The following is a 51,418-nucleotide window of genomic DNA, read 5'->3' as shown; positions in this document are numbered from 1 at the left end:
GGATCATTGTCCTGTTGAAAGTTTGGTAGAATCAATAAGATTTTTCTTTATCAAGTCTTGGTGTTTCGAAGAGTCCAACATGATTCCCTTGGGTCTCAACAAAAAGACAAATAGGCCCATGGCATTACAGTCACTCCACCATGGTTAAAAGAGGGCAGAGCTGCTATTTTACATATTCATCCCTTGTTTCACTCCAGGTCCACCTGGAATGTTTGTTGCCAAAGGTTTTGTCATAGTTTTCTTCACCAAAGCACAGTTCCCATTAAGTTCCACGTGACCTTTAACACGCTTTTTAAGTCTGAGGTGGCAGGGGAGAAAAGGCTTTGTCCAGGCTAGTTTCCCAAATATTTGGTTGAAATATAGATAGTATTTAATATTTATTATGCTCTTCCTACAGTCCTGTTTATTGGTAAGATGATGAAGGGTTCTTATCCAGCCTATAGACTAGTGACTAGAAAAAAATACCCTCTCCTTTACATTATATGTATTACCTAGATAAACAAAAGTGTTGCTAGAAACTAAACAGTTTACAATTCTAAACTCTAAATCATAACAAAACTCTTCAGTTAGATTTATTTTCAAATTATTGCAAGAGGTATCAACAACTGGATAGTTCTAGCATGCATTATAATCTAATGTGTCACTGGTGATTTTGTTAATTCTTTAGATTAAATTTTTCACCCCATAAAATTGTGTTCTAAAATTCCTGGTTTTGAATTTTGGGCTTCACACACCAAATGTCATTCTAAATGTCATCCTCTTTCAAAACTTTGACATTTTTAAAACCTATTTAAAATTTTAACTTTTGCAAAGTAGATTTGTTCAAAACTGTGGATTTTGTCACAACCCAGCCAATGAGAAAGTTTGTGGTGTGAGTAAGACTGACTGTTGCTCAGATACTGTGCCCTTTTTCATTCCTTTGTCATTTCAAGAAGTTTAGTGGTTACTGCTCAAATGTGTTAGAAAACTTCTTCCACAGCATCCTGAGGAAGGCAAACACAGCAGGCACATGAATGCCATTTTTCTGCAAAACGGATGTTGGGATTTCCGTCCATTGTTTCTCGCTGGGAACACCATTATCAGTGTTGTTGTTCCTAATCATTGCATTAGGAAATGGTGCAACAAACAGAAGGTCCAGCCGCTGATGAAAGGCAAACCTTCAAGCTGATGATCCTATCACTGTAAAACATATGTGCAGTTTTACTTTCAAAGATTTTCTTTTGTTCAGTTGGATGTTGCCGATATTTTTCTTCTGAGGCCTAAATAAATATGTTTCTGTAGTCATAATACATATTGTGCTGCATCATTTGGAATATATAGAAATTTGTTAGGTAATAATCATTAGAGAAGCAAAACAAAGGCGTATCTAATTACAGAACAAATAGTCACAAAAAAAAAAATTATTTCTATGTGTCCAAATTTCAAGATAAAGCATTCGGATAATGTTTTTCTTCCAGCTGACCCAATGCAAATTCACAGGAGAACCTTATGTTTCACTTTGGTTTGCTTTGTATGAAACAGTGACCTTGATGAGGCAATAAAACATCACGGTTGGGCTGCTTTCCCCACCGTAAATTGCCCCACATCCTTTGGGGGTTGTGATGGAGGGGATTCTCTTGTTCGAAGATGAGGGGAGCAACTTGAATGAAGGAAATGAAGTTGGTGAAGTGAGCGGGGTCAAAGGAGCAGGAAGAGGTAAACTCCACCAAATAGAGTCTTGGTTTGTTTGAATGTTCCACACTGTACAAACATTTAAGTATTTTTACATGCCCACTCTTAAATCTACTATTATAAAATGTTGAAATTAAGTGTGCTAATTAACATTATATGCTTTTCCATTGTTTTAGCCAAGGAGCTCTGATCTGGCACTATTATAATATATTGTTTTTCAGAGCAAGGGCAAGAAATATAGAGTTTTCTTAGTCTTCCAGCATTAGTAATTATTTTTGAGTTTGGTATATTTTGCATACATTTTGGTCTATATTAAAAGCTTCTGTTGTACCGTGTCCCACTGTTTCCTCCACTATGTGAGTGATATGGTTCAGTGCCCAGGGCAGCACTCTGTCAATGATGACACAAATGTTCATGTCTTATTTGAATCTTCATATTTGGAGATAAATTAATAGGCTCTTTCGGAGCCTTCCTCCCTTTTAAAAATCTAGCATGTTTATACATATGGAGAAATAAAAACATTTCTTTCACTGTATGCCATGAAGTTATGATTACCAAAATTATTGCTGTACTCAAATATTAGGAGATATCTTTTATTCTGTTTTTCATTGTTAAAAATTCTAAAGTTTAAATACACTAAGCTTACTGTGACGTAAAAGGAACAGGAAAAGCTCAATTGATAATTGTATAGCTTTGTAATGCAGTGACACGTTCCTAAGGTTAATTCACAAAATTTGAGTAAAACAGATGCACTCAAACAAGGTCTCGAACACATTTCAGTTGGACAGTACAGAATGTACGTCACCTCGAAAATGTGTGTATGTATTCTAATGTGTGCATCAACAACAGCAAAAGACCTGTTGAGGTGGCTGGTAGCAGAGTGTTATTATCCATTGGGAAATTATTTCTATATTGACATTTGATGAAAAAAAAAAAAAAAACTCAAAGAGGAAGAACTTAAAAGAAATATAAAAATAAAGATTACAGCATTAAAATACACTGAGGTATAAATCAAGTCATGCTTAGCACATTTCAGCAACAAGGCAGGTCCAAGTGCTTCACGTGATAAAAACATAACACTGTAATCAGTTGTGTTGGGAACAGCAAACAATCAACAAGCGTTACATTTTGTCAAATACCATAATCAAAATTAATGAGAGTAAGCATTTTAAAATATTAAAGATACATCTTATTTATCTGAGACATGCCCTCTGTCCTGAAGAAACTAAACCTGAAGTGTTTGACCATAAAAACTATTTTTGCATTTGGAGAATAAAAAAGGGGAAGTTTGTAAGCCAGTTTGTAGTAGCATCAAGTTGTGGGTGTATTTTGATTCAGACAGGACTGGTTGACTTCCCAAACAGATGCTGTCATATGAAAAGGACAAGACACAAATATATGAAAACATCAGAAAGTAAACACTTGGACAAAGATGTACAGTTTAGATGGACAATTGTGCAAAAATACAAACAAATTAGTTAGAAAGCAACATGTCTTCTTTCTGAAAGTCTGTTGTAGTCCACTTTCAAAGACGAGGAAGAGGTTGCTTGCCAAGAGCATAATTCATGTACAACCCCCTGAGATGAGCACCGTTTTTCCATCTTTCCCCAGGTTTTCAGTTTGGATGGTTTGGACTGTTTGTGTGCTTTTTCAGTTGGATGGCTTTTCAGGTTCTCTTGCCACATTGTTTCCCTTCAGTGCACTACACCTCACGTTTATTGTTCTTCCGACAAAAAGTAAAGCTATTTAAAACCAAACTGTTGCGTTCTTATCGTACGTAAAGACTTTACAAATTAGATTTATGAGACTCTTTCTCCCCCTCTTGCCTTCTCTATTTCATGGTTCAGTTGCCTCACACTGCAGGCAAAGGGGAGGTTTTCTCTTGCTGCTTATTGGCCGCGGCTCTCTCATTTCAGGAGCATTTCCATGCCTGCGCCCGGCGCTCTTTCAGACACCGTCAAAAAATAACTCACTGTCATCATCAGTGGAAAACACCTTCGACTCTTGACGGGACTAATTATCTCAAATTCAAGAGGAGTGATTTTTCTTGGTGGAGGGATATCGACAAAAGAGAGAGAGAGAGAGATCGACCGCAGTAACGACAGGTGAGTGGCAAGTTTTTAAGCTGTTCTGGGTAAATGCGCGTGCTGGCAGACAATAAATCATTTCCGCGTGTTTGTTTTCATTGTAGCATGGTCACGCTCGCGATTGTTGGCTCTATCTCTAATTTTTATTTTTGCTTTATTTCATCCTATTTTAAGTAGCGAGAAGATGTTTCTTAAGTGCGATGATGAAGTGAAACTGCATTTGCCTCAATGTTTCTACTTCATTACATCAAACTTGTTCAGATTTAACTTATTTCTTTTTTTTTTCTTTTTTTTTTAAGTTAATGTTTGGCTATTGAGACTTTTTGTTCTTCAAAGTCTTATCATGGTGGAGGTAAAAAGAGCAGAATACGTATTAGCTGAATACCATTTGTCTCTAGTTTATGATGGATAACTGCAAGGTAAAGATGCTTAAAATGTAACACTAGAGGGTTCCCCGGCCCACGGGGCTGTCTCGGAGGAAGGTTCACGCCGTTATTCACCAGTCCTCCTCTAATTGGCTGCAGATGCGGTGTCCTGTAGGGTCTTTTTTATCGGCTGGAAATCGGATGCATTTTTTGCGTCTGCACAAATATAAAGAAGAAAACAATGCCTAAATACTTATTTTAAAAGATTGTAAAACGTTTAACTCTACCGTTAATAATTCTAAAATTAATGCACAGTTGTAAATTAAAAACATGCATGACTGCACAGGGCAGAGATGTTCCTTGGGATTATTAAGCGATGGCCTGCCATTGTAGACATTCACATAACCTCATTTGCTTCATCACCCATCTGTATATAAGAGGCGCTTGTGGCTCTGCGCTGCTGATAATTGCAGAAGTATAAGGAAGGACTAAAAAACACCGTCCCCTCAGTGCCCTTTCACCCGAGACTTTGTAAGCTGCACTTATTAAAGCGAAAAGTGTTTCAATATGTGGTAAGCTTTAGGGGGAAAACGTGATGGGGGTTGGGATGGGGGCCCTCGTGTTTTTTTTTTTTTTTTTTTTTTTTTTTTTTTTGTTGCTCAGTTTCTATTGGCTAGACTTGAAGTAAGTAATTTATCCACGTTAGCTCCAGGTCACTGTTGTAATTTCCATCTATTGGCGCTGTTAAATGTAGGGAGGGTAGTAATTAAAACATGCCCCATATCTAATAGCTCATACCAGATCTTAGGGGAGAAACGGGCTTTGTGAATGAATCTGAGTTTGAATTGACGTGCAGATTTGAGGGAGAGTGTACATGGGTTAAATTTTACTTTAAATTGGTGGAGGTGTTGAACCTTGTGTTTCTTTAATGGATTCACAACCTTATGATAATAATAATAATAATAATAATAATAATAATAATAATAATAATAATAATAATAATAATAATAATAATAATAAATAAATAAATAAATAACAGTTTCCATCAATTTTCTTTGTCTTTCATCTTCTTTCAGGGCCCATTGGACACTGAGCACCCTTGGGCCAGTCTGTCTAGTAGACATGTTTCAAACTGTCCCTGACACGTCGTCTTACGTTAAGGTAAGACACCACCGTCTGTTGGATCAGGTAATTTTGCAGGGTTCTTTTCTTTCAGTTTGCTGTGATAGTCAACAACAAAGTTTGCCAAGGCTCCATTTCAACTTACATGATGCTATAATGTAGTTATTATGTTAGATCATTTTGTTTCTTGTTTTTAATGTAGACAGTTTAACAATTTAACTAAGAGAGCTTTACAATCGGAAAACATAGACATGTGCTGGTATGGGATTCATTAAATAAAACATTTAGTGTAATCTAAATGATTTTATTTTAACCGTAAAAACTACAATTATTCTTACTTCATGAGTAAATGATATATTGTATTATGTTTAGAATGTAAGCAATTTGTTATTATTTCTACATAATACAAGCACAGATTCCTTACAGTTAGTCCAGTTTTTTTTCAAACGATACACTATTTGCTGTTCAATTATCATATTTTTGTATTCGTATCATATCTTCACCTCGAGTGAAGATATTGGTTCAGTCATCTGAGAATCGCTATCTCATTTGTGATGTGTGGTGTCCAGTATGGCTGACATCTTTCCGTGAGTTGTATCATGAATAATATTTAATCTATTTAAAAGCTAAATATTTTCAAAAGACTTGTGGTTAGAAAAATATCTGACCTGATGCCCGAACATTTCTTGAAAATGTGACTTAAAGTGCAACTCAAATGCGTCACCAAGTTGGGGATTTGAGACATTATATTTTATGGTGTGTTCTCTGTGTTTTGGAAGTCTGATTTTCCAAGGTTTTAGTCAGCAAAACAAGAACACCCAGAATTCCAACTGGGAAACTCTGGGTTTGTGGAACATCCCTAAGCTCAGATTCCGATATGGCTGCCTAACATAACGCTTAAACTTGGTGAAATATGAAGGCATGAATAGCAGTTTTAACAGTTTGTCTTATATTAAATAAGTGTCACACATATTAGTAGATACATTTGTGTCAGTTTGAATTATCAGCAGTTGCTCCAAAAGGAACTAACAAAATTATTCTGGTTATCTGACAGTCTGTGGAAAAGGAAACGGTTTTACCTGCCACCTTCAAAGGGTGGTTCTAGACAAGGGCCAACTGGGGCCCCTGTACTGAAGAGATAATACTAAATCTTTTTCTCATGGTGAAATGCTCTAGAACAGAAACAGTAGGTAATTGGTTCTCTTTCACTAGTTTAATCTTTTATCTTTACAGTTTCCCTTTAACATTGAATTAGAAATGAAAGTATCACAAGTAATTGTGACTTGTGATACTGGATCACAATTTTCATCTGTTACATCACGAGTCTGCAACCTGATCTTGTAGACTCCTGAAGTGTCTCTTTGGCTCACTTTATATATATTTATATATTAAATGACATATTGACCTGTTTATTTTTATTTTATTTTATTGTCCTTTATTTTGTTCTGTGACCCCATAAAAAAAAGACTGTGCCTCTGGTAAATTTGGTTTAGAACTGCCACCATGTTAAGGTAAACCCTTTAGTAATAGTTTGGTAATCTTTTATGTCCATCAAAAACCAGTACTTATCTATTGCTTATTTTTAACATGGAGGATAAACTATATGTGGAAAGTCATCATAAGAATTTATTAAAATTTGGACAAGTACATTTTAAGATTTGTTTGAAATCTAACTAGGTTATTTAAGCATGTGAAGCAGTAAAATCTGGTTATTATGTTCTCAAATGAAATGTTTGTGAAACATCATAGCAATTATATAAATAAAATTCTAGCAGTTTGTTTGGTCATTGATGAAAAATAAAGACTTTCATTTCACTGCAGTGTCAAGGTGACTGACAGTAATAATAATAAAGCGATACCTGGTTACCCTGAAGTCACGATGCTCTGTTGTTGCAGTTTTTCTTCCTTTTTGCTCATTAAAATGTGGTGTTACGTCTCATTATCCTGCCTTACGTCATGAATCCGCTCTCTGTCCGTCACGCTCCTGAGAGGGTAAATAGAGCAAACAACGCACATCTGGTTTTCATATGAATCCCGCATCTCGTCCCGCGTTCATGGCGCAGCGGGGATATGATACATCCAACGGATTCACACGTCTAGAAATAGCACTGAAACGCGAAATGTCTTTTTTTTTTATAAAAAAAAAAAAATTATGTTTAATTTGTAAAATAAAATCAAATATATTCTGTGTATATAAAGTGAAAAAATGTCTTTGAAAGCCGAGTGACTGCGTCACGTTTGACTCCTTGGACTGTATGCTACATTTAAATGAGTCATTGTACAGTGTAGGGCTATGTTTCTATCTTAATAATCAAGGTGTTTTTCCAAAGGGCGACTTCTTATGTTTTGAAGACTTATACCCCCCTTTTTTGAATAAAGGCTCCTTTCATCCAACCGCAGCGTTTGTGCCACCACTGAGAGACTTTGCGTTTCAGGAGTCGGAACAATTCCCGATTTGTTGTAAGAGAGCCGAATAGCAGGGAATGTTTAAATAGAAAATATGAGCCTAAATGACTCTTTCTGTAAGAGGCGCAGGGAAAGGAGAAATATATATTTTGTGACGCTTTGTGTTTCAGTTTGTTGTGGAAATGCAGCCTAGATTGTTTCCTTTTATTCTGGCGTTTCCGATCTGTGACTCCAGGGTTAAGCGTGTCTTCGCAATTGTTGCTTCCCTCTCAATCGTGCAGGGAGATGCTGGTCAGCATGTGGCACGCCTCAGTGTACGAAATCAAAAAAAAATATTCCCCATCTTTCGAGCGAATCCAAAGGGCCCCGGCATTTGGTTTTGTTTGGTTAAGGCCAGGCGAGACTGGAACTCTCCAATAAAAATAAATCTCAAATTAATTATGGCCTAGAGCGAGGGGCCAGACAGTTCGTGCTTCTATGTGCTGCAGACTCCAGTTTTTTTTCTTCTTCTTCTTCTTTTTTGCCTTCAGTATTTTGACTCGGGTAAATGCCTTTTAGCCTGAGAGCAGGAATGATCTGAATACAAGTCTGCAGTTTAATAAACAGGAGCAATGCCTGGCTTACATGGACTGAGGATTCTTCGACTTCGGAATTGCGGTTATTTTTCTTGAATACTACCTATGTATTTTACCATGTTAAAAATGTCTAAAGGTGGTTATAAAAATGTCAAAACAAAATGGGGCTATATAAAACAAAGGGATTTTAAAAAAAGCAACAGGAGCCGGTTAATGTTGTGAGATACAACATCATGTCAGTTTTCCATACCTTTCAGCTCTTACCACATATTTATTTAAGTTGAAGAAGAAAAGATGGGCTCACAACAATTGAAAGGCTGCTGCACATACAAACTCACCAAAGTGTCCGCCCACCTCTGGCTTGCAGCCTCCGTGCTGAGACAGAGGAGCTACTGGCTGGTGGTGTAAGAAGAAATGTCTGGCTGTCTAGTTCCAGCGTCAAAGCCAGATGTTCTGTGGTTCACTGTGTAAACCAACTCGCATCTGTTTATTGGCCTTCTAAAATGTTTGTTACCGCTTTATTCATTATGATCTTGGGAGTTCTCGCTCCCTCATGTCGTTTTGATAAGATTTATGACTGGAATGATGGATTTTCTTGTAAAATAAAGGAAGTTTGCTTTTAAAACAATTATTTACAGGTTGGTAAGATTTGGTTTGACAAGAAAAGACAATGTTTTGGGAGGTGAAACAAGATGATTTGTGTTATTCAAACCCACTTAAAGTTGGCATGAAGAGTGTAAGTGAGAGTAAATTTGGCTTTTTATAATTAAGGTATATTTACAAAAAATGAAACTGTTAAATTTGTAGAGGCTTTAAATTATAAGCATGCAATGCAGTTCCAAAGTTGTTGGGCACCCCAAGCAAAATTTCCTTTAGGAGCCACAATTGAAATTCATAAAACGGAAGTTGGCTTTAGGTTTTTAATAGCTATAAGCCATATTCATCAAAATTAACAGAAGTAAACAATTTAACATAACACTATGTGTCTAATGTATCTGTATAGCTATGTGTTTCAGATTTTAAGTAGATTTTTGATATTATTATATTTCATTTATAAGCACCATATGAGCACAATTGGTGCTTTTCTCAACTTGCCATCCTTTTAAGCCCAAAGACCTGCAGGGGGGCTTTTAGCTGTTGCAAAGTTTGCTTATAGCTCAGTTTGACCCTGTTGGCATGGACTGGCATAAGATTCCTACATGTAGGATTAAGTAAACAATTATGGTATCATTGTATTTACAGACATTTAAAATAAAAATCCATAACATGATTTCATTGTTTTTAATTAAAAATCAATCAATTAATTAAAAGTGAAAGACAAAAAAGTTTTTTTTTATTGCTAAGATGAATAGCATGTTGAATTACACAGTAATATGGAATTTTCTTAAGCAAAACTATAGAATCTACTCTAGTAAAATACTGTTGCTTGTTATTTGCCAAATTCTTTATAAAGTGACTCAAGCAAAGTCAGTTTGATGTATGAGCAAACATTGTGAATGCTTGGAAGCCCCTGTTTGTTTAAGAGTCAAAAAAATGGATTGGAATTCGCATGCAATGGGTTAACGAATTCACCACCATATTATAAATGATTGAAAACTTTAAATAGTTAAATATTATTGCTGCTTTAGTCTGAATTAGGGTCACATCTTCATGGTAATAGTTTGATGTGTGTTTTCCTTATTTTAATTGAACTTCATTTAGCTTTGCTTCTTCTTAATAATTTCACTCAGTCAAAAGGCTAAGCTGAAGGTGGGCATAAAATTGTATTTAGCAGTTGGCCTCAGTTGACCTTGGGCCAGCCCTGCACACCAATCAAATCCTTCGATCAAGCTGATATTAGGTAGTTAGTTATTCAGGCTATCTATGAGAGGGAGGCAGTTGGGGCTAGGTAATTTTGCATGTTTGTTACAGCTATGGAAAAACTTCTATTGCTTCAAGACTTTCTCTGACACCTCAAAGAAATCACTTTTAGGCAAAATCTGAGTATTTCTCTTAAACTTCACCATATCTTAATACCAGTATTTGGTTGTAGTTAGATAGATAGATAGATAGATAGATAGATAGATAGATAGATAGATAGATAGATAGATAGATAGATAGATAGATAGATAGATAGATAGATAGATAGATAGATAGATAGATAGATAGATAGATAGATAGATAGATAGATAGATAGATAGATAGATAGATAGATAGATAGATAGATAGATAGATAGATAGATAGATAGATAGATAGATAGATAGATAGATAGATAGATAGATAGATAGATAGATAGATAGATAGATAGATAGATAGATAGATTGATTTATCTTTACACAGGTAGTCTCTCTATGTCAAGATGATGCAAAAAAAAAAAAAAAAAAAAAACCACCACAGTTTGGAATGTAAAGAAAAACAACAAAAACAAACAAAAAAAAAAAGCAAGAGAGTCACTAAAGAGTTAAACAAGGTGTCTCCCTTAATTACTCGAGTCAGAGCTGGCCTCAGGCAGGAGAAGCCTTGACCCTTAGCAGGATCCAGATGTGGTGGTCCCAAGGGTGGGGGCCCATGCCGCCTCGCCAGACCCCCAAGTGGAGTGCAGACAGGCCGGCCCTGCTGTCAGGGGCAGGCTCCATTTGAGTCTGAGGGGCCGCTTCCCCACAGGCATACTGCAAAAAAGTATTCATTATTCTTATCACTGGCTAAATCACAATGCGTTATTAAACATAGGAGACGATGTGTGCTCACGCTTGTCCAACGAAAAACTCTGTTTCCCCTTCTGTAATTGGACGTTGATTTACGAAAATATAACAATCTCATTCCTTAAACTCTGTTGACATGGTTTTTAATTAATTTGATTAAAATGCAGATCTTAAACTCGGAAAACTGACCTTTCTTTCAGTGTCTCTGAATACGTTCAGAATCTGGACACGTTCAGAATCTGGACACGTTCAGAATCCTTCTCCCTCTTTAGAATATGCATTAAAATTGCGCTTGATTTGAAGAGAACATTTTGAAAGTGCAGACAAGGAAGAGGGGGGTGAAGTGCCTTCGGAGGGAAGGATTCCTGACGTGAATGTGCACAGACAAATGTAGGAGTAAATAATAATTAAAATAATAATCAAATTGATTAATTAAGTTCATTTTGGTGCGCTTCTGTCTTTCTATGTCTTTTTCCACAGAACACACGTTGCGGAGCAACTTTTAGCTCACATCGCGGCAAAGAGCTGACTACTTGTATTTTAGTAATGTCAAAAGAACACCTAACATATCTGATCGCAAAAAAGACAGGGGGAAAAAAGCAACCCACAATAAAACCCTGTCATATCTATCTCCTCAGTTTTGATTTAGAGCTCAGTTGGCATTGAGGGAAACATCTGTCCACTCCCAGGGATGAAATGCATTACTTCCACTATGAAATCCAGAGTAAAATTGTGAATAGGCTTGATTTACTGGGGGATGGAAGCATGGCCAGATGTGTCTGAAATGTAGGCGTGAGTCAAAAAGCGCCCTAAAACATTAAGTTCCATAACTTATATTCATTCGTAAAAAAAAAAGAAAGAAAGAAAAAAAAAAACTTCAAATAAAAAAAAAGAAATATCTGGACAAATAAACCCTTCTTCCACAGCAGCTGTGACATTTCCGCCAGGGAATAAATACATAACGCGCAACAATATCCTTCAGCCGGCACAACACTGCAATGGCCGTGTGCAACGCAGGCAGCCCAGCCATCCTGTAAATATTTCCGAGCAGAAAAACATAACAGCGGAGCGAACACTCAATTGTTTCCCTGCTTATCTCTCTGGGACAGTATCCTGCCTTTTTTTTCTTTTCTCTCTCTCTCTCTTTTTTTTTTTTTTTTTTTTTTTTTTTTTGAAGGCAGGACTTTCGGTGACACACAGCTTCCTTCTCAAACCTTCTCAACAGCGGTGACTTCACTTCCCAAATTTAGAGGAAAGAAAAAAGTCAATCCGGTAAAGAGAGAAAAAAGTGTCTCCTTCTCTCCGCCACATAGTACCGGGGGGGCACTGGAATTAACTCAGGAGCGTGTCATGTTTGGGACATCGTCGGGGTCCGCTGAAAATTGGGCAAAATGGACGGAACTATTAAGGTAAGGGTGGAGGACGGGGTGTATGAGTTTGTGGGGAGACAGTTTTTTGCGGAGTTGCGCCTCCTTTTTTAAAGCAGCGGATTGAAACGATCCTCTGTCTCGGTCTGTGAGCTGGAACCTCCAATCCGACGACGATGAGAGATATTTTTCTCTAACCAAGGTTTCTCTTCTTTTCTTCTTTATTCCAAAGCATTTTATCCCTTTTTATAATAAAGGCTTTCGAGGATACACGCTTAGTGGATCCAGATCTGAATCACGTTGTGGAGTTTTCGGGGGACCGGGCGCATCATTACGCACGTCTGGGGAAGCCACTAAGGAATTATTGCTCGATTTAGACTAGAGACGCACTCTAGAGTCGTTTATGTGGTGTATATCTGCGAGTTCAAGCATTTTAGTTGAAGAGATTACTGGATGTAGCGGTCAGACTCGATGATGTTGAGCTGCGCAACAGCGGTGTGGGCACGTCGCCCGGCTCAGTCCTGAGGATCATGTCCGCGGGTTAACGGAGCGGTGATGGTACCTGGCTGGTATCTGGAAATCAAAAAGTCTGCATCTGCGTCTCTTTGCGGATTTCGATCGTTGCTGAAACTCCGCGTCTCCCCGCTGCCGGACACAGAGAGTTTTGTCAAGCTGCAAAGGAAAGCTGTCATTTGGTAACTGCCCATGCAGTTTGCAACACTCGAAACCGCAACGCTTCACAATGATACCTTGGCTTGGTCCTTAAATAGTTGCACAACTTATTTTGAAACGGTATGCTGTTAGTGGCAGAGCGCTGGTCTGCATTAACACCACTTGGCTACTGGTTCCCTGAGACTGGAATTCCAGATGCATTATGGCTACAGCCTCCAGTCCAGATGTTGAAGCCCCGCTTGTCCCCAGTTAGACACATTCAGTCTACAGAGCTTATTTACTCCTGCTGCGTCTGAGAGATGTTACTTGTTCTTTTTTTAATTCTTGGAAATTTAAAGTAGCTCGTTTGTGGTCATTGGGTGTGGTGTGATTTTTCTGGGAAAAAGAAAGAGACAGAGAGGAGAAAAATAGCCATGGAATTCCATCATTTATTGCTCACAGGTTTGTGATGTGCCATGGATGAATGGCCCTGGTGCAAAAGCATGGAATTTTTGTTAACTCGGATCTTTTTAACAAAGCAAGCAGTTCCAATAGCAAATGCAATCATAGTTGCATCCCTGGGTATAGATGAACTTGTACATTCATGTTCACAAAAAAAAAAAAAAAAAAAAAAAAAAAAAAATAGAAAGAAAGGACTCTCTAGCCATGAGAGTTTCCTGCTCTACACAATCTTTTCCTGACAGGTTTCCTCTTCCTCCTTAAACAAAGGACAGGAATGCCCCCCCCCCCACCCCCCCCCCACCCTCTGGGTGGCTCCTGTTAGGTTCACTGCGTGTTTGCGTGCATATGTGTGTGTGTGAACAGCAAACAGATACAAGTGTATTCTGAATGTAAAGCTATTGCATATACTATCTAGTCTTGACGTATTTAGGACCAGCTGCAACCCGGGCCAGACTGACTTGGCTGGTGTAAACAGAACCAAGGTGGCTCCCAGCAGGTGTTACACTCATACACAATGCTGATGATGGGGCTTGATTATGAGCTGCTGTGATTTATTTGCTGTTTTTTCCCAATCTTTGTCTAGGGAACACCCTACATAAACAACCCCTCTACTTAACTCCTCCCCCCAACCCCACCAAAAGGAAAAAATATATTCTGAAGGTTACTACTACCTGTGTGATTATGGTAATATTTGTTATAGTAATATCTATTGGAGAAGAATGAAAAACTATGTGGGAGAAGGCCATCTATTCTTAAGGCTGTCACACACAGCCTGATTTTGGGACGGCGATGGCTCTGGGGCTACAGTCTGTTTTGGTGTAATACCAAGACAAGTTTGTTTTATGTGAAGGAATAGATTGGTAGTTAACATTTTCTGTTTGAAAATATATCTATGCAATATCTAAATTACTATCCTGTAACTTTGAGGCTTAAACTTGGAATAGAGGTCCAATCTGGGATTTTAGACATTTACATGTTTTAGCTGAGACTGAGAAGCATTACAATGCAATCCTGAACTAATTTTAATTTAATAGATATTGGTGCACTCATTCTAAACAACGTGAAACTGTGAAAGGGGGAAATATATCTAAATATATCTGGTTGAAAGGTGATAGGGTAGTGCTAAATCTGGATGAGACCTATAATTTCAAAAAATCTAGTTTCAGTATAATTTTTGAGGCTAAACAAAGATGCAGCCTGACCAGCTTCAAATAACAAAATAAATGTTATTGGACATTTTGTCTTTGGAGCGACGTGCTGAGATTAAAGTCAGAATCACTCAATTTCCATGCATACTGCTTTAATAATCCAGCTGTGCTTCATGACTGCAGTATTGAATTTGCACTAACACTGCATGTATGTAGTTGAAGATGTGTTTCTTTTGTTGTCGTTCTTGTAGATTTTGTCTTACAAAAATTTCTTCAGCAACATCTAGTCTGCACCAAATCATCTCTCTGTTAAAATAGCAATTCAGTAAGTTAGCTATGAAGGTGCAAAGTTGCTGTCATTGTTTGAGTCTGTTGTAGTTCTGATTGGAAATTGTGACTCGTGACTTATTTAACCCTGGTTACCTGTCCAGGTTGCGCCTCTCTCCTGTTGAGCACTGGAGATAGGCACCAGCACCCCTCAAAACCCCAGTAGGGATGAGTGTGTATGATAATGGAAGGATGGATGGATGGATGGATGGCTTTATAAAAGATAAACATTCTCATTCCAAATGTAGTCAATATGTTTTACCTCTAAACCTCGATTGTATGTAGACTTGACTCTCGCTCATGTTCATATGATGTGCATGAATGAAGTCTTTTCAAAATGATCATTGTGGTTGGAGCCAGCCTTTATAGGTACATTATTTTCCACATCATTTATCTTTAAATGACTGCTGGAGAAAAAAATTAAGTCAAATTAAACATTTAATTTCTATTTATTTTATAATTTATAAAAAAAGTTGACTAAAATCAGAAATGAATTGACATGCAGAGCTTTAAATCGATGAATTTGATATGGTTTGTTTACAAGTAGAGGAATTAGTAAGGGATGGAATGTTAATTTGTAGGACAAAATGTCACTGAAATACATGTTGTACTGTGACAGACTGGCGACGTGTCCAGGGTGAACCCCGCTTCTCGCCCGGAACGTTAGCTGGAGATGGGCACCAGCACCTCCCAACCCCACTAGGGACAAGGGTGTAAGAAAATGGATGGATGGATGGATACATGTTGTAAAAAAGTAATTGAGAAAGTGCTTAAAAGTTGCTGTTTTCTTTAAAGTGCAGGATTAGGTTAGAGCTTGGGCTTTGATAACTTTAAATAATTGGGTATTGGTTTTCTGCATGCAAATACAATGAATGAAAACAGGACCCCAGGCCTGCACCCAAATCACTCTTTTTTTAAAGCTGACCCAAATGACACATTTCATAAATTATTGTCTGATGGTGTAGAACAAACGGAAAAAAAGGTGCAACTGCCTCTAGATTTTACAAGTAGCTGGTGTGTGTTCCTTAGAGATACTGGAGTAATCAGAATAGTGCTGTTTTGTCAGCTTTCTACAGTTACATGGGGTTGTTTCTATTTCAAAGAATAAAAAAAAAAACCCTGCTGCAATCTTGATGAACACAAACCACTTGCCAATCATGGCTCCAGTTGTGGCAACTGATATGTCAGTGTAAATATAACGTGCAATAATCAAAATAGTTTGCAAAGCTCTTATCAAGCTGTTAAAAGACATTCCCTCACTCGTTTGCCCTTATCATCTGCAGACTAGCTGCTGTGTTCTGCTCAGATAGTTTGTTTGCTGTCTAAATTCAGACAATGATGGATTCTCAGATGAAATCAGAGAAAAAACTAATTGTTCAAGTGGTTAAATATATTTCAGCTTTTTAAAAACTGCTAATTAATCCAAAAGACTTTGATGTAAAAGGCATTTAATCTTATTTTTGTTTGGCATAACCCAAGAAGCTTACCTTTTCCCATAAAAGAAAGTTATGAAGAGGTCATGTACTTGAAAGGTCAACGTTGAATTGCCAACATTAGCAGTAACATCCAGAATCTATAATGTTTGAGATTTCACAATTGCTCAGAACCTAGATCGCATCTTATAAGTTGTTACATATTTGTTTCAGCATGTTTGCTTGAGTAGCTGCAACTACTGAAAAAAGGAATGCAAACTAATATTTGTGTGCATTATTGTACAAATGTACCTACTGTGCATAATAAAATACAAACTGAGAAGTAAGGTACTTTACTTTCTGTTGAGGAACAAGTAAACACATGCATTGAAAGAGGAAAATCCAGAAACTTCTGATCATGAATTTGCTTTCATAAACATTCTAGAGAGTGGAATGGCTGCATGGTGGATCTCTGAATTAATGAATTTCAAGTCACATCTTTCTCCCTGAAGCAACTATGTGGCATGCTGGAATGAAAAAAAAAAGTCAGTCCTCTGAGATCAGACACGTCTCCGTCTCTACTGTGCCATCAGATCCGATCAAATCCAGATGTGCATCAGAACCAAGCCTAATCCTCAGAGCCATATTGTTATGATTTCACTTAATATTTTTCTTTATTGTTTTTTGTGTGTGTGTTTACTCTTCTAAAAATAATGTGAATAAATCATTATTAGGCACTTATTAGTGTTGACAAAATTTTATGACTCTTCAAAACAATGACAGTTAAAGTCAAACCCATCAACTGCACAGCACAAGCTTTGGTTTTAAGACATTACGCAAGGAGCGCGTGTAAACCACATAATGTCTTGGCCTGCTCTGTGAGTTTCTGCGAGTTTCTGCGTTTGTTTTCTTTAATAAACTGACATTGCTCCAGCAGCGCCGAAGCACAGGGGTCAGTTTAGTTGTGACCCCCCCTGCTTCTGTTGAGTCTTCAGCTGTGGAGGGAAGCCCAATGCTCAGACATGATGCACAGAGTCTGGCTCAACAGGGAATATAGATGTTCACAATCATCTGGATAATAGACCTCTGATACCAATTTACATATAAGGAATCATGGGAAGTTAGGTGAAGACTTTTTTATTTTAGTTTTAGCTGAAAGCATTTGCTAATTAATACTCACTGCACTTGTCAAATTATAATCTGAGTGGACCAAGAGTTCTGTAGCATCTTATCTAACAGCTTTGTGAGCATGATTGAACTGATCTTAACATCAACAGGAAGCTACAGCCCTACATGAACTGTATACACAAACTACAGAGGATCCCAGACTGTGATATGACTCATAAGTGCACATAATTGGTGTAAACAAAAATACACAGGAGATTGGAAATTTAACTTCACATGTTGCTGGGAAGGGGCTTAACCCTTTTTTGCTAGCTATTGTGAATGTGAGATCATATAATTGAGATGCTATTTCTATCTTCTTACATATATGTTAAAGAGGTACATGTTCATCTTTTACCTCTTTCAAGATAATGACTTTTGAGGTTGTTTGTGTCTATGGTTAGCTTACCTGTCAAAAAATGAGACAGACACTTGAGATTCTGACCAGATGGTCAAAGGTTGGGGCCGATTAGAGAAGTGTGTCAGTTTTTATTGTCAGTTGATCTCTTTATGCATCTGTACTTCCAAATTGGTCATCTGAGTTGAGTTGATTAATGCTTTTGTTATTGGGAGGACCACCTATCTTTAATCCAAAACAAAAAAACAAATTCTGATTCTGATACTGTTGCTGTCATATGAAATAACATATTTTCTTATATGTGAAAAGAAAGTGAAGTAAAACTTTTTGTTTGCCCACATTGACAGGAGGCGCTATCAGTGGTGAGTGAAGACCAGTCCTTATTTGAGCCTCCATACGCTGCTGCTGCCCCTCTCCCCAAAACAGACATGACTGCATCTGGCACACAGGACTACAGCCAGACCCACAAAATCAACCCTTTACCCCCACAGCAGGAGTGGATCAACCAGCCTGTGCGGGTCAATGTCAAGAGAGAATATGAGCACATGAACGGATCCAGGTATGAATACAATGACTTACTGTCCCTCTGATATCTCTTTTTTTTTCCATTAAGAATCAGACACATCTGAACGTCTACTGTTATCATTTTACAGCTTTTAACATCTGATATATTTGAGTGGGGAAGCTTAGACCTTTAATGTTTGATGCCAAATTCAATTGCTAGAAAGGAACTCAACACACAAAATGTCTGCTGATGATGTTTCAACAGGTCCAAGTCTGATTTGTTTTTGTGCAGCAGGGAGTCTCCCGTGGACTGCAGTGTGGGTAAATGTAATAAGCTGGTCGGGGCTAATGACACATCTCAGATGACCTATGGGAGCTATATGGACGAGAAGAATGCTCCTCCCCCCAACATGACCACCAACGAGCGGAGAGTCATTGTACCTGCAGGTAGGCAAAGGGGATGCTTTATAGCTTATGGGCTAAGGGGTTTATTATTTATGTCATCATGGTGAATGTGGATAATTTTATGAAGGAATATATTTATTAATCAAAGGACTTTTCAGTACTTTTTAAAGGAACAATTCTGAATGAAATGGTTTCATTTCCAGTTGTTTGGTTATTGGATTATGACATTATAACATAATTGAAAGGAACATGGTAAATTATATGTTTAAGAGGTTTTTCAGAACCTCCTCCCTTAAGTGAACACTTTTGTGTGTTAAACATTAAAGACATGCCTTTTGAGCCAACAACAAATTTGTCTTAATTTAATACTAAAAAAAACACATCAGTAAATTTGTACTGTAGTACTTAGAATAAAGTGTTTTAGAAGCTGAAAATTGTAAGGCTGAATTGTATTTGCTCAACATTGTGGTGTCCAACACACACTCAATAGAACTGGTGAAAATGAATAGGTTTTAACTTAGAAATGCTTTCAGGAAATAATCATTCCTTTAATGATAATTATTTGAATGAATGTGTAATAATTTTAACAGAAGCAGCAGAACCACTACCATAGATTTTATCAAACATAGATTATTTTCTTTTGTGTTTTTATGCTTACTGCACCTATCATTCCTAAAGAGATTTAAATGATTTATTGATTAATTTTAACAGCAAGTATCATACCTTTGTAACTATGTCCATTTCATGCCTTATATCTTCAGACACAAAAGACATAAAGCCTCTTATATCTCTTGTGCCTGCCACATATTGTTTATTTTATTTTCTTCCAATGCATCTACTATAATTCTACTTTACTTCACATAATGGGTATGTGACTCCAATATGTAATAGCTACAGGAGGTTACTCGTAGTTAATTTGATTAGTCCTCTTTCATACTACTGAACTGATAAATGGGTACAAGAAACAATTACAATAATGTATAATACAACCATTTCAGAAACTATTATACCATTGAGTTCAACTATGCATGAGATATGTGTATTTTTAAGACAATTTATTTCTGTCTTTTTTGGAAATACTGAAATATTGGCAAAAAAAGGTACATTAATATGAGATTTTTTGTAAATTTGCATGGAATGTTTTTATGGGAACCAAAGGAAGTTTAGAAAAGAAAAAACGCAAAATCATGGGTATAAAAAAGGATTAAGAATTGGCAAAGGGCCAAAATGACCAACAATAGAATAGGGTTCACAAAACAAATTATTCTGAGACAGAAGGGGGCTCCCAAGAGCCCCCTTCTGTCTCAGAATAATGGTGTGGAGTCACTAAGCAGGAACAAAGTAACCTGAAGTTTCAAAACATCTCTGTTCAAAAGTTTCATGATTCTCTTATTTGTGTGTTTATCTCTAAGCACTTAAGTCAATAAACTTCTGCTTTCTCCTGTCATCTTTCCTCAGATCCATCACTGTGGTCTCAGGACCATGTGCGGCAGTGGCTGGAGTGGGCCATCAAGGAGTATGGGCTGATAGAAATTGACACATCAATGTTTCAAAACACAGACGGCAAAGAGCTCTGCAAGATGAGCAAAGACGACTTCCTCAGACTTACCACCCTGTACAACGCAGAAGTGCTTCTGTCTCATCTCAATTACCTCAGGGAAAGTAAGTGTGCTTTGTTATCTTTGTGTAAAAAGTCAAAAAAGAAACAGAACAAAAACAATCAACAGGAATGTGGGACAGTGAAGTATAAAATGCTCACAGGAAAAAATTATTCCTATTTGGTTGACGGATAAAGAAGTACTTGGAAACAGTTAGAAAAACTTTGAACTGTTTTATGTGCATAATGCTAATAGACTGGTATCAGTTTATGCCAGAAAATGAAAATCATTAAGTGAATGGTTTCTTTTCATTCGTATTTTTCCTCATCTTTTAGACAAAGAATGAGGATAAAAAAACAAAGTTTTTATTTTCCAAGTCAAGCTGGAGAGAGCAAATGATAGATATTATTTAGCCACTGAACTACACCAACAATGAACAACAGAATGGCTTTAGCTGGAACTAATTTCTCCATAATGGTGCTCCTTCTGTAGCAGAAATGTGGAAACCAAGACAGGTTTCTTTCCCCTCTCGAAGATAACCATCAACTACATCCCCCTCGCTACATTTCGAAGCGCCTTTATTCCACATTGTCCAACAAAAAAGATGAAGCCCAGGTGCATTGCCTCAGGAAGGCAGTTCGGCCTGTATGCTCAACACAGCAAAGAACGTTGATCTGCAATTTTCAGTGGGGGCAAATAAATATGAGTCCCTTACCTTTGAAGAGTGCTTTGTTGTAATCCAGCTTCATATGTTTCATTGGAAGAGCAGAGTCAGTTTTCTGAGGCTACATGCAAATGACGTTTTGATATAAGATGTAACATCTGGTGTGGCTGTGGTCTGAATACACATTAGTTTGTAGCTCAAAAATTTGGAATCTGTTGCTTTGGACAGTGTGAGTTTTTTTTTGCAAAATATGCAAAATATCATGACAGCACATTGGGTGGGGTGACTGCTAGCTCCACTATATTTAAAATTTATCATCTAAAATTGCGATGGACCTTGATGTGATGTAATGGGAACTGTATTCTTTGGGTGTCAATGGTTTTCTCTATGTAGAGCATCTGGGGAGAGAGAGAAGGAGAGACGGCTAACATCGGTATAACGGACTCATTGTGAGGCACTGTAGCGGGTGGATCTGTCTGACCGCTACTGGGCACACTCTGCAAAGCAGTTTTCATAATGGCCACTGACTGCAGGATTTAGACACCAGCTTTGGATTGCTGCATTGCAACCCTGCCCATCATTGCTCTTTTTTTATTTAAACTTTGTGTGTTTTGGAGACAGAAGGGATGTCTTGGGGTTCTCGCTCACTTTCCAGTTGAAAATTAACTTGGATCCTTCCCACAACTCAAACTGATGAATTCTTTTAAGCCAGGACTGAAAGACCTGATTTGGAGATAGAAAAAAACTGTTTATATTCTTAACACCAGAGGCCTAAGGGAAAAAAGGAAGCATATTAGTAAATTAATGTTTTACAAATTCCCAAACAAGACAAAGACTCTGATTTAGATACTTAAGTAATTCTCATTTCTCCCCTCACAGCACAGACAAACAATATCATAACTGAGCCTTGTCCACAAAATAGACCTCTGGGTTGAGTCATGAGCACTTGAGCTCAGATAAGATTCCAAAAGATGAAAAAAGGGGAAAGAAAAGGGAAGAGCAAAGCCAAATCCTGGAAATATTAGTGATTATAGGTCATGTATGTCAAGCTTGGTTCCAATTTACTACTCTCAAATATTAGCCCCAATCCTCCTTCAAAATTTCATAAACATCTGTCTCTACCATGTGTGGATTTGGTTAGATTTTGTGAACGTCTGATTAGCATTCCTCTCAGTCATTAGGACTCTTGGCAAAAATACAGAGAAGAAACCTCTCCACCCTATAGAATAACAAAACATTCCTGCCACGTCATGCGCAGGAACATTCAAACACCCACGCTGATTTGACCACTGGCACGAGTCGAACATCTGTCTGGGTATCCAGCTGCTGATAACAAACAAGACTAGTTGGCTGAATATTATTTTGGCCTCATTCTTAGTTACTTATTTGGATTTTTATAAGGGACGGCTGCCCACACCCCCAATGTGCTTTCAATTTTGAGTGCAATTTGAGAATTTGTTCAAATTAGTCTGTCAGGGAGGGACCGTGGACTGTTTGCTTTATCGCACCCATGTAGGTCGGTTTGATACCACATGTGCTGGAAGCGGAGCAGAGCAGTAAACCTCAGACAGCAAGAGACTGGATCTTCTGACAAGGAGAGAGCAGGGACGGAATGGGAGAGGAGAAGCCAGATGGGACTAATAGCAAGAAAACTGCAAATTGATCAGTTGTAATTCTTAAGCAGCATCAAAGCAAACGCTAAATGAATGCGCAGCTCCATGACAGTTAACTGGTATGAAAAACAACAGCAGGTTTTAAGCATGAGAAAGTTATATGGCAGAACTGAAAAAAAAAAAAAAAAAAAAAAGTATTTCCAGTGCATGGAAATGGTTTGAAATGGCTGTGAATGAAAGTCAGTGGAGAGTAGCAATAGTTCTGTTTCCCAGCTGTCGCCTTTGCTTGTGTGCCTGGATGGATTTACAGTGAGGGAGTCAAGACTGAGAAGCAGAGGGAGAGGGAGAGTGATAAGTCTGGGCTTCTTGCACCACTGCTGCTGTTCACTTCAGAGTGGGGTGGAGGGGGGACATTCTCAAGCCCTCAATAGTTTATACAGACCATAAACATCTGGGCTCGCAGGCTGAGTAGGGAAAAAAGGAGGTCTGGAGAGTTCACTCTCTCTCCACACAATGTCTCCCTCACAACAATTTTATTGAGCTCCCCTTGCATTAGTTCTTTCTATTGGCAGATTATCACTGTTGTGGAGGGGTTCAGCAGCCTGGCTGCGAGCCCTGTACTGTTAGCTGTCTGCTGTCAGCCACCATAACAAAGCAGTCTGTGGCTACTCGCTTGCCTCCTGGGGCTCAGGAATTAATATGCATTAGCATTAGCATAAATGGATGTGGAGCATATGCTGAGAGCCTTCAGAGGAATGGAGTGGTGAGAGGAATGGAGTGCTGCATTGCTGATGATTGCTGCTGATATGTGCTATACAAGTAAAATTGATTAATTTGATTGATTAATTGATAACTTTCTCACATTTTGTCAAGCTACAACCCGACCTTTTATGTACTTTCTTTGGCTTTTATGTCATAGACTAATACAAAGTGGATTATAATTGAATATCACAAGCAAAAATACACAGGTGGCTATATTGATCCAATGGCGTGTTCAGTGTGTGTTGCAGAGTGTAGAGGTAAATGGTCGTGTTGTGATAGTTTTACAGTTCAGCCATGATCTTTCTCTTGACACTTCTGAGGCCTTCTCAGTACAGAACTATTCATACTGAGATGAAATGAACTACCCTTGGACTGTGTTTACACAATTGGTTGCACCAGATTGTTTTTAGTGGTGTTCTTTTTTCTTCTATAGAAAAGATTTAATACATGCATAATTTTTATTTTCAGGTCAGTAGGGAAACTTGACACTCTTTTCAGTACCTTTTTAATTATGTTTGCGGTGTTAAAAAGACAAAATGTAAAAAGTATAAATGATCTGAGTTGGTCATATCATGTCATATAAACTTGTTACTGTAGCCATTCAAGGTTTTTCAGCTATTCAGGGTCAAAGATGAATGGTCGTACAATTGTGCATCGGTGTGCAGCCATTTTGACGTGTATAAAGTGCAACATTGAGTTAGGGACTGTGGCCATCAACAGCTTATCTGAATTTAAAGTGACAAAACTCCCTAACAAAACAAAATTTCAAAGAAGGTAAAAAAAGTCAGAAATTAGCTAATTACCTCTCATTATCTGATTATGAATTTTTGTACATGTCATAATCATGTTTTGTATAGACCATAGACCTATACCAACTTGTTCAAGGATTATAGATCTCCTTTAACAAAAGATTTGAAAGGAAGCAGTGTGGAGGGATGAGAGACAGATTTTGGTGTTTTGGCTTCAATCCAATAATATTTTTGTTTCAGAGCTTGACAGTGTGTGTTTAACCATATGATGAGAGGTTTATGTACCATGCTCCCAATATATGTCCTTCTTATGCACTGATATTTCCTGCTACCAATTCCTTGTCCTTCAATGCACTTTCTTCAGGGGTTTCACAAAATATTCTGTAGTTTTGAGCAGTTTTTTATTCAACAAAAGAGCTAGATGCTTCAACAAATTTTGCTAGCTGGTTTGTTATTTTGCATTGGAAATATGTAGATTATGTCAAAATTTCTTCTGAAATGAAACCTATGTAGCAACTGCTGTACTTGCACCACAAGTTGAGAACCAAGAGTTTATAGATTCAAACACTTTATTGTTTGACCTTTATCAGGGGGTGAGCTGTGTTGAGGATAACTAATAAAAACAAAAATAATAAATAATTAATAAATAACTATTACTCAACAGGCTTTAAACAATCTGTAAACACTTCCTTTTGTTAAAGTGTGCAATCTTTTGGAAACCTATAGATTACTTTTCAAACTGCAAGTTTAGGCATTTCAGTGTCAGCTTTATGGGGAAGTTATTGCCTTATTGCTGTATATGTATTTGAGACAAAGGTTGAGTATCTGGGAAAGGAAAGTTAATGTCTTTCCTACAGCAGATTATTCTCTTGCTGCCTTCATTTAGTATGAATGACTTTAGTTCAAGCTAACAGATTTCCCAAGAGGGGCCAAGACCAAAGAAAACTTCTGACTTTTTAGAACATCTTCAACCTTAATTATTCAGTTTTTTGTTGAATGTAACACTGGCTTTTCTTTAGTCTGATTTGAAAGCTTGCTCTTTTCTACATGCATGTTTCACAGAGGATTATCATTGGTGGTGCACAAATTTATCCAATTCGACATGTAATTAATATAGGGCCTCTGTGTTCATTGGATAGTGCTAACATTATGAAGCCTTAAAGGTCCATGAAGTAGTTGTTGCACAAGTAGTTGTTTAAGATGGTAGAAATCGTCCTCAGTATTTGTCCTGTGCTGGCTGCTTATAAACCTTTAACAGAATTTCTCTTGAAAATCCTGAACTATCCCTTTAAATCCACTTCTTATCCTATGTTTTTGGAGAAAAAAGTTTAGCTAGAGTAGCAGAGATGAAAACACTATTGCCAAATTTGTAATGAGGCTGAAGAAAAAGCAAGCAGTGTGTGTGAAAATATTGAATAATGATCTTAGTTTTGCCAGAGGCTTTTCTTGAACTAGTAAAAGAACATCATTACTTTTTTAATATGTTATACATATTTGAGTAATAGCCTTGGTATTTAATGTATTTTTCACCTTCATGCTGGTATAAAGTGACTTTTGTCCTTCAGTGCTTAAATAATGGCTGGAGCCAGTTTGCCCTGTGTGAGGTGGTAAAGGCTTCAACACTGGGAAATGTTCAGTACATGTTTAGAATAATGGCATCATGTAGTATCACAGATTAAACACTGTGTGCCTTCTATGGGAACTGTGCAATGCAAAATTAGGTTTGAGAAACATTATCCTCATTATGAGCATGTCAAATTGGAGAGCAAGAATTTTGAGAGAACCATCAGTCAAAGAAAGGGGAGAAAAGCAAATTGTTTGTGGATGTTATGTAATCTAACAGACTCTGAACAGATGTGGCTGAAGACACAAAGGGAGAGTGAAGGTTTCAAAGGCTGTCCGGTCCTCCCGTCATGCTGTCAGATTACCAAGACATGTTTGTTTTCTGAAAGAGGAAGAGGCAGTGCAAATAAATAGGCAGCGCAGCCAACTTTTCCCTTCACCGAGCAGTCAGCTGTGGTCTCTCCCCCCTCTGTCTCATTCACTCTCACTCTCAGCTGTGCAGCGGTCCTGAACTTCTCTGTGGGATGGTTTGAGGTTTTCTCTGCAATGCTGCCGGTTTGCCTGTCTGGGTCAGCCCACATATGTGGCGCACAGTAGGAAAAGGGTTAATACTCCTTTCCTTCTCCTTTCCCTTCCCTTCCCTGCCCATCTGTTCCGTCTTTTCTCCTATACTCTCATTCCAAAGACACTGGTTTGGTGGCTCATTTGCCTGGGTGTGCTTACACTGAGCGTGTGGAATTATTTTTGTATGGGGAGCTGCGTTTGATTGGTGAGGAGGGACCCTTCCCTATACAATAGCTCCCCTGTTCTAAGGCCCCCAGCTTTCTAAACTAGACCCAGACCCTTGGGGGTGCCATAGAGTAGGTAGAACAGGGAGGGGTGAGGTGTGGGGAGGTTAAAATGCATCTGTGGAGAACCCCACTCGTTCACCTCTGCAGTCACCCCCTAAAAAAACAGACTCCTAGCCTGCCGCAGCAGGCCTCTTTACCAGCAGCAGCACACACTATGCAAGGATCCTGCATCACATCTCAAGAAAACGGCCCATTCCAAGTGGGATTTTAGCTCTATTTGGACTCAAGGTTGCCTTTCATATCACTCCATTCAGAAAGGGTATCCTTCCCATGCTCAGTCATCTCAGTGTTAATTTTTGGCTTGCACTCACTTCGCAGTAACTGCTCTTGTGTTTTCTCTGTGGATTTTTTGGGTCTGTTTTTCCACTCGCTGATTTATGCCTCGGGGCAGCTAAAATTAAGAGAGCATTTTGGTGCCGCCCAGGGTGCCTGTGTAAGTGGAGGAATGTGGCGCAGAGTTCTGCTCCATAAGGTGAAGTGAATAGGCTGCCATATGAGGACTCTTGCCTCCCAGGAGGAGTAGTTGTACTGGAAAACGCTCAGAGGCTCTGAGGGGGTTTTCTTTACATTTTTAAGGACCTCAAATCTGGGCTGTATTTGATTTACTCTGGGCTAGATTTACTTAGTGCAAACACTTTTTATGTTATTTTCTAATGAAAAGCAAGAAATGAAGGAGATCATATGAAATGGACCTGAGATTTTTGCTGCCACCTGCTGGCAACTCTGTTATACTTTTCCATGCACAGCGGTTGTTTAAATATCCTGTTAAAAAATAACATATTGAAGCTAAAATGCAGGATTTTGTTTTCTTTAAAACTCCACTAAATGTTTGTGTCTGTTTCTTTTCCTGTATTTTAAACACCTTAATGTTTTATCACTGTGAAATAAGTCGATTTTAATGTGTATCTTCTCATTTTACAGGTAGCTCATCATTATCCTACAATACGCCATCTCACACCGACGCATCACCACGTTTGGCTGCCAAAGAAGGTACGAAGGTTTTTCTAATTCTATTGCCATAGATACTGATCTATTATCTAATTGTGTGCGTGACTTGGTAGGGGGAAGACCTGTGCGACTGATAGAGAAATGGATTGAACGGATTAGACAGTGTCAAAAATTTTTATTTGGGAATTCAGATCACAATTCCTGCCAGTGTCAGTGATGCACATAAAAGCACAAAAACCCAAAGCACTACACACTTTGGAAAACAGCCCACTCACCAGGACCAAAGCGTATGCAAAGGCTGATTGCAAAAGACAAAGCTCCAGGCAGGTGCAGCTTTTGTGTAGCTAAGGTGATACGAGCCAGGAGATTGTGCTATTCAAGACAGCTACCTGAATGCTGTGACAACAGAGCGAAGCCTAGAGATGGAATAACAGAATAGCACTATATTAACAAACTAGGCAAGAACAGAGTGCTGAATAGCTTTTTCCACAGCAACAAAGGGGCACAAACAGACTTCAAATGCGGTGATTATTCGAAGAAGGGCTTGTGAATGAGGCTGTTTACTGGAGGAGCAGGCTTCGCAGACAGGTGCTGAAGCAACAATGTGTGCTTATCGCACATGACAGACGAGGCTGGACGACTGCCTCGTGTCAAGCTGGAGTGGAAACGAGTGGATGTGCGTGATTGACTAAATGGTTAGAGACTCAGTTTGTAATATGATAGACTGTGTATTACATGTTGTATTTTTGACCCATCTAAAACTTAAAAATACAGTTTGGCGAGGACGCAAACATTGCTTTTTTTTTTTTGCAATGTTTGCGTAACTCAGGTTGTATTAAGAATAAGCAATTTATTTCTTGTAAATGTGACACGGAACAGCAAAACCTGGAATAGAGCAGAAACAGAGGAAAAATAACATAAACACCATCATTTTCTGAGAAAATAGCAAATAAATCCCTCCCCCTATTCTTTAAATAGTAGTTTTAGATTTTTCACAAAGGTCAACTTTGTGTTTGAACACAGCTTGTTGACAGAGTAAATCTGAGCTGTTTCAAGGTGTGGAGGACACCCATCACGCATGTCACTTGTGTCACTTGTTCAGTCGGTAGTTATCCTCTTACATGTGATCAACAGAAATCAGTCTGACCCCAGATTAGATCAATTCTTGTGACGTAGGTAAGCTGATAACTCAGAAACAAAGGAGTAAATTTCTGAAGTCTAAAATGACTCAAGCCTCAGATGTTGTGTACCAGTTTTAGTAAGTATTGTATCTCATATGTTCAAACCACATTACTTTAGAATTATACCGTTTCATTCCTCTAAAATGGTCTTCATAGCATTCATGTTGACAGCTTGTTATATCTTGCTGATAAGTCTGATCCAGTTTATGAGACATTGTCATGATTAACTGCTTGGCATGTCTTTTGCAAAGATATATAAAGGACAACTTATCCTTTTCAAATCACCATGCAGCTTCTAAGATGCCAACTTCATCAACATAGATCTTAAAATGCAGATTTATGCCTGCTGCAGCTTGCAACAGGCAAGCTGATGATAGCCGAATGCTTTTCTTTTCTTTTCTTTTCTTTTTTCTTTTTAACCCACATTAAAAACCATTCATTCATCCATTATCCAGCACACTTATCCCTTGTGGGATACTGAGGGGTACTAGTGTCTATTTCCATTTGAGTTGTGCAAGCTACTTTTCGTACAAGATTTGTATTTATCAACATGTCATTGACAACATTCAGAAAATTCCACATTTGAACATTCAGTTCAATTTAGTTCAGCACTAATTCACTACAAATGTCATCTTGATACACATATAGAAAGTAAGAAAGATGCAAACCTCATTTTCCTCTACAACACATTAACCAAGTTAGGAAAACAAACAACTTCTTTGGTTTTTAAACAGTTGTGTTTGAAAAAATATATTATGATTTTTTTTTTTTTTTTTTTTTTTTTTGCTAGTTCTTCTGTAGCTGTTTTCAAAATGTTGTAGAATGAGTCAAGCCCAGTTCAGAGTGACTGTTCCTTTCCTCTTGATGGCTTTTCACCCTCCAAACATTATTTTGTGCTGACACAACTGGAATAGGCACTGGCTAAATATCTGCAAAAAACCCCAAAACAAGACAAGAAAAAAAAAAAAACTGAATTTACATCGGCTATAGAGTGTCACCACCAGAGACGATAGAAAGGACTGTAATAACACTGATAGCCTCTCTCACAGGATGAAGTGCCCTATCAAGGCAGGAGCAGAGGAAATACTAGCTCTGATAAGTGTCAGAGAATGCCTTCTGCCTCTTTCTCTATCTGACCCTGTGGTCAGAGTTACCCGGCTGTGGACTTGTTCTTACGCAGCTTCAACCTAATAGACCAGTGGGCAGGCCAGATAAGATTCTGCTCTGTCACCCCCTGACCCTGGTCTTCCTGGTTCTCAACACCAGGTATTTAGACTGGCAGGAACAGTGGGTCACTCCCTTCGAGAGCATTTCCCTTTCACAAGAGGTGATTGCTATAATGGGCTCCTGTAACACTGACTCTGCCTTTAGCTGCGAGCAAAGACCCTGGCCTAAATGTCACTCTCTGGCAGTAAAGGAGCTCATATTCCTGTAACATTTTTTTTTTTATATATACTGAGGAAACAATAATCTGGTGTCCTATTTGTGCTTTTTTATTTAAACCTAGAAATTAACCATGATAAAGTTCTATGTTACTGTGATGCAAACTCTTTAACAAATGTGAAATAAAATTAAGAAGATAAAATTTAAATGTTAGAACTTGGCAAGTTTGTGACTCAACAATAAATTATGCCTTTCTTCGGCAGAACCTGTTGTAAGTGCCTGTGCAGACGAGCACTGCCAGATGTTAGTGTTCATATTGCTTTGTGCTAACAGCCAAATACCATTCAGGCTCTTTGGGGTAGAGTAAGCACAAGTATACGGCAGGAGACAACCCTTAATCTGCACCAGATTCTGCGGTGTAAAGGGCAATGTTATGAATAAAAGAGAGCATATAAAACACGGAATGCAGCAGCTATGAAAGAATGTGTGAGCGTGCAAATGTGTGTGTGTGTCAATGTGTGTGTGTGTCAATGTGTGTATTTAAGGTCTCTGTCTACCATTTTCTTGTGGACGACTGCGCATATCTGTGGCTAGGTATCCTACATGTCTTGGCAGGATGTCCGAACATGTTTTTGAAGGTTAATACAGTAAAGAAAGTGCTGAAGAAGTCAACCACTTTCACAACTCTTGCACACACTTTTAGTTCCATTGTTATTTATTTTATCAAGATCAGTGTATGCTTTCTAAAAACCACAAGATCACAATTCAGTTTAGTAAAGACACTGTTTAAGGATTAAAGGCAAATTATCATTATGTGTAGGTCCTCTCATGCAGTACCTTGCATTGATTTCCTTATCCTTTAAACCTTTTCACATTTTGTTACATTTTAACAATACACTTTAATGTATTTTGTAAGGTTTTTTATGTGATAGAGCAACACAAAATTTTCTAAAATGACAAAGAAACTGCAAACCTGTCAGGCCATGCACCTAAACTGACAGGTCAGGCAAGCAGAGTAGGAAAGCTGCAGTGAAACAACCACAAGACCTGTGGTATTTCTGGAGGAGCTGTAAAGGTCCACTGCTCAGATGGACACATTTTTACATAGAATAATGATCTGTCCGGCAGTTTACAAATAGGCTTTCATGGAGGAGTGGCAAGAATAAATGGATAAGATTTTGTTAATTCAGGTTTTTCTCAAACCATATATGGGGTCCTAATTAATCACATTATGTCTCTTTGGAAATTAGTACTACACATCACCCTAACGCCCTCTCCTTAGGAGGAAACACAGCAGTGGAAGCATCATGCCGTGAGCATGATGTGTTTAATAGAGACAGAAAAATTGGTCAGAACAAGAGATCTAAACCCATTTGAGAAAATATTCCTTCAGTCTAAGTTCAGTCTGAGCTCCAACTATTTTGTGAAGGATAGACAAAAGTTATAGCTTATGTGACCCAATGTAAAAAAAAAAAAGAAAAGAAAAAAAGAAAAAGAAGTTCCTTACACTTTCACTTCAAAGTGTTTTCACCTCAGTTGGCTTACATATTCTGTTCACATTGTGGCTAACTCCTTTGCTTTTCCGTCATTCTCTTCTGGCTCTGACTCCTCACAGATGGCTTTTAAAGCACCTGTATTATGGGTATTAAAACAGTTTAGCCTGTCTGGGTCTCTCTCTCCTTCTGGCCCAAATTCAGTGTTAAAATCAGTCCATGACTCAACTCTAATCTTGCTCTCTGTCTCAGTCCCTGTCTCACTCTCACGGCTTGGTTGCCCTTTCTTCCTCTCCCTCTATCTCTCTCCTTATCTTTCTTCTTCACTCTCTGGGTCCCTCTGTCTCAGTCTTCTCCTCTCTGTAGAGCACTTAGGTCTTGTTTTGACTAACTGATCCAGCAGTTGAAGTCTCCCAGGAGCATGCACCACACCCCAGACCAGAGTGGAAACTGGCGCGAGTTGCAGTCAGAGCGAGGCCTGGAAAAATGAAGGCAGAAGCAGGGGGTGGGGGTGGGGTGTACAGGCTGGGGATGAGGGTGATCTCTAAACGTATTTTTGTGTTTGTGTTTGTGTTTTCACAGTTGCCCCCTCACACAGTCACTGGGGCTTGGTATTTCATGCATCTGTGGCTCCTTCCTTCTTCTGTGGTTTCACTTCTACTTCCCTACCTTTCACACAGCAGAGTATGTGTAAAGTTAAAGGCCTTTATAGGTTTAAAGATTGAATTATGCAAACATAATAGGAATATTGGGTTTTTGTTGTTGTTTTTTTTTTTACATGTTTTACATGAGACACAGAAATCATTTCTGGAACCCCTCAGTTTCTTGAATGTGTGAAACAACCAAGCATCCCCCCTACCCATACCAGACAGTAGCTACTTATGCTGCCGCTGTTTTCTTTTCAAATTCCAGAGTTACATTTTGTCTGACTCAGTGGTTTTTCATTACTTTGCTCTCTTTCATGACTTTTTTCATACTCTTTATTATCTGTCTGCGTCTCACCGTTTGGGATTTCTTCACCTTCCCTCTCATCTCTCCTCTTCCTCTGTCTCTACCCCACAAACACCTAAGCCCTCTCGGCAGCAGAGGTAGCCCCCGTTGGGAGATTTTCTTTTGCGGGGTGATGGGGATTGGTTGGCCGGGGTGAGGTGTGGTGGAGGTGGTGGGGAGGTTTGCTGGCAGTGAGCAGAGGGGAAAAAAGGGCCAGTAAAACAAAGAGAGGTTGTCTGCAGGAGAAGCAGGCAGGAAACACAAGTCTCCTAGGACTCTCCCCCAGTTGCTGGTCTTTGGCTATCCTGTAGGCCCACACCAGATTGAACCTGACAGCCCCTCTGAATCGCTGCAGAATTCTTGCTATTTGTCCCTCCTCTATCTCTTTTTTGTGTTTCGTTATGTACCCCTTTGTTCTTTTTCATTGAAAACTATTATCCTTTCTTTAACCTTTTGTGAGTGCTGTCACTTGTCTCAACCTTCACATTTTGTTTATCAACTAAATTCATATGTGAAGTCACACACGCCAGGAAGAATCTCTCTTGTCAGCAGATATTGGAAGAATGGCTTTTCAGCTGAAGCTCTGGGGAGGGTTAAAAGACAGAAAGCGTAAGAATTGGCAAAAAGACTCGGAGGTCTCTAAGCAGCAGGAACCTTTTGCATATATTCTGCTATTAAAGAAAGGAAATTTTGATATACTTGACGTGTATTATATAGTGATTTAGAGTTTAATCATGGAATGCATAATTCAATAAGTTAACTGACAAAATTAAAGAATCCAATATTTTATTCCTTACGGACTGTTAAACATAAAAAATGTTATTATACAATAATCCACATGAGGGCAGTATTGCTTTATGTGAGGAAACGTCAAAACAGGAACACATGATAAATCTTATGTTACCAGTTTGTGACCACTGTTAATAGGTTAAAATAAAAGCTCAAATGTACTTTGTTATAGTAAGTCCTCTCACACTTTCAGTGAAAATGTATTTAACATTTGTATCTGGTTCCGAATAGGTCTCAACTGAATTATTATAAATTAAGTCCTCAAGGTTAAATGATAGCTGAAGGGATAAACGAAAAATAGAGAACTTTGGAGTTGTCACTAAGCATTGATTTCCTGTATTGCATAAAGCAAAGGTTCCATGAACTTAACTTTGCAAAGATATTGGTATTTGAAAAATATACATTTATTGAAACTATATATTTATAGGATGTCAGTCTACTTAACACAATTACAATGGGAACATGTTCACATAAAAACAAATGTCATAAATATTGAAGAGCGTTTGAAATGACCTGTAGGACTCCTACAAAGTGTCATTTGAACAAAACTGGTGAAGTTATTATTTATTTAATCAACACACAGTCAGTCTCTCAAGTCACCCTGTAATCATTAAGAATGACTTATTTTATTAAAAATTAGATAATTGGTGCTACAGGGTGGGTTACTTGTAAACAGTAGTTGCCATGTCTTTATACGTGAAGCATAAATGTGCCTGTGGATGTATAGCTTCTTTCTTAGCCCCCATCAGCTTCTTCTCATGGTTAAAATATACAGTATGTATGTACATGTCAAGTTACTTGGTCTTTCTAAGTTGCCCTCAGAAATGAATGCAGGTTGCGGTGCAGGTTGTTTGTCCTGTGCTGACCTGTGGTAAACTGGCAGTCTGTCGCCCAGTGACCTCAGGAGACAGAAACCTGCACCGCAACCCAGGACAGATAAGCAGGAATAAATCAAAATCAAATCAAATCAAACTTTATTTGCATAGCACATTTCAGCAGCAAGGCATTTCAAAGTGCTTTACATCAAATCAAACACAAAAATACAATGCAACATAGAAATAGACAATGTATGGATGTTTGATGTAATGTGCAAAATGAATTTGCAGGATTATAACATTTTTGTCTTTCTTGAGTGTGAAATTCAAGCATAAATCATTTCCATTTTGGGATGGTGTAACACGATCCCTAATGTGTTCAACTTCAACATTGTCCTGTATAATGATATACCAAGGGTTTAAAATGTCATGGTTTCAAAATTGTAATTCAATCTTATTTTACTATGAGGATTTTATACAGATCATTCTTTAATACAGCCTGTGATTTACACAGACAAACTTTGCTGTTTTTACTGTAATAAAATAAACTTCACTTTAGGCAAATTAAACTGCATTTTGACCCTTCAGATACACTTCTTATTTCAACCTTGTAGTCTCTTCCTATTGTCCCTAAGGAGAAAAAAAACTGGTGACAAAAGTACTTGCTCTCAATTCTAATTCTGTGGATAGCATGTTAGACTAAGTATGAATCCAGTCTGGTATTAATAAACATCATATTTCCCCTGCATTCTGGTGGCTATTTGATCTGTTTAAGTCTGTAATAATGGAAACAATCAAGGGCGCTGGCCAGGTGCAGTATGAGTATACCAGGGCATTTTTGAGACGTTGCCACAGCCTCTGTTGCATGCACTTGTGTCACAGTGATTGATTGTTTGGTGGAACCTGTCTGGCTTTACAAAGCAGGTAGTGCCTAACCTACGCTGGTCAATTCAGGTCAGTTCAGTTCAGTCACTGGTTAGGGTTCCATAGACGCTGCTGGTATCAGAAAATGAGACATGAATGCGTGTTCGGTCCAGCTATTGTTTTGTTTGCTTTGTCTTCTAATTTCCATCAGCAATTTGTGGTTACTATGTTGCAAGCTGCTTAAGCAGCTGTCAACTTTCTCGAAAATTATGCCATTGACATTTTAACCACCAAAGCAAGCCCTACTAAACCACATGAGCGTGTCCAGATATCTTGTGGAGAAGATTGTTAAGCACTTTTTGATGGATTTATTGAGGTTAATCGACATTTTTAACAAATGCATTCTTGTGATCCGCTATTAGTTGAGATATTTTATGCAACCACGTGCAAAAGGGAGACTATAATCTGACTAAATCTGAAGTATTGTTGCAGTTGCATCTTTTTATCACTTAAATACTTATTCTGGTAATAAAATAAATTATTAATTGGCTATTTTCTAATAAAAAAAAAACAAACATTAAATTTAACCTTTTTCTAATACTTGTTTTTCAGATCCATCATATGATGCTGTACGGCGGACAGGGTGGTCTAACAACATGCACAGTGGCAAAGGTAAGCTCACATATAGTAACATATTAAAGATCTATTTATGCATTTTTTGCAATGGTGACAAAAGTAAGGAGTGATTGAAACTGACTGAGAGCACTACCTGTCAAAAATAAACTTTGTCTGTGGGTGTTCAGGACCATTTAGAATACTTGGTAATACTTTTATCTATAGTTTGCACCAGAGGAGATGTATCACTGACATCAACACTGTCTAGACATGTGGGAAAGACTCCATAAGATTGCAGAAGGCAGTCGAATCATTTCTTATTTACTTTGGACCTCTACTAAAATGCCTTCAAGATATGTAGTCTTGTTATCTGTGACCACCCTATGAATATAATCTCTGTCTCCCTGTCTTCATCCAATGACTGCCTCCCTCCTTGCAGGCTCACCTGTAGTTCCTCAGAATGTGACCAAGTCCACTGAGCAGGCCAGACCTCAGCCAGGTAACTGCTTACTCTGTAGCATTTGTGCTTTTGGTCGGATGAGCACAGACTCAAAACTTATTGTTTGAAGTGATAACATGTTTTTTTGATAAAACTATTTTTTTTTCTTTTATTTCTTTTTTTTCCCAATCTTATCTTGATGTTGGTATTTAAGACAGTGAAGCATAGTTACAGTTTGTTTACAGCAGAATCCTATCTGGATGCATTGGCTGTAATAGTAATGTCTACACTGCATGTCTGTTCATTAGGCATAGTTGTGGAATTTGAAGGTCATATGAAACTGTTTTCAGCTACTTTTTGTGACAAATAAGAATTTAGAATCAAAGCATCACGTCACCTCCAGCATAACCTGGCTCAATACAGGCAGCCATCTGTCACAACCAACACTGTCTTGAGCTAGAGAAGACAGAGCAGAATGCACAAGAAGAAATAAATTAACCAATGTAGAATTATTTTTGATGTTATTGAAAATAAAAAGTTAACAGGAGGGAAAGGAGAATGGTTAGTTGATGGTAGCGCTGTTTCAGACAATGCCCTCCTTCAAGAAGGTATCAGAGCCAAACAAAATGTCAGAACAGGTGTAGCTACTATAAAGAGAAAAATACCTAAAAGAAAACAAAGAGTTGACAAACATAATGAAATAACAGCAAATAATGCAAATTGGAGCGCAGTACAAGAAAGTGAGGAAAAAGTGGTTTGTTTGTCCAGCATAACTACACAGTTAGCTTAGGATAACCTAATATACAGATTTGCAGATACATTCCACACAGAATAATATATTTCAGGCATGATTTCTGTTAATGTTGATAATATTTTACAGTGAATGAAAACCCATTTTTCTCTAAAACAAAATAAATAAATTAATTAAATTGAATTAAATTGAATTACTGAAATAAATACATCTTTAAGTGATATTCTAATATATTGAAATGCACCTTCATGTTTGGCGTCCAGTAACTAAAATAAAGCTTAACAGCAAGTTGGCAAAAATAAATAATCTAAAAGAGGATTGTTCTACTCAGCCAAGACATAGTGCACTGATTTTCACCGTCTTATAATACCCCTTTACAGTATTTTTCACAATATTAAGCTGTTAATTAGATATGCTCAATAAATAATATAGATATCCTAAAAGATGATCATAAAGATCTTCAAAGCATTGAATTTATGTAATTTAGAAATATTCCAGGATGGAAAGTTTATAAAGAAGTTTCTAGTTTGTCTTTTTTTTTTTTTTTAAAAAAAAGGGAACATGAGAAGTAAGAGATGGCCAAACATGCCTTGAATTGTACTGAAATGAATTTTGAAAACTGGCTAAATAAATCTTAGCATACACCTTGCTGGTAAAACCTACAAGTGCGACTGACACAAAAAAACATTCAGACAGTAGATGAAGAATGGGTTTGGAGTCGAGTTTTGACAGGGATTCTGATACCAATTTTACCTTTTTTCCTTCAGGACATATTACTGGACTATATACCATAGAAATCTGATTGCAGATTGATCATCTTTTTACATTTCCCTACAGATCCTTATCAGATTCTGGGCCCCACCAGTAGTCGTCTCGCCAATCCAGGTAAGATTATTGACATGTTTAATCCTTCTGTAATCAGACAAATACTGAAATCTGTAAACATGACAAAAAAATATACGGGATGTAAGTGTCTATGACAATGATTTCTTCTCCTGTCCACTTTCAGGCTCAGGTCAAATCCAACTTTGGCAGTTCCTCTTGGAGCTCTTGTCCGACAGTGCCAATGCAGGGTGCATCACTTGGGAAGGGACCAATGGCGAGTTTAAAATGACAGATCCAGATGAAGTGGCGCGACGATGGGGTGAGCGTAAGAGCAAGCCCAACATGAACTATGACAAGCTGAGCCGTGCGCTGCGCTACTACTATGACAAAAATATCATGACGAAAGTGCATGGCAAACGCTATGCCTACAAGTTCGACTTCCATGGTATTGCTCAGGCACTGCAGCCACACCCCACCGAGTCATCAATGTATAAATACCCCTCGGACCTAGCCTATGTGCCTTCTTACCATGCCCACCAGCAGAAGGTCAACTTTGTATCCCCGCACCCTCCATCTATGCCAGTCACCTCCTCCAATTTCTTTGGACCCACTGCTCAGTACTGGAGTTCACCCACTGCAGGCATCTACCCAAACCCAAACGTTCCTCGCCATCCTAACACCCATGTGCCATCCCATCTTGGTAGTTACTATTAAAACAACTCACCGATCAATGACCAACTTTTTAAACCTACCTTCTCCCCCTACCAAAATTGCTGAGCTGCACTCCTTGTAATGCCAAAGACTGAACTGATGGAAACAAACATCTAAAGAAATGCTGTTCCTCAAAGAAGAATGAGTAAATTGAATATTTTTTTGTGTGTAAGAATTTATAAAAACTGGATACCTTGGTCTACAATGGAATACTACTTATTACAACTGTTTATAGATGCACATCTAAGTTTTCTGTGCCTGTCTTTCCCATTGTCTTGAAAATTTCATCTAAAAGCCAATACTTGTCCCAAAGCCAAAGGAAAGGTGTTGAGCCTGATTGTGTCAGCCTTTTCCCCATGCTACCTTACCAGACATGGGCCTACCACTTATGGGTCTCAATTTATGTCCTTTTCAGTACACCTTGCTTAAAAAATCAGCTGTAGCCGCTTATCGACTACCTTTTGGGGTTTTTCCACTGTTTTTCTTTGCTTTTCTGTTCATCTTCTTGTTTATTGTTACTTGTGTGCGTGTGGGTGTGTGTGTGTGGAGGGAGGGAGGAAGAGTGTTGAGTGTGTATGTGTGTATGTGTGCCTCCAATAGACACGTAAGAGATCTTGCAAGAGGAACTTTTCTCAGCACTGAATAAAAATTGGCGACTGGAATACACAGTTTACCATGCCGCCATTTAATTTATCCTCCAAAACTGGAAGGCTGGAGAAGAGTTAGATGCCATAGAATGAAGCGCTGTATGTTTCTGCTGAACCTGGGTCAACTCAGTTGCTTAAAGAATGTTTTCAATGTATTTTGCATGAAGTCGAGAGAGGTGATAGGTAATAAGCACAGCAGAGTTTAGTCAATTGTGCTGCGGAAGCAAACTCAAGATTTAATTGCAGTAATTTGCAGCAATTTCCACCCTGAGTGTCTCTCTCTTGTGTTTTTTCTTTTGTTTTTTTTTTGTTTTTGTTTTTTGGTAGGTCACACACTAAGCTAAGTGCTTGACTTGTCGCTTCCTTTCAGCCATAGTATTTTGAGATTTTTTCAATGTGCTCAACCATATCAGTATTAATGTGAATGTTTTCTGGCTTGTGAAATACTCTTAAAAGAAAAAGCCTTGCCTAAATCAAAATATGTCAGATGTGGTTATTTAAGAAGAATAATAATGCATGTCCATGTATTGTCATGAATCTAAAACATGAAAGTGATTTTAGAGTATATGGGTTTTTTTGGGGGGTTATGTTGGCCTTGCTGTTTTTGAGGATGTTGTTTAACTATCCAAAAACCCTTGAGTCTTTATCTACTTTTAAAATGTGCTGAGAAACAAAGCTTTAACCCTTGCAGAGACAGGGTTATGTTCCAACTGCTGATCTATATCTTATCGTTATTATCAATTACCAGTAAACAACTAAAGTTCTGAAGAAGGTAAAACTGTTGTGTTAAATCCTTTTTGATGGAAATATTTTTCTGACAATACAAGCTGCCAGGCTTTATCTTCTCTCTTTTTTTTAAGGCCAGTTGTACCGGTCAGTGCGGAGAAGTGATGGGCCGCGTGATTTTGATTAACAGACATCCATGTTGCAGTGTTTCTTTCTTTTCTCCAGGGCTGGATCCTACCATGAGAGCAGCATGTTTGGTGAAAAGTCTTTCGCTGATCTTCCAGCCCAACAAAATGCAAAAAAAATCTCTAGTCAGAATTTCTTGATTATTATGTAAAACTATGTCAAAATTACAACAATAATCAGCTTTTCAACTGTCAATTTCAGAAATTATTCAAAAGACGTCACTGAAAATAGACACTTGAAAATAAGTCATTTGTTAAAGAACAAAAACCAATGAAGTATGACGAGATGAAACAAAGAAATCCTCAGATTCGCAAACGCTGTGCGTTTGTCAGACCTATTTTTTATTATTTTATAAGCATCAGTCAACTAGGCATTAAAGCAACTTACTGTATAAATTATGCAGAGTTATTTTCATATGTGACACAGTATAAAACGCCAAGAGAGTTAATACGAGTTGACCTCGGTCAAAAATGCAAACTTTTTGAGTCCATTTCTGCTAGTAGTATGTTGAGCATGTTAAGTATTTTTATATCTGTACATTTGGGCAATGCAGTTTAGCATTTTTGTTTTCATACAGGTGTTGTTTTCTAAAATCCAGTTGTAACATCTTAAGTGCCTGTAAGTTTAAAAAATATATCTGTATATTATTTGTTTGTAATCCTAAAACCACGAATGCCTGCTTAACTCATAATCTAATAGAGATGATTCCTATACTTTGTATGCAGTTCATGATGGTGATGGAGAGATTCCAGTGCCACTCACTTTTTATACCTAAAGTTCATGACTAGCCCTGTGCTTTTAAGGTTTTCAGGTGTTTAATACAGCATTAATATTTACATCCAGCTTTCTTTGCAGATGTATAGCTTTAAGTGAACAAATCCAAAGGGAACATGTCATTTGTAGCATAAAGAAATTTCGGTAATGTACCCTTAACCTTCCTGTTTTATAAGCAGTATCAGTGAAGAGGAATCTGTGCTACTTCTTCATATATGCAAGGTATTTTGGATGTTGAATCCATTATATGTATTGTGTGTATAACTTTACAATTAAGCAGTGTATTATTTTTAATATTAATTAATTGTAATTCCTGCAATGTATGAAGTAAAACCTTTTGAAAAAGGGCTTTTGTATAGAAAATGTGACAAAATAAATGTTTTTACCTCTCCAGTATTGTCAGTCAGCCTGACTTTATCTCCACCACAGTTGAAGTTGATCAACATTCAATACTTTGTTGGGATTACAGGGAGATTGATGCCTATTTCTAGTGGCCAATGAAGTAGAGAGAAACATCAGAAGGATAAACATAATAGGAAGAATGCCAACTCAACAGAGAAAGGCCTGAAGAATACTGGAACTCAGGACCTTCTAGCTGCAAGGTGAGGAGGCCACAGTTCTAATAACAGCAACACATGAAATCACATAAACACATTCACATATTTCAGTTCACCACTGCACCTTTTAGATTTTTGAATTCACTTTTATGTCAAAACTTTGTAGGAAAGAATAATAGAATTCTTTATTTTCCGGACTGAAACAATTAATCGGTTTACTTACGATTAATCAATCACTCAACTAATTTAAAAATTGAGTAATTGTTACCTGGAGTATACAGACTCTGAAACATGCCAGTAGCTACAAGGTCAACACTCACAGTAGTAATTAAGCCAAAGAATGTACAAAAAGTATGTACATTTGCATTTCAAATAAAAAAATTGTCTTTGTCAATATGTTTTATACAGAACTCCTCATGTAAAGCAATGCTTTGCCATTTTAGACAATAAAAAAGTTCAAAGGAAATTCTGCAAAATGTGACATTTTTTTACTCAATTAATTAAAAATAATGGCAGCAATGGATGCAAATTGCTAGATGAGATATGTTCACTGTAGCCATGGCCAAGTGCTCATCATCCATCAGCCATTAGGAAGACATCGGCATCTTAGTCAGGCATTGGTGCGCCAAACTCCTTGCACTAGGATGCATCCGGGAATGCGCCATTTTGGGGAAATAGTAATTTGCAATTTTACAGAAGACCTACGGAATCTACATTTCTAGAATAGTAACAGATTATTAAAAATAAAATCTCTTCCTCATATAAACTGGATATAAATTGGAAGAAATACATAATTTATCAAATTTTCTCGACACTAAATTAAATAAATATTTTTGGATGACTTCCAAGCTGTGATGTGGTTCTGTTTTATATCTCTACTTTATAGCGTCATGTTCTAAATGCTGAAACGTCAGTTATGATGCCAAACATTTGATCCACCATAAAGTACCGACACACCCATCCGGCACCCATATGTCTTCCTTTATATGTTTATTTATTTTATTTAAATGTCAAATTGAATAGGGGAAAAAAATATTAAGGTGCTTCAGAGGGAAAAAAAATATGTTATGAAAATGAGAAACTCCCTAATTTCAAAGGCACTGTTTTTTGTTTTTTTTTATTTCTGTTTTTTTTTTTTTATGTCAGACTCGAGTTACAAAAGCCTCTCCTTGAATGATCAAAGCTGGAAACAAAAAATTCTGGCCTGGACATATTAAAAGTTTAATTTTTTTTTATCTGCTCATCCAGGTTTGCTCACTAATTTTAAATCATTTAAAAACATTATATATTTTTTTGTATTTATGTTAAAAATATCTGCACTGAGAACAAAGTGGAATCAAAGTCAAAGCTATTGCTAATTCTGATTAAGCTTCTGGTTTGACCTTCTATATCACACATCAGGTGCAACATTTAGCTTTGGTTTGGTGTGAAAAATGTTACTGCAGACAAATGTTTATGAATGCAAAAATAAAGTTTATTTTACTATACATGTTTTACCACTGAGTAAAAGCAATTTAAAAAAAAAAAAAGACAAATATATACAAAAAACAATTGAGTTTGCTGCATGCAGCTAAGTTAGGCATTTTCTGAGAGATGTGTTTCCTCAAAATATGTTCACTTTTAAAGAAAACAAAACAAAAAACTATCACACCACTCACAGCTTTGAAAGACTGGCCCAGGAGACCAGCCTATCTGAACAGTTTGCATACTGCTTCAAGTCAAGGTATCACGTTTAGCACATCAATCATCTGTTCACAATTTAAAAACTTCTTCTTTGGTGAATTATTACATGTTTTTGTCTGCTTTATTTAAAACAAAAATAACTCAGATGAAAGGTAAAAAAAAATCTTCTCTTCATATAAATGTCATCACTGACAGAGAAGCTTTGTGTCAGTTAGCTGTATTTCATCAGCAAACATGACCTAAACTCCAAAAACAGATTTTTCATCAGAAGATTATTACAGGTGTGATTTTACATATAAAACTCACAAGGAGTGCCTTGATCCCACATGTTTCTTATTTGGAAATACAAAAGAATAACAAATCAATTAGTTTAGCTGATTCAAGTTTAAAAGCAAAGGATTTGGTTGTGGGCAAATGGTTCTTCCACAGGTGCCTCCAGCAATGGTCTGTCCTTCAGAAATTCATTGTCAGGAGATACAATGAGCTGCCAGTCAAATATTTCAGCCTGTATGCACAGCAAGTGTTTCACATCTTGGTGACATTAGGGAGATTGTCGATTTCAATCACCTCAAAGCCCGGGTTTTCATGTCCTTCTCTGGAATGGAGATGATGTCCTTTGATGTTGTGATAACAATATGCACAATGTGAAGTGGCTACTGGAACCACTTTGGAGAAGTTGGAGAAATCAACTCTGTATTTCCCTTCTTTGGTCCTGGAGATGATCGGCAGGAAGTTGTAGCCCCACATGATCTCCTGAGGAATAAAGGAGGTTCGCACCTGGAAGGAAGAACTTGTGGACTCTGCTGTACCATCCAGAAAGACCACAAGTTCGAACTCTTTGTCATATAGCGTGTCCACTGCCATATCAAAGAAGGGACTGCTCTTGTCAATAACGTGATGCAATGTGAGAGGAGTTACAAAGAATAGGTTGTCCTTCCCAGCATCTACCAGGAAGTCAATATTCACTTGGTCCATGATGATTGTCTCACCGTCTGGCGTGGTTGTTGTTCTCAGCAGCTTGCCATAGATCTGGCTTCCAATCATCAGTGTCTTGCGCAGGTTGGCCACTCTGATGGACAGACAGAGAGAACCATTTCTGGGACTGATGACAGCCATTTCACTAAACGTGACAGTCTTGGCTCTCTTTTTGGGTAGGGAGATCTTGGACAAGATGATTCCACACATGAAGCAGTTGATAACTGCTCCAAGAAGGGACTGGATAATAATAAGGGCAACGGCACCAGGGCATTCAGGTGTGATTGCTCTTCCACCATACCCAATAGTTGTCTGGGTTTCAAGTGAGTACAGGAAGGCTGTGGTGAGTCCAACAACATTGTCAACGCATGAATTGTGATCTGAAGTGGGCTCTTGCCATTCCAGATCTCCATTACTGCGGGCAATCCAGTACCACAGCAGGCCAAAAATAAACCAGCTCAGGGTAAAAGATGCAATGAAAATAAATAGGACAAAACGCCACCTGATCTCAACAAAGGTGGTCCAGAAATCAACCAGGAAGGCAAAATGGGTGCTATACTTAATGTTTCCATACTCGATGTTACAGCGACCATCTTTAGTCACCAATCTGGTTCGTTGCCTTTTCCTCTCCAACATGTACTCTTGGATCCGCTTTTTTAAGGTGCTCATCTGTCTCTCTTATTCAGTAATCTATGAGACAACAAAAGAAAGACATACAGTGTCAACATTGAAAAGCTGGTAAAATACCATACTAAATAATCAAATGTATGGATAGGAGCTGTTTAACATAGAAACATCTGATTGTGGCAGATGAACATTAGATGGTTCTACTACTAAAGAAATGAGCAACAAGTTTTTTATAGTGCAAAAGTTTGGTCAAATACATCAACTACGCAGTCTTAAAAATTCTTTCCTTCTTATCCTGTTTGTTGTCTTACCACTGTGCCCAACATGCTTCTCTCAGCGTATGAATCAGGTTCTTATTAACGTGTCTCAACAGAAAGAGGAGAGCTAAATAAGGCAGTAAAATTATTTAGGCAAGCCATTAGAGCAGTTCCCATAAATAACAACCTTCAACTTTATTAAAGCTCTAATGTTTTATAAGTATGTTGCTTGATATATGGCAACTGGCGGTGGTGGTGGCACCAATTTTCCACATTAGCGTGTAGTCCCTGTTCTTGCCAAGTCATGCAAAGAGCTATTTGGATTATGTCATGTCTACTAGTGAAATGCTACTAAACAATAAGTGCAGAAAGTTTATATATTTTTTGGCAGTTTTCAAACACCACAGTAGAAGCAAATTGGATAAGCACACTGTATTTCTTGTTTTGCAAGCTGTTAACCTCTTGGAGATAGACTGGGTCATTCCATACCTAATCATTAGGTCAGCAGGTTTTCGTGCATTAGGTCTGTAGTGAAATAATTTCAGGCATTTAGGGATTTTGCGTGGTATAGGTCATACTAAATTACAGCTTAGTGTAAGAAAATGACCACATGTACAAGTGAAGGCATGCCGGGTGAGACTCATTAGATGCGTTAGTAGAGCCTTACTGCCATCTTCAGCTTCCCATTATTCTTTTTAATTTGATCTCAAAATATGCTCAATTTATCTTCCCTATTTGATTGCATATAAATTGAAAATGTGGAGCAGCCACCATTCATATTTTGTTTGGTTTGTCTAAAGACTCTTGGAACCTGTGTCAGTTTCTATCCGATTTGAGTAGATGAAGTCTGATTAAACCTTTTAAGCTGAAAATCAAGGAAACATCTTATATTTTCATAACTGAGATTTTATATTGGAAATTGTGATCTTACTATTAACCAAGAAGATAAAAATCTATAGTTTGCTCCATTTTCTATTTCTTTTAAGAAACATGCTGCAACAGTGTGAAGTCTTGACTCACCTGAGTGGAAAACTGTGAGAAGTATTCAACGCTGAATGAATGACAGTTTCCTCTGTCTCTGGTCTGAGGGAGCTGAGGTGTGTCCTCTCGTGCCAGACGAACCACCTCATGTGTCTTTATACTGTCGTGCGTCAGCATGTTAGAATCAGTCAGGTGGTGTTAACGCCCACAGGTACATCAACCCCTCCACCCTCCACCACCACCACTACTACCATACACACACACACACACCCACGCATATGCGTAGAACGTTCTGGCATTAAAAACTTCTGTTTTGTCCACAAATGCCAGGCACCAGACTGAGATGACCTCTGTCATGCAACTACTGCATAAAGTGTTACGCTGGATTCAAACTTAGTTGTTTCATTTCTGAGCCACAGTTTTTATGCTCTTAACTCTCAGTAAACTAGTCAGCCAAGGTAACACTGACAGTGTAAATGTGACGCATTCACCTGTAAATGACTGGTTTTGTGCACCTCAATGTCAAACAGACAAACTGTGAGAATGTTTGCACATATGCATTCTAGAGGACATGTGATGACCCACTTTGGAGACAATGAAACTCAGCTTTCAAACTGTGAAGATGTGACATCTTAAAATAATTTGAACCTTGCTGTCAATCAATTGACATCTTTTTATGTTTCGCTTGATCCAACGGAAGTCATAAACTGCAAATAGAGTTGTCACCATCAATCCAAAATCAGCACTTCTTTACTCAGTGCAGACTTTTTCTTATGATACAATGATAAAGCTTTCCCCCCCAGACAGGTGAAAGAAAGATGAGAAGATGATGAAACCAAACAGATTCCTCTCTGGGATTTGTTGAATGCAGAACCAGCTCAGAAGCTGCAGATGTTTGAATGCTGGGGGAGAGTAAGTTGCAAATTGTGAAGGGATTCATTTTTCAAAGTGAATCTCATTACATACTGGGCATGCTGCGGTATTACCTTACATGCTGTACGGTGTTTATTCTAGGAATATTTAATTACTATTGACATAGAATGACAGGGCTCATTTTTAAATTATTTTATTTTTGCCAGTTAATACTGGTAAATGCTCAGTGATATCTGCATATTTTATTGTTGTATATCAGTTTCAAAGGCAATTTACTGCCACATTTACACAGCTTTTTGAATGTGGTTAGTTAATTTCCAGCAAAAGGAGAAAAAGTCATTAACAGACGATATAAATGTCATGACTGATAGACTGGAGCATTGGTATATTTTTCATCCAAATAACTTTACAGCAGATAAATAATATTTTGGAGACAATTGTTGCACTGTTGTAATAAATAAATTCTAAAAAATCCAATAGTTCTAACCACATCAAAACACACAAACACACACGCCTGCACACCCATATATAAAACAAATGTTATTAATCACCTTACACTAGAAAAATGCCAGCAAATTATGATCAATGAAAGGCACAATGCTTTTCTTTGTTGGAAGAAGTGCACAAGCCTTAATTTAATTATTATGAAGGGCCTTAATTTATATGGTCGACATCTGTGTGGTGGATGAGCACATAATTTTATTTATTTTTTATTTTTATCCAGGCTTTTGAATTTGTTTCAATGATAGAAACAGAAGGAGTTTCTGTATATATCAGAACATTCAAATGTGTTGCTCCAGTTTTTGCCCATCAGCTTTAAGGCAGTCGCTTTTATCAGGTGTTAAAAAGCTAACTGCAAAATTTCCAAACAGATAGCTACTAGTCATTGTACTGAGGGACAAGTCTTAGATCTAGGTTTCCTTTATTGACCCCAATAACCTCATATTTTGAAGACGGTGGTTGTATCCTTTTGTGAATGTCTGTGTTTGTGAGCACAGGGAGAAGGGAGAAGCTGAGAGAAGGGTGCAGCATTTTGATGGGTCATTGTGTCACTGAGCATTCATATTCCATATCCATCATTCTCAGAGTAAAAATGGCAAATGAGCTAAATGCCAACCACTACAGTCCCAAACTGTGCAATGTGCTTGTAAAGCATTTACCTCCTGTGGCAATTCAAATATTTCCTACAAAGAATTTCTGGAAAGAAATCTTTGATCAATTTGATGTTCTGTCATCGCTATTCATTTCTACAAGATAATCTTATTTGGAAAGGCAAGAAAAAGACCCGGAGGAATACAAAAGGCTATATTGATGATCCTAGGGTTTACACATCCAGTAAGGTTCACCATTGCAATGTGCATTCCAGTAGAAGGCCAAAAACAGGTCAAGGACAAAAACATTAAGGCTTGAATATGAAGACAAGACCTGGATGGCAGGTAGAGTTTGCTGGGATTTTCCTCCAGAGTAGCTTGATTATTTGTTGAATACCTGTTCAGCTTCTTTAAAACAAACAAACAAACAAACAAACTTCTCCACTCACAAATCACGACCTGCAAATTAAGTCTTTAGATAATAAAACAAAAGAAACAGATTGCACCTATGAAGATGAAATATAATAATAATAATAATAATAATAATAATAATAATAATAATAATAATAATAATAATAATAATAATAATAATAATAATAATAATAATAATAATAATAATAATAATAATAATGTGGTCACCATAATTTTCACATTTTGTGAAGGTACAGCCAAAAATGTTCCTTGGATTTATTTGGTTATACTTATACCCAGCTCTTAAAGGACTCCACTCTGACTGAGCAGGAAACATAGCCTGAATATTTACATTACTGACGAGGAGAAGAAATACAAAGCTCTTTTTAAGCTTTAATCTCCTTCCTTATTCATTATTATTTCTCACGTCCATTCAAGTCTGTAGTACTGTCAGTGCCAAGCAAAGAATAAGCTTAATTTCACTTCTTTATAATGTAAAATGACACCAGAACAAACACAAAGGCTCTGTATTCTTCTACTGCAATGATTAGAGCCTCCTTCCTAAAAGTTCTGGTAACTTTGCATAAAGAGTATTACATTGCATGTATTTTCACACTTCGTATCCACTTTTATGGTGATAACAGTCTTTGCTCTTCACAAAGATAAAATCTGTGTGGTACTGAACAAAGACTAAATCTCTAGTGTGTGATGGGTATAATGATGGCCTGACAGAGCTTCTCTGCATAATAAAGCAGAGTGCTGTTAAAATAGAAGATGTCTTTAAACTTGTATAAGAAATTTCCAACATGAGCCCATGAGGGCTAAGAAATACCAGAGAACTCAAAATTTTTTCACCTACAAGACTTTGTCTCCCACTCAGAAGACACCCTGTCACAGGTTTCTTTCAGAATATAGTGCCTTGCTAAAGTATTTGTACCCCTTGAACTTTTGCATACACTACCAAAACCATAAAGTCTTACCCAGTAATATAGGTGTAGTTTCTTGTGCAAATATATTAGTACACTTGAAGAATAATGGTCTTCCATTGGCACATAATTTCACTTATAACATGATACAAATGTCTTCTTATAAGTGAAATAATCTGCCAATGTAACTAATACTTTTTCACCATCACTAAGGAATTATGGGCTTAAAACAAGCTCTTATGTGTTGCTGAAAAGCTACCTATAAGTAAGTTGGCAGATGACAAGACCAGAGCATCCCCAAACTGCAGCTCTTGTGGCAGTAGTTTGTATCTACCAGAATGTGTATAAAGAAGAAAAAGGTGGTGAACCAACAACTGAATAATGGTTCATTGATGCACATGGACAGCAAAGGCTGACCAGTGAGGATCTAATTCAGTCTGAACCACTGCAGCTCAAACTGCTGATCAAGTTAATGTTTATTGAGATAAAATGACTGAGAACACAAGTTGCTTTACAGTTCATATTATATGATGCTGCACGGCCACAGATCAGTACGTTTGGAAATGGCCTTAGCATAGTCTCTTTCAAAAGGATATAGTCATCTACCAAAAAGCAAAGATAAATGGCTTGAAGAGAAAAACACTGGGTTTAAGGTGTTGACATGGCCTCCAAAATCCACAGGTCTCAATCCAAATTAATTTATGGGAATTTGCTGCACAAGTCCAATCCATGAAATGCACCACAAACAGAATTAAAGATCTTGTGGAATTGGCTTTTAATATCTTGTTGGAAGAACCACACCAAACCTAGTCTAATGTGGTCTAGTAAACTCAACCCTTAGTGAGTCAGGACAGTTTCCACAGCCCTGTCAGCTCTCACAAAAAAAATTAAAAATAGATACAAAATACTGCATTCAGGCACCTTCAAAAGTCACCAGCTTGCTAAATAAAATCCACCTACATGTAATTTAATGTCATTATAAATGTAGCAATGTTTATACAAACATATCTATTGGTATGAACACTTCTCTAGCACATAAATGCCAGGGAGTTTGAGCATTGACTGAATTACTCTGATGCAGTGCATATGCAGAACATCAGCCTGTGGGCAAAGAGATGAAAATGTCAAATGGGCTTTCAGTCTTAGCTAATATATTTAAGGCTTTAAATATATATAGATTTGTTAATAAAGCATAAAATTCTGGCCTTCATTTGCCATTTCAAGTTGAACTAATGCAGTTAATTATCTTGCTTTAAATGGTTATGCATGCTCCCATGCAGCATACAATTTTGTTGTGAGAATATAATTAGATAACATAAAGTAAAAGCTTGCCTTTGGAGGTGCTACTAAAAATGGGCGATGTTGCAACCTGAGCCTGCAAATGTCAACTTTTAACACTTCAGAGGAATGCATTTTCCTCCAAGGCTCGGAAAATGCTTCACTTGTTCAAGTTCAAGTAGAGACAAAAGTGGGATTCAACTTAGTTTATCAGAGTAATAGAAAATAGATAAATTGGTCTGCATACATTTTTTTTCTACAATCACTTTTGTTTACTATTAATATGATCACATCAGTCTTGCAGAACAGGACCAACACAGCAATGCAGCTTCTTTCTGCAGCACAGTTGTACTGACCCATTAACAACAAAGAAATACTGTTTTTTTGTTTTTTTTTTAACTTCTTACAGAACTTCAATGTCAAAAATATATCCAAAATATTTTTTCTCACCAAATTAAATTTCTAAACCTAAAGGTGCCTTTTGTCAATGCTGAAATTCGTCTGTGCACAAATAATGGAGCTTTTTTCTCTTTCTCTCTCTTTCTGTTGGAATCACATGCCATACCTTTTCCCTCCACATGGTGTCGCTGAGCCTAGGCAGTCTGACAAAGTCAGGGATTAGTGACATTCTGTTCATCCAATGTAATAATTTCAGATAAAGTTATTAGTTATTTTTAGCATGAATAACTACAGCAGCTGCAGCAGGATTTGTGTTCCTTTTTTTACTCGGCTCGTTGCTTGGAAATAAAACGTATGAGCAGCAGTAACATGATATTATTATGTTAGAAAAAAAAAATCTCACTTATAAATGTGTGGTTAAACATAACCTGTGTGGAGAATAAATGGATGGAATGATAAACTGCATGTTGAATGGGGAAAAAAATTAAATAAAATAAAAATTGCACTGAACTTTTCCTACATAAATTAAGATAGCAAAATATGAAAAGAGGAGTTCTGTTTTTGACGTTTTCCCTAATCAATGAGCTTACTTTATTGTTCATGTTGTCTTACTGTGTTAACAGCTTCATGGTGAGAGCTACATGCGTCAAAAGAAGCAAATAATGTAATATGCTAAATCTAGAGATTGATATGAATGTAACTTAAATTTCTACCATC

At 37.6% G+C, this 51,418-nt stretch overlaps 2 protein-coding genes across 6 annotated transcripts; one reads left to right on the top strand and one right to left on the bottom strand.

The window, feature by feature from the left end:
• The first annotated feature begins 3,326 nt into the window (after positions 1–3,326).
• On the top strand, positions 3,327–41,036 carry fli1 (Fli-1 proto-oncogene, ETS transcription factor). Of its 5 annotated transcripts, none has more exons than XM_044118691.1 (10): positions 3,327–3,776; positions 5,200–5,284; positions 18,145–18,356; positions 18,597–18,748; positions 20,165–20,368; positions 27,428–27,496; positions 35,582–35,641; positions 36,024–36,083; positions 37,612–37,659; positions 37,784–41,036. In XM_044118691.1, the coding sequence occupies exons 2-10, from the start codon at positions 5,246–5,248 to the stop codon at positions 38,311–38,313; spliced, it is 1,374 nt and encodes a 457-aa protein (XP_043974626.1). In that variant the 5' UTR covers positions 3,327–3,776; positions 5,200–5,245; the 3' UTR covers positions 38,314–41,036. The 5 variants fall into 5 exon arrangements, with proteins under 5 accessions (XP_043974626.1, XP_043974625.1, XP_043974628.1 ...); XM_044118690.1 differs by having other exon boundaries at positions 3,330–3,776; positions 18,594–18,748; XM_044118693.1 differs by lacking the exons at positions 3,327–3,776; positions 5,200–5,284 and adding an exon at positions 5,999–12,317.
• A 1,614-nt stretch (positions 41,037–42,650) lies between these two features.
• Positions 42,651–45,901, bottom strand: kcnj1a.1 (potassium inwardly rectifying channel subfamily J member 1a, tandem duplicate 1). The gene is made up of 2 exons (XM_044119128.1): positions 45,763–45,901; positions 42,651–44,548 (listed from the first exon to the last, which is right to left on the bottom strand). Exon 2 carries the CDS (start codon positions 44,525–44,527, stop codon positions 43,409–43,411), a length of 1,119 nt encoding a protein of 372 aa, XP_043975063.1. The 5' UTR covers positions 44,528–44,548; positions 45,763–45,901; the 3' UTR covers positions 42,651–43,408.
• Positions 45,902–51,418: the final 5,517 nt, after the last annotated feature.

Source organism: Gambusia affinis, linkage group LG06, assembly GCF_019740435.1.
Source record: "Gambusia affinis linkage group LG06, SWU_Gaff_1.0, whole genome shotgun sequence".
Taxonomy (NCBI): Eukaryota; Metazoa; Chordata; class Actinopteri; order Cyprinodontiformes; family Poeciliidae; genus Gambusia; species Gambusia affinis.
The sequence above is the reverse complement of the archived record's forward strand: the minus strand, read 5'-3'. Positions and strand labels throughout refer to the sequence as shown.

Coding starts and splice junctions, on each gene's coding strand:
- kcnj1a.1 (XM_044119128.1), bottom strand. CDS start 44,527: ATGAGCACCTTAAAAAAGCGGATCCAAGAGTACATGTTGGAGAGGAAA.
- fli1 (XM_044118690.1), top strand. CDS start 5,246: ATGTTTCAAACTGTCCCTGACACGTCGTCTTACGTTAAG. Junction 18,749..20,164: donor GAGAGTCATTGTACCTGCAG/GTAGGCAAAGGG, acceptor ATCTTTCCTCAG/ATCCATCACTGTGGTCTCAG. Junction 20,369..27,427: donor TCTCAATTACCTCAGGGAAA/GTAAGTGTGCTT, acceptor CTCATTTTACAG/GTAGCTCATCATTATCCTAC.